The sequence below is a fragment of the Bubalus bubalis genome, chromosome 3 (assembly GCF_019923935.1).
Source record: "Bubalus bubalis isolate 160015118507 breed Murrah chromosome 3, NDDB_SH_1, whole genome shotgun sequence".
Classification (NCBI taxonomy): Eukaryota; Metazoa; Chordata; class Mammalia; order Artiodactyla; family Bovidae; genus Bubalus; species Bubalus bubalis.
In genome coordinates, this window is record NC_059159.1 from 33,527,997 (window position 1) to 33,588,611 (window position 60,615).

The 60,615-nt window shown below is 40.8% G+C and overlaps 2 protein-coding genes across 3 annotated transcripts in view; both read left to right on the forward strand.

Annotated features, from left to right (window-relative positions):
• Positions 1-28,892: 28,892 nt before the first annotated feature.
• LOC102405065 (myosin-2) lies at positions 28,893-54,580 on the forward strand. Of its 2 annotated transcripts, none has more exons than XM_025280550.3 (40): positions 28,893-28,997; positions 29,220-29,262; positions 30,711-30,934; positions 31,023-31,166; positions 32,690-32,846; positions 33,606-33,633; positions 33,717-33,825; positions 33,913-34,005; positions 34,406-34,469; positions 34,587-34,685; positions 35,139-35,242; positions 36,223-36,361; positions 36,720-36,838; positions 36,927-37,076; positions 38,677-38,847; positions 38,972-39,281; positions 39,741-39,814; positions 40,646-40,733; positions 40,822-40,939; positions 41,564-41,687; positions 41,776-41,912; positions 43,371-43,626; positions 45,470-45,712; positions 45,824-46,000; positions 46,080-46,225; positions 46,309-46,399; positions 46,486-46,875; positions 47,960-48,086; positions 48,761-48,879; positions 49,013-49,209; positions 49,919-50,102; positions 50,184-50,349; positions 50,449-50,573; positions 50,741-51,049; positions 51,136-51,339; positions 51,875-52,000; positions 52,090-52,260; positions 52,344-52,448; positions 52,568-52,663; positions 54,296-54,580. In XM_025280550.3, the coding sequence occupies exons 3-40, from the start codon at positions 30,731-30,733 to the stop codon at positions 54,446-54,448; spliced, it is 5,817 nt and encodes a 1,938-aa protein (XP_025136335.1). In that variant the 5' UTR covers positions 28,893-28,997; positions 29,220-29,262; positions 30,711-30,730; the 3' UTR covers positions 54,449-54,580. The 2 variants fall into 2 exon arrangements, with proteins under 2 accessions (XP_025136335.1, XP_006055109.1); XM_006055047.4 differs by having other exon boundaries at positions 28,971-29,075.
• A 2,641-nt stretch (positions 54,581-57,221) lies between these two features.
• LOC102405376 (myosin-1) overlaps positions 57,222-60,615 on the forward strand; it is a 24,276-nt gene continuing 20,882 nt past the window's right edge. Inside the window, exons 1-5 of the mRNA XM_025280549.3 lie at positions 57,222-57,346; positions 57,600-57,630; positions 59,322-59,565; positions 59,665-59,808; positions 59,916-60,072. Coding sequence (XP_025136334.1) covers positions 59,362-59,565; positions 59,665-59,808; positions 59,916-60,072 — 505 coding nt within the window. The 5' untranslated portion in view covers positions 57,222-57,346; positions 57,600-57,630; positions 59,322-59,361. The remainder of the gene's footprint in view (positions 57,347-57,599; positions 57,631-59,321; positions 59,566-59,664; positions 59,809-59,915; positions 60,073-60,615) is intronic.

Below are 60,615 nucleotides of genomic sequence, written 5' to 3' on the forward strand. Positions count from 1 at the left end.
ATAAAACCAATACCCTCCCACCCCTCCACACACACACAATAATGGGAATTATGTCAAAGGGACACAGGAGCCAACCAAAAGAGCTCCCAATGGCTAAATGTGGAATAATGTGAGCAAAAAAAAGAAAAAAGAATTGGATTATAACTCAAAGTATAAAATATCTATGAATCTATACTGATATAAACAAATGATTGATCAAATTAATAAAGAGGGAGAAGAGGCAAATTTCCCAAGCAGAAAAATTCCGAGTAATTTATGTAGATACTCCGCCCTCAACATGAGGAATATAACTCCCATTCCTTGGGTATGGGCTGCTCACTGTGACTTCCTTCCAAAGAACACAGTACAGGCAGGGGAAAGAAGAGTTCAGAGTGGAGAACCTGGCCAATACTACCAATATGTAGTCAAAGTCACTGTTATCAGAAAATGTATTCTACCTCTGGGATAATAATCCCCAACCCAAAGCCCACCTAGTCATGAGAAAACATCAGACACTAGAGGACCATCCTATAAAAAACCAGAGCGGTGCTCCTCAAAACTGTCAAGGTCATCAAAGGCAAGTGACGTCTGAGAAACCGTCACAGCCAAGAAGAGCCTAAAGGCTCATGAACAGCTCAGTGAAATGCGGTGTGCTGCACAGGATCCTGGGGCAGGAAAGGGATATGAGGTGGGAAACTAAAATCTGTTGGATGTTTTAAAGGCATTAAAAAGTGGGGGTGGGGAAGTGGGGAGAACTGTTGCCATAGAATAAACTGACAAAGGGGCCTTAGGCTCCACTTATACGAGGAGTCCAAATTTCCAACACATTTCTTCACATTCCTCAGTTAATCCATTAGAAAGGTGCAGGGACGCAGGCAAGACCTAGCTCACGGTAAGCAGTGACGCGGTTCATCTCCTTCAATCCTGTCTCCACGAATAAGAAGGTATGGAGGGCAATATCCTGGTCCTTAAGGTCGTAGAGCTGCCAATCCAAAGCTATAGTGTTCTAAGTTTCTAAGTCAGACTATACAAGAGTCATACCAATTTCAGTGTCCATGACAGGCTGCCAAGACTTGGCTTATCCAGTGCAACGAGCGTGCTGAGGGAGTGTATTTGTAAATCCAGGACCCGGCATCTCAGCAAGTTTTATGATGATGCTAGGTTTCTACATTTTCAGCAGTTCTTTTGAAACAAGTCCTTAAATATTCTCACAAACACGCAAAGGAAAATGAGTGGCAGCTCTATTTCCTATAACATGTATCTTTAACCAACAGGTGTGGCTGTATTTATTTGGCTTTATGATTTCTTCTACAAAGGACTTGGGAATGTGGCCCTATAAATTTCAAATTCCTGTAAGAGTATATCCCCAGGTGTTTTGTTGAAATGCACAGAGTAGAAAAATAAAAATACACGTGAGGTAAAGAAATGAAATAGCAAAAGGGAAGGAAATCATGCTCTCCAACCTTTCAAAGTATAGTAACAAATAGGTTCATGGTAGGACTTAAAAGTTTCTTACATTATTATTCAAGAAAAGAACACTTTAATTTTCTTTTCACTAAGTATATATCTTTAGTAAAAAACAAAATTCAACCAAGTAAATTTAAAGATCCCATTGGCTTTATTCAAGAGTCCTGATAAGGGAGCATCCTACCTAACAGAAGAGTGCTCTAGGAGTTGTACAAAATGGAAAGCTTTTATAGGCAGAAGGAAGGACAGACAGATTAAAGGAGTGGATTATCTCAGGCAAGGTCATGTGCCCTTAGGGGAGGGCAGGGGGTCTTCTCCAGCAGACTAGCTCACTAGTGTTGACTAGAAAATTCCAGTCTGCCTGGTTTAAAATTCTACTCCTGGCTGAAACTGCAGTGAGGTTAGGTATTCAGTCTTGGTGGGACTTTGCATGAGTGACTCCAGCTGGGGCCTGATGGTTCTTTTTAACACTTTAAACTCTTTGACAGGAAACTTCATCATGTTCATTGCAAACACACATTCTTTTGAAATATTTTGTCTCATTTAAGGAGTGAGCTTTGCTGAGTTTGTGTTAAAACTAACATGGAATCAAGGAAAATGTTTTTAAATGGAACAGCTGGCAATCTCTTTTCTATTCAGTTTTCAAGCATAGTTAAAGCCACCTGTGGCCGTAAGCATCTCGTCTGTGGAGTGCTCTGAATGGTGAGCTGTGTTTGTGTGGCTCTTTAGTGGTTCTTTCACAGTCTACAGCCCCAGGGGGTGTCACTGGAATTTGGGATGAAGCCTAATCACTACTAAACAAAACAAACTACTCTTCAAGGATAGAGTAGTGTAAAATATTTATACCTCCTACAATTACAACTGGAAAAGACCAAGGATCCAGTTATGAAATGCCCTGGGAACTACAGAGTGCTCTTTGGGCATTTATAATAGGTATTTTTAAACTCATTTAAAAAACCCATTCATCATTCTTTTAGTCACTTAAAATAATTACAAGTACCTATTTATGTTCTGGGTACTGTTGTAAGTGTTGGAGGGGGAAAAGACAAAAATATATGCCTTAACAGAGGTAAGAACACATGTAAATTTATCTCATACTTTTTCTAATACTGATTAGACGGATTAGTAGTATTTCACTGAATGCGTATTCATGACATAGTCATTCAGTCTCCCAGTGATGGGTATACAGGCCTTTTCCATCTTGTTTTTTTCTTTCCTGTTACAAACACTGCTACAACGAGTCTTCAGTGTATATACTGGTGCACCAGTATGACTAAGGGTAAAATTTAAATTTCTAGAAGCAGAACTGCTTGGCCAAAGGATTTGTGCATTTCAAGTGTTAATAGATACTCCCAAGTTGCCCTCTTAGAGACACTGCCTCAGTGTATACCACCAGCAACACAAGTTGAGAACCCCTCACCATAGGCATATTTAAAAGGAAGAAGAATGGGCTACAGAGGACTAGAATTGTATCAAGATCAGAAAGATCATCTAATCCAGCCCCCTCAGCATATGAAAACTTTTTTTCTGGGTGAGCAGCCACCCTGTTTATTTCAAGGTTGCTATGTGAGAAATGTGTCCCAGCTCAAATTTACAAGTTCCAGATGAAGGTGGTATGTCTTTCAACACAAGTCGTCTTTCATCGAGTTGATCATGAGCCACTCAAGGGCAACACTCTACTTAGCACTGTAGGCTCTGGACATGCCTGGGCAGCATAAAGCCTCAGAAGACGCAGGGCAGGCAGTATTCTTTCCTTACTAGCAGACACAGTTCATTTCTTAAATGGAGGCATCTCTCCTGCATATGAACCTATTTCATTCTTTCAGGACAGTAACAGTGAGAACATTTCAGCTGGGAGATTTTAATTTTTTGCCTAAACTCTTTTATTTTGATGGACTGATTAATAAAGAAGAAATCTCTGCATAAGACATGTACATTTCTATTAAGATTGTTGCCTGATATAATTATTACTAGTTGCTAGCAAAATATATAATACCAATATTCTTATGTACTACTTTTGGAACTTTTGACAAGTGAAAAGATTTTTTTAAGCTGATCAAAAAAAAAAAAAAAATGGACTCACTTTGCTTTGGATGAGGTAGAGTCCCTGAATTTTTCTTAGTGGAGTAAATGTGTATTCACAAGTCAGGAAACCAAGCTCTTGCCTTTCCCGAAGCTCAGTAAACTGACAGATGCTCTGTATCCAATTACCTTTCTAGATATTCTAGCATTCCATGGGAGCTATTTCAAGGCCATAGTTCTACAGGCAGATAGGATGCTGGTGGGTTTGCTGGAAACCAATTTCACTGCCCTCCCCCCATCTACCTGTCCTGCCATCCTCCGTTTCTCTGCTCCCCTTCCATCCCTCCTTCCACAGTATCATGATGCCCTCTTCTCGTATTCCAGGGGCCACCTCTCATCTTATTTCACTCTTTCTAATTTCATTCTGTCTGCTTCCTTCTCCTCCTCTCTCCACTTGCTGAGCCCTGCTCTCCCATCACCAGTGTCCTCCAAAACTTATACTGGTCCTCAATCCCCACAGCCTCCTCCCTGCAGCTTCGCAGCCCACTGTCTTAACTCCTCCCTCCATATTTTACTTGATCTCCAATCACCAGACACCCTCACACTTTTCCATTAACAGGAACACATTTGTAACTTTCTTGACCTCAACATGTCAGTTGCCTACAGGTCTGAGCTTCTGAGTCACTATTGTTTCACAGAGTGCTGATACAACCCCACTCTGTGGGCAGAAACCTTTCCCCTTGAAAGGCTGCATTTTCAATAGTCCATTTTGACAGAAAGTAGCAGAGTGTCAAGGGCCACGTATTACATTTAAATTAGTTTAAGTGGACATTTAAATGAAGCCCAAACGTAATAAACTTAAAGTATTGAATTGGGAAGGAGAAAGGAAAAGCTAGTGGTAACTACCTTTGATAGAAAAAAAAATCATACATATTTTTTAAAAATCAAAGGGCAAGATCTTCCCAATTTCCAAGTTCCTTTCTGATATTCAAGTTCCTTTCTTATCAAAAGTTAAATGCCTAGAAAGTTATAACTACTGGCATAGGTATTTCTTGAGAAGTGGTAATGGTACACACGGTGACCATACTGCAGTGAGACAGTCACTTAAGTAACTTAAGATAACATATCATATATTCACAAATGGTGCAGCTGCTATGGAAAATGGTACGGAGGTTCCTCAAAAAATTAAAAATAGAACTACCATATGATCCAGCAATCCCATTTCTGGGTATCTGTTCAAAAGAATTGAAGTCAGGACCTCAAAGAGGTATTTATACTCACCTGTTCATTGTAATATTATTCACAATAGCCAAGATGTACAAACAACCTAGATGTACATCAGTGGATAAATGGATAAAGACAATGTGTTTTGTACTATACACACAATAGGATATCAGCCTTGAAAAAGAAGGCAATCCTGCCATTTGTCACAACATGGATGAACCTTGATGACAGCAAGCTAAGTGAAATAAGTCACAAAAGGATAAATATTACATGATTCCTCTTATATGCAAAACCTACAATAGTCAGACTCATAGAAGCAGAAAGCAAAATAGTGGTTTCCAGGGGCTGTGAGGAGGGGGAAATGCTGAGTTGCTTGTCAACAGGTGTGACGTTTCAGTCATGCAAGATGAAAAAGTTCTAGAGATCTGCAGTGCAACATCGTGTCTGGAGCTAACAGTGCTGTATTTATTGTACACTTAAAAAATTATTAAGAGGCTTCCCTGGTGGCTCAGATGGTAAAGAACCTGCCTGCAATGTGGGAGACCCAGATTTGATCCCTGGGTCAGGAAGATCCCCTGGAGAAGGGAATGGCTACTCACTCCACTACTGTTGCCTGGAGAATCCAAAGGACAGAGGAGCCTAGCAGGCTACAGTCCATAGGATTGCGAAGAGTTGGATACAACTGAACAACTAACACTTTGACGTTTCTCACCCTCATGTTAAATGTTCTAACTACCAAAAAAGAGTTGACATTCACCTGACTTCTCTGGCTACTGTTGATAATCAAGCAAACAACTGTCAATGCTACTTTTCTAATAGCTAGATGTGCCAGGCTGAGGGTGTGCACTAATGAATAAGTGTACTTATAAAAGACCTAGCGCAGCCCCAGGAGCCAGGGCATGGTTAGAGGAAAGGGAACTGGAAGGCACCAGCCAATGGCAGCTGCCTCCTAGCCCTCAGACCCTGCAGAGCCAGGTGGGGTTAGGGAGCCCAGGACACAGGGAAAGTGTCCTGTCTATCTCTGCTTGGCTATCTGGTCCCCTGGTTTAACCAACAGCTTCAGCAGAAACAACTCCCAGGACTTTTCAGACTTTGATCTCTTCCCTTCCCATCCTGCCCTTTCCCATTCCAACCCTCATCTGCTTTTTCTATCTTACTCCAGGGGAAAAAAAGAAATGGGGGCTCTACACCAGTGTTTTATAAAAGACAGGCCCCATATCCACTCATATGCCTCACCCTCCATTGACATAAGCATAGGTATGCTAATTAGAACAAATGAGGATAGACATCAGATCTGTATAGCTACAAAATAAAAAAGGAAAGAATTAGAACAATGAAAATGAATGTATTGACACTCTATAAAAATATAAAACTAGATACTGTGACTAGAAACTATTGACATTATTATAGTGTAAAACAAGGTGGGAAAAAAAGGGCTTCTCCAAACAATAATCACCTTTACAAAATAAAACACCTTACAAAGCTACTAGGTACACTTCACTCACAGAGCACATTTATAAAGCAGGATCCTAGGTCAAATTAGGTCTAGTTCTCACTTTTTTGGCTAATATTTTGCTTCTCTGCTCATACATTGTTGCTTAATAAAAACTCACATCTTCTACTTCTCTCCAATCCACCAGTTCATTTGACAGATTCTGCTGATGTATCAAAAGAAGAAAATCATTCTATGAGCAATTCAGATTTTTGCTTAAAGATGTGGTTTTTAGGCCCAAAGTGTTTCTGAAATCAGTTTGCCAGCAGTGAAATGCTCAGAGAACTAAGTTAACAGTTTAAACCCGCTGTCATGTTATTTCAAAGGCAGACTATCATTTTTTTTTGTTCGTTTTTTGTTTTCCTAGCTTCAGGTCTAAGCTAAGTTTAAACACTATCAGATTAACACAGAGAAGGGGCGGTGAGGTGCAGGTGATGTTCTCTTTCTACCTGGATGCTGATTACCTGGTGGATTCGGTTTATAAAAATTCATCAAGCAATAATCTTATGATACATTTACCTTTTTGTGTTTACATTATACTTCAAGAAAGAGTTTTAAAAACTAAACATGCTATCTTCACATAAAGATACAGGAGCTATAGACAGTTATGATATGATTTACCAAGGGGATATGATTTACCAAGAGCTTTTCTGGTCAAACTACTGCAATGGTTGTTGCCTGAAACCAATAAAGAGTAATAAGTTCAGGGACTCAGTCTTATGCCCTGGAAGTGCATTTTTATTTGTTGGGGTATGCCTAACAAACAACAAAAATATCCCTTTCTTCCCCCTAGCTTTACTGAGATACAACTGGCATATAACATGGTGTAAGTTCAAGGTATACAGTGTATTGATCTGATACACTTATGTATTTTAAATGATTACCTTCATGACCTAAACTCACCTCTACATCATAATTACCATTTCTTTTCTGTGGTGAGAACATACAGGATCTACTCACTTAGCAATTTTCAAGTGTATGATACAAAATTATTAACTATAATCACTACGCTAAACATTAGATCCCCAGAACTTATTCATCTTACAACTGGAAGTTTGGACCCTTTGTTTGAACAGTATCCATTTATTCAACAGAGTGTTTTGCTCTCTTGTGGCTTGGGAGTAGACCTTGTAGAAAAAAACTTTTCTGTTACCACAGGAATCCCCCGGAGACTCTACTCAGCCATAACCAGCTGTGCTTGTCCATCTACCAGGCAGTTCAAGTTCAGGGGCGTCAGTCGATTGCCACAACCTGTTTACAAAGTCACACACCCACTGTCTCTCTCTCCTCCCCTCCTCTCCTCCCCCAGGACATCACCACTGGACCCCTAGACCCCATTTAACCAATGCTTCTTCTCTTCTGTTTTCAAACAAGCGCATATACTCCTATTGAAGATGGGGAAAATGCTTACCTTGACTCTACTGACCTTTCAATGGTCTCTCCTCTTATACTTGGTGATTGCTTGCCTCTGAATCAGCCAACCTCTTTTGCCCCTTCCCAATATTCTCCGCTTTCTGTTTGTATATCTAGACAGTTCCAGAGAAGGTGACTCCCCGCACCCTGCTACCTCCAGGGATGGAGGGGGCACGTGGCCTGAACCAAAACTGAAGCCGTGATCAATTTGTTGTTATCCTTCATGTACCACTGGGAATTTTGAAAAACTGAGTCCCCTCCCATATTTTTAGTTTGACATCCAAAATCCTTCATTATCAGTTTTAAATGGCTGGAAAAGAAATAATCTTGTGTAACCTTTGACATTTTAAAATAAAACTATTAGTTAACTCTTTTATGTGGCTACAACAGAATCTAAATACCATGGCATCTGGTTTCCAAAATCTAAAATATGTGAACAAGATCTTCCATATCAGGCCAAATTTCCACTGTTATTTTTTATTACTTAAAATTGTATTTCTATTCTATTTCTTCCCCAGAATTTGATCACAATGTAATGAATGTTCTTTTTTGCTATTAAGTGAGCCATCATTCCTTTATGCAATAAAATATGTCTATTATTTGAGATTAATTTTTTGAAGTTTTTCTGCATTGCTATTATTACAATTTTGGTAAGTAAAAATTTAATTAAAAAATCTAAATATATGATGTTTTGATAAGTAATGACCAAACATAAATAGTAAAGTTGTACTGAAAAGGTATTTTTTAGTGAGATGGATGTAGCTGTTTTTATATTTTAATTAGTTCATAAATCCATGGATAGCTGTTACTAATTTTGAGAAAAGGTTTCCAGAGTTAATTCTTTTGCTATTGTTTTTCTTTTTATAGATGTAAGTGCTGAAACTCCACTCATATAAATAAACAGAAGAAAAGGGATTCTATCAAAGAAATTAATATTTTACTATTAGCTTCACAGGTCATATAGCTAAAATCATAAAGTGGTATGCAAAAAACTTTTTTAATGATCAATTAGTAGGTAAGTTAGAGTTTTTTCTTAATTTTGTTGGAAACAAAGATTTGGAAATCACATGTCCTGCTAATAGACTTGATTCCCATTTAGGGTCATTTACTCTCTCAGTTTTGGGGAGTCATAACAAAAAGGCTTTACCTAGATAGCAAATGACTATGAATTATACTAGTAATTGTCAGTTTTATCAAAAAGAAGGTAAAGATGATGATACCAGATTTAATGTGAGATGGACACCCTGACAAAGTCTACACATAACTGGGAGAGCAGGAAGGAAGAGGAGGTGGTGGACGCAAGTGTTCTGTCTGCCCTGAAAATCTTTAAGAATTAAGAATTCCTACAATTCAATAAGAAAAATACCAAATCACTCAGTTTTTAAAAATAGATAAAAGATTTCAATGAGAATTCCCCAAGAGAAGATATCCAAGTGGTCAAAAAGCACATGATAATACATTCAACTTCATTAGCCGTCTGGGACATGCAAATTAAAACCACAATGAGATACTTCTTTATACCTCCTACTTAGTTAAAATTTTATTAAAAGACTATCAATTTCTAATGTTTGGGGGATATGGAGAAACTGGAGCTCTTATACTTTGTAGCTGAGAGTATAAACCAGTAAAACCACTCTGAAAAGCTGTTTGGTGCCTTACTATGAAGTTAAGCCTGCACCACCCTGCTGCTGCTGCTAAGTTGCTTCAGTCATGTCCAACTCTGTGCGACCACCCCATGGACTGCAGCTTACGAGGCTTCTCCATCCATGGGATTCTCCAGGCAAGAACACTGGAGTGGGTTGCCATTTCCTTCTCCAATGCATGAAAGTGGAAAGTGAAAGGGAAGTCGCTCAGTCGTGTCTGACTCTTAGCGACCCCATGGACTGCAGCCTACCAGGCTCCTCCTTCCATGGGATTTTCCGGGCAACAGTACTGGAGTGGGGTGCCATTGCCTTCTCCACCCTATGATCTAGTAATTCCACTCTAGGTATTTATCCCAAAGAAATAAAAACTCAAGTCTGTACAGAGACTTGTTCACATATGCTCACAGATGCTTTTACTACAATAGTAAAAAAGAAAAAATGTAGACAGCCCAAATGTCCATCAACAGGAGAATAGATTATACTTTATAAACAATGATTATACTTTTATGTAGATCAATATATCTCAAAAACATTACACTGAATTAAGGAGCCAGACACAAAAGAGAACAAACTGAAGGATTACATTTATATGAAGTCCCCAAACAGACAAACCTGATTTGTGGTGGAAAAATCAGAAGTGGTGACCTTTGTGGTAGGCTCTGACTGAGAAGGCACACAAAGAAACTTCCTGAGATGGTGGAAAAGTGTTATATGTTAATCTCGGTGGTAGTACAGGTGAAAGTCCATTGATCTGATTATGCCTCAATTTCTACAAAGTTTAAACGCTGTAATATAGAAAACCTGAAATTTACTTGTCTAACATAATTAAAACACCATATTTTATCAATACTAAGGCCCATTTCCACACATTTTAACATTTCTGAAGTCAGGATATGCCTTATACTCAAAGGCACATCATGGTTTATTGGTAGCATATTTTTGTTGCCAGAAGTATATAAACTAATGATACATCTTAGATTCATTGAAAATTGGTATCTTCTTTCTAAATTTTTTTATTTTGCAAAGTTCTTACTAAAGTTATCAAAATCAAACTTTTCTCAGACTCCCTACTTAGCCTACTCAGTAATCTAGAAAAGCCTCAATTTTATGACCTATGGAATGACATTCTTTAACACCCATGTCCCTGAAGTTTGAAGACAAACTACAATGACTGCCCGGAGAAGGCAATGGCACCCCACTCCAGTACTCTTGCCTGGAAAATCCCCTGGACAGAGGAGCCTGGTAGGCTGCAGTCCATGGGGTCGCGAAGAGTCAGACATGACTGAGCGACTTCCCTTTCAATTTTCACTTTCATACATTGGAGAAGGAAATGGCAACCCACTCCAGTGTTCTTGCCTGGAGAATCCCAAGGCCGGGGGAGCCTGGTGAGCTGCCGTCTCTGGGGTCACACAGAGTCGAACACGACTGAAGCGACTGAACATGGCTGAAGCAGCACAATGACTGCCCGGCTCCAGCCCCATGTGGCTCTAGCACCCACACCTGGGGCTCCTCCACTAATACGCTCATTCGTGCTCCAGCCTGAAGGCCTCATCAGGCCAAAAGCAGCAACACGTGATCACCGCCTCGGCTCAGCGGCTCAGCTACTCCTGCTGCCAATTCCACTCTGACCTCATCTAGTTCTAATGATTAGTTTCACAGAATGGAGAGAGGTGCCAAGTAAAACTTTTCTCTTCCTAAAACTAGTGTGAAAGATACTATATGTTGGCTTATTAACAACTATGTCCCACCTTATTAATCTATATAATCCTCTATTACAGAGGTTGGAAAGACAAACACTCAGTTTTCCAACTTCCCTTGTTAGTAATGGCAGCCACCGACATAGTTCTGGCTGAAGAAAGGCGAGACCTCACTCTGAGGTCTGCGGGTGTAAGGGAGGGAGGAGGGGGCTAGGAAAGATGATTTCTTGCTACTCTGCCTCGTGGTATCTTGCCTTGAACTTTGATGTGATGGCTGAAGATAGAGTAGCTTTCTTGCAACTGTTAAACAGCAAGATAAAGAATCACATGCCAAGGAGGGCAGACTGGGAAAATAGAAACAGCTTCAAGATTATAAAGTTTTTAAGAAACGGTAATGATATCGACCCAGGGATCAAACCCAGGTTTCCTGCATTGCAGGCAGATTCTTTACCATCTGGGAAGACTCTACCATCAGGGAAGCCCCGTGGTATTGTGGCTATTTTTCTTGAAGTCCTTATACTTTAGTGATCCATACTGAAGATCACAATAAACTGTGGAAAATTCTGAAAGAGATGGGAATACCAGACCACCTGACGTGCCTCTTGAGAAACCTATATGCAGGTCAGGAAGCAACAGTTAGAACTGGATATGGAACAACAGATTGGTTCCAAATAGAAAAAGGAGTACATCAAGGCTGTACATTGTCACCCTGCTTATTTAACTTATATGCAGAGTACATCATGAGAAATGCTGGGCTGGAAGAAGCACAAGCTGGAATCAAGATTGCCGGGAGAAATATCAATACCCTCAGATATGCAGATGACACCACCCTTATGGCAGAAAGTGAAGAGGGACTAAAGAGCCTCTTGATGAAAGTAAAAGAGGAGAGTGAAAAAGTTTGCTTAAAGCTCAACATTCAGAAAACGAAGATCATGGCATCTGGTCCCATCACTTCATGGCAAATAGATGGGGAAACAGTGGAAAGAGTGTCAGACTTTATTTTGGGGGGCTCCAAAATCACTGCAGGTGGTGATTGCAGCCATGAAATTAAAAGACTCTTACTCCTTGGAAGGAAAGTTATGACCAACCTAGACAGCATATTCAAAAGCAGAGACATTACTTTGCCAACAAAGGTTCGTCTAGTCAAGGCTATGGCTTTTCCAGTGGTCATGTACAGATGTGAGAGTTGGACTGTGAAGAAAGCTGAGCACTGAAGAATTGATGCTTTTGAACTGTGGTGTTGGAGAAGACTCTTGAGAGTCCCTTGGACTGCAAGAAGGTCCAACCAGTCCATCCTAAAGGAGATCAGTCCTGGGTGTTCATTGGAAGGACTGATGCTAAAGCTGAAACTCCAATACTTTGGCCACCTCATGCGAAGAGTTGACTCATTGGAAAAGACCCTGATGCTGGGAGGGATTGGAGGCAGGAGGAGAAGGGGACGACAGAGGATGAGATGGCTGGATGGCATCACTGACTCGATGGACATGAGTTTGAGTAAACTCCGGGAGTTGGTGATGGACAGGGAGGCCTGGCGTGCTGCGATTCATGGGGTCGCAAAGAGTCGGACACGACTGAGTGACTGAACTGAACTGAACTATGATATCTACAACTTGCTTCAAAATAGCTCAGTGGGGGCTATTGAGTGTAAGTATAGATTGAAACAAGATCAATTATAGATAGATAACTGTTGAAGTTAGACATAAAAGCATCTTCTCTCTACTTCTGTGTATGTTTCAAATTCTCCATAATAAAAAGACTGAAAGATTTGGCAGACACTACTTCCGTAATTAAGTTTAGGACTACCAGTCGACAGTCACAGGGCTAACATCACAGGGGATTAATCTTGTCGAGGTCATGTAGCCCCGATATGATGCAATGAGAGGGGCAATCCACCTCTGGGGCATTCTTCCCCTAAACCCACAATCCCAGGCTAAGTATCAGAAACACCAGCCAAACCATGTTGAGGAACCATCTACAAACTGGCTAGTAATCTTCAAAAAGTGTCAAAGTTGTGAAAAACAAGTGAAGGCTTAGAGACACATAAGGATCCTAAAGTAAGTAAGTCAAATCATTCAGTCATGCCCAACTCTTTGCGACCCCATGGACAGTAGCCTGCACCAAGCTCCTCCATCCATGGGATTTTCAAGGCAAGAGTACTGGAGTGGGTTGCCATTTCCTTCTCCAGGGAATCTTCCCAACCCAGGGATCAAACCCAGGTCTGTAGCATTGTAGACAGATGCTTTACCATCTGAGCCACCAGATCCTTCCAAGGATCCTAAGGAGACATGAAATCCAAATGTAATGTGATACCTGGATTGGGTTGTGGAATAGGACAAACACATTAGTAGAAAAACTGATGAAATTCCAAAAAATTGTGGTTTAGTTAATAACAATGTACCAACTTTTTACTTTTGACAAATGTTCTTTATAGGAGACAATAATGTTAGGAGAAACTCAGGGAAGGGTATATGAGAACTCTTTGTAATTTCTTTGTGATTTCCTGTGAATATAAAATTATTTCAATGTAGAAAGTTTTTTTCCCCCCCCAAGTCTAAAAGAGTTTGGATTCCTAATGGTATTATTGAAGCTCTGAACCAACACCAGCAACAGCCTACCTTCAGATTTCTTGTTATGTGAGAAAAACAAAACACATCTTAAAAAGTAAATGTCACTCAGCTAGTCTGTTACTTGAGCTGAATAAAATATGGACTGATAAAATGTGTTTAGTGTTTATCTGATGCAATTAGCTCTTAAACCCCAGAGCTGAGAACAATGGCATTAAGTACCTCACAGCAAATGGGGTCAGTTCCTGACCCTCAGCGCTTGTCGGCATCTGTCATTTCAGCAGAATTCACAGGACCGACACCCCACCCCATTCCCACTCCTAGCTGACAGAAGGGAAAGACAGGAAGTGGGAGGGAAGGGATTGTTGGAGACCTGCCTAAAGAAAACAATGAGCAAGATCCTTTAGTAAAGCGGTTGTGACACAAGATCAAAGCATAAAAACAACAGCTTTCTTTTCAACTATATCCATAAACTATAAAGGAATCGATCAACATAATGGAAAACAAATCTCACTCAAGTGGCAACAAAAACTCCAAAATATCTTGGAATAAACTACTAAAAATGAGCACAATATATGTGGATAAAACTATAAAGTTTTACAGACATAAAAGACTTGAATCATTTAAAAAACACGATCATGTTCTTGGATGTAAAAATATTACATTGTAAAGATGCCAGTGCTTCCTAAATGAATCTATAAATTAAGCATGTTGCCAATCAAAGTTTCAACGTAAAACCTAAATCATAATCATATATACTACACAAAAATTAACTGAAAGCAGATCATATATCTTAATGTAAAACATAAAACTGTAAAGCACTTATAAGATAACAAGAGAAACTTTTTGTGATCAAAGGGATCTTGGTCATGACACCAAAAGCACAGTCAAAAAAAAAACAAACATAAACTGAACTTTACCAAAATGTAAAACTTTTGCTCTGAGAAAGACACTGTTAAGAGAGAAAAAAAAAAGACAAGCTACTGATGGGGAAAAATATCTGCAAATCTTATATCAACAAATAAGATGAGCTACATAATTTATGAGGCCCAGTACCAATTGAAAATGTGGGACCCCTTGATGAAAACTTATTAAGAATTTCAGCTGCAACAGCAGAACATTAAATGGGGCTCCTCTGAGCATAGGTCTGTGTGACCACACGGGTCACACTCCCATGAAGCCACCCTTACCAACAAAGGATTTGCACCCAGAATATATAAAGAACCCTCAAAACTCAATAATAAGGAAACAAATAGCCCGTTTTTAAAATGAGCAAAAGATGTGAACAGACACTTGCACCAAAGAGAATGTGAGAATGGCAAATAAGGACATGAAAAGATGTTCAGCATCATTAACCATTAGGCAAATGCAAACTAAAACCATGATGAGATCCCACCGCACACTGATCAGAATGACAGAATACAAAGAACTCACGACAGCAAGGGCTGATGAGGATACTGCAGGGCCTGTACTCTCACACACGACTGGGGGGAATGCAAACAGGACTGCTGCTCTGGAAGAGTTTGGCAGTCTTTACAATTAAACAGAAACTCAGCATGCAACCCAGAAATCCCACATCCTGGTATTTAGCCAAGAAAAATGAAGATTTATGTTCACATGAAAATCTGTACAGGAGTGTTTAAGATGACTCTCTCTTCAGAGTGGCCCCAAACTGCAAACAACTTGAGTGTCCTTCAGCAGAGAAGAATGAATAAACTGGAATCATTCATGCCATGGGATATTACTTTACAATGCAAGAAACAAACTCAACAACTTGGGTGAATCTCAAAGGCACCATGCTGACTGAGAGATCGGTCTCAGAGGGCTACATATTATTCGATTCCATGCATATAAGATCCTCAAAAAGACAAAATTATAGCGGCAGAGAACAGACAGTAGATGACAGGAGCTACAGCTGGAGGAAGGTCTGACAGTAACAGGGTTGATGAAAGTGTTGCATATCCTGGCTGGGGTGGTACCTACACCAATCTGCACACATCGGTACTCACAGAACTGAGCATTTCCCCCAAAGTTAATTCCACTATATGTTAATTTTTTTTATATGTTAATTTTTTAAAAAAAATTTCCAATGTAATTTTTAAGTGGAACTTGACAAACTAACACTAAAGCTCAGACATAAGGAAAAGAAAATGAACAAAAATAATGAAAATATTTTGAGAACAGTGTTTGAAGACCTGCCCCACCAAATTTGAAAACATCCTCTAAGATTATCCTAACTGTATGGCATGGAAAGTATGGTTGGTTTAGACAAAGAAATCTATAGAAAGGCAAATCACTGGAAGAGTCAGAAGCAGGTATACATGCAAATTTAGTTCAGGATACAGTTTACGTCTCAGACCAATAGGAACAAGTGAAGTCGCTCAGTCGTGTCCAACTCTTTGCGACCCCACGGACCGTAGCCTACCAGGCTCCTCTGTCCATGGGATTTTCCAGGTGATAGTACTGGAGTGGATTGCCATTTCCTTCTCCAGGGGATCTTCCCAACCCAGGGATCGAACCCAGGTCTCCCGCATTGTAGCTAGACGCTTTACCATCTGAGCCACCAGGGAAGTCCTAATAGGAACAAGAGGGCCTATTAAATAAATGGTTGGCTTTCAAAGTATGGTTATATCACATTAATGTATTAAAATAAAACTTAGCTATATTAAAGATTCGTTAATTGTATAAGATTGTAAGTTTTCTTCAGAAATCTGTGTAAGAATATCCACCGGAGCATCCTTTGTAACAGCAAAGGGAGAGCGTGAGAAAGACAACAAATAAAGAAATGTCCATCAGAAGTTACATGACGCACATTCATGCTACGGAATAGGTATATTTACATATGCTCCAACATGAAAAGATTTGGAAAATGTAGTGCAAAATGCACAGAAAGATGTCTTTATATTGAAGCTGAATATACTGATTTGGAGGGCTTGCTCTAGCTGCTAACCTGGGAGAGGGGAGGAGGAGGTCCACCTTTACCCCGCATACTTCACTTAAACAGTTTTTCACTACATAGAGCAATGTATTATATTGTTAAAACAGACAAACAAACAAAAAAACCCCTTAACTTCAACTAACTTTAGCACGTAGTGGTAGGAGGAAAGAGGCCTGAGAGAAGAGCCTTGGAAGCCTGGAGACAGGCTTGTCAAGTCTGCGAGAGGCTGTCATAAGAGAAGGACGTTTGTGCTAAGTGACAGCCAGATCCTCCCTGGCCAGCAGGGCTTTTTGTTCCCTTTACCATCCAAGGCCCAGTTCCCCAGTAAGAAGTAGTTTTCAAGGAATAAGAAGACTCTTTTAGCCCAGATCCAGGGTTAGTAAATGTTTACTGATTTGCATTTTCCAATGTGTTGAAGAAGACTCTGGAGAGTCCCTTGGACAGCAAGGAGATCAAACCAGTCCCTCTTAAAGGAAATCAATCCAGAATATTCATTGGAAGGACTGAGGCTGAAGCTGAAGCTCCAATACTTTGGCCACCCGATAGGAAGAACAGACTCATTAGAAAAGACCCCTATGCAGGGAAAGACTGAAGGCAGGAGGAGAAGGGGATGACAGAGGATGAGATAGTTGGATGGCATCGCTGACTCAATGGACATGAGCTTGAGCAAGCTCTGGGAGTTGGAGATGGACACGGAAGCCTGGCGTGCAGCAGTCCATTGGGTTGCCAAGAGTCAGACTCGACTGAGTGACTGAACAAACAGCAACAAGAACGATTTTTACAAGAAAAAGAAAAGCAAGAGACAGAAAATCACGGTAGCGCTCAACTGTGAAAAGAATACTCTGCCTTGTAATGCAGAAAGACAGTAAACCCACAATGAAGTGAAAAGATAAGTAAAGAAATCAACTGGCGAAGGCCCTGGGAAGCACTAAAGAGGATGAGGAGGAATTCGAGCTGTATTCCTGCTTCTCTCCTGGGTTGTGAGCTCTTGGAGAGTAGGAATATTTCTCAGATTTCCCTGAAGGTCTTAAACAACGATTCGCACATAGTAGAATCAATACATCAGTGACATGCTATTTAAAGAGCAAAATATATGCTCTGACAGCCTTTTGTTCAAATGTAAATTATGGTTTTCTGGAAATTATACCCCTTTAGCTCTAGTTTATTCTACCTATATCTGAAGGTGGAATGCAGAAGGATTGTCCTTCATTCTATAGGGTACGAGAGCTCACATCATACTCACTAGTCAGGAAGATCAGAAAACCCCAAAGAGTTTGAACCTGAGCAGGAACCTATAGAGCCTTCATGGGGAAAACCCCCACCCTGCATACCCTGCCTCTTGTTTGTATCAATAGAAAAGTTTTAGCCTCCCAGGCCTTCTGAGTTCCAAAAAGCAAATTTAATCAGAGAAGTGAGAAAATGAAAACACAAAGGAAAGCAGTCAAGTAAAAGAGAATAATAATAATTTAGCTATAAAACAAAGTTAAGGATTCCTGGTGCTTCAAGGGCTACAGATAATATCCCTAGCCATATCCTCGGGTTGTTTTTACAGAAACCAAACTCCTACCAGATGAAAATTGGGGGCCACTGGCACAGAAACCTCAGAAAGGTTGAAGCCAGAAGGTTGATTGAGATTCCTAAAACATCACCCTCTTACTTCATCATCAACAATCAGAGAACTGTGCACAAGCTGATCACGAATCTGTGACCCTTTCCCTCACAGTCTCTTCAACAACCCTTTCCTGAAAGCCACTGGGGAGTTCAGGTCTTTGAGCATGAGCTCCCATTCTCCTTGCTTAGTGCTCTACAAATAAATGCTGTATTTTGCCTTCTCCACAAGCTGGGGTCAGTAGATTCACTTTGTTGCATGCCAGGCGTTGGACCCAGTTCTGTTTGTTAGTAAGTTCAGCATGGCAAGTTCTCCTGATAGAAAAAAATAATGCAAAATTTAACTTGGTTAAAACTTTTAGGTTTCAAGTCTTGCTTCTCAAAATTCTCCCATAACCTAAATCAGTAGCTGGAACTATTAGGTGAGCCACAAGTACATCATTTATTGAATAACTGATGCCCTGCAATAAATGGCAGCTTTGAAGGAAATATTCATCTTCCAAAAGGCTTGTTTCACCTAATTCCTATAAAAGTCATAAGACACTGAGACATACAGTTGTTTATTACTTAATTAGAGGGTTTCAGAAACATCACATTTTGGTTCTTTTTTCTTTTTTTTTTTGACAAATAATTCTGAGTCCTGACCATATGTCAGGCAATTGAGAAAAAATGGTGAGCAAAACTGAACCATACCCTCCAGTTCATGGAGTTTACTGAATAATGGTACTTCTTCATACAGTTCCCTGAATTCCAACCCATACTTTCTGAATAAGAATCCCTAGGACAGTCACAAACTTCAGTGCCTCTCAAAACCAGACTTCTTTCCTCTCCACTTCCAGAGTTTCTGATTCAGTTATTTCAGGGTGGGGTTCAACAATTTGCATTCTAACAAATTTAGATTCAGGTGATGCCAGTCCTGCTGGTCCAGGGACCACACTTTGACAACCACTGGCCTAGGGCACAGGACCCAAGCATCTGCAGTGACTCTGATGGGCACCCAGGGTTGAGAACCACTGGAGTGCCATCTGCCCATCACCATGCCGTTTGCCAGCTACTAGAATTTCAAAAGAAGCACAAGTCCAGTCTCTGCTTCCAAGAAACCCACAGTGAGATAGGAGAGATAAAACACGGCCGAATTTTATGAACAAATGAAGTGCCTTTCTGGGTGTTATTGTTATATTTACACAAAAGATTCAGAAAGGTGTTTCCTTTGTGGAGGTTAGAGAGGGTTAAACAGGCTGCTGGGTCTTGAAAACTAAGTAATCTATGGATAGCCAGGCAGGAATTGGCAAATTTTTAATGAAAAATTAGAGACTTCTCTGTAGCTCAAACGGTAAAGAATCTTCTTGCGAGGCAGGAGACCAGTGTTCGATCCCTGGGTTGGGAAGTTCCTCTGGAGAAAGGAATGGCAATCCACTCCAGTATTTTTGCCTGGAGAATTCCAAGGACAGAGAAGCCTTGAGGGTTACAGTCCATGGGGTCACAAAGAGTCAGATATGACTGAGCGACTAACACAGGCCACAGTAAAATTAACTGACTCCATTTGGTGACAAACCCCAGGACTGGGAGCAGCACCTGTGACTTTGTCACCAAAAGAAACTACAGGCATTTTCATATCATATTTCAGTTAACTATAGATATTTCAGGAGAAGGCAATGGCACCCCACTCCAGTACTCCTGCCTGGAAAATCCCATGGATTTTCAGTCCATGGGGTCGCTAAGAGTCAGGCCCAACTGAGCGACTTCACTTTCACTTTTCACTTTCCTGCATTGGAGAAGGAAACGGCAACCCACTCCAGTGTTCTTGCCTGGAGAATCCCAGGGACGGGGGAGCCTCGTGGGCTGCCGTCTATGGGATCGCACGGAGTTGGACACAACTGAAGTGACTTAGCAATAGCAGTATAGATATTTCAAATATTGTTTATAGACATTACTTCTGTAAAATTATAACAGTCACAGGTCTGCCTCTAGATCTTATAGGAAATGCAAGTATGGCTTTTTTATCAATATACCTTTTAAAATATTTCGATAACTGTATTTCAGTATAACTTTAGTGTAAGTATCTCTTGAAATCTTACATGTTTCATTGCATGCATTTTAAAATTACTCTGGGGAGGGGTCTATGGCACAAAACCCGGTGAAGACAGCATTAGAAAGGCTGGGTAGCCATGAGAGCAGAGGAAGCACAGAAGACAGAGGGCAGGGTGTGGAGTTGGGGATAAAAGTAAACTAAGTCTGGACTGGTGGGGGTTGGGTGGGGGCTTAAAAGCCAAGGACAGAGTCCATAAGTTTGGTGGACTCTTTGTCCTTAAGACGTAATTGTTGGTCTCAGTTCTGACTGAATAGTTGCGTTGAGGCTTCTCAAATTTTGGTATAGATAAGAATTCTATGGAGAACTTATGAAAACACATATACAGCACATACAGCAGTCCATCCACACAGACCCCTCTGATTACCTCTGATATAATTAATGACATACACACAGAAAAATCAAGTTCAGGAACAGCTATAGGTTTAGTGGTAAAGAATCCTCCTGCCAATGCAGCAGACACATGAGATGTGGGTTCGATCCCCAGGTCAGGAAGATCCCCTAGAGGAGGAAATGGCAACCCACTCCTGTGCTCCTGCCTGAGAAATCCCAAGGACAGAGGAGCCTGGTGGGCTACAGTCCACGGGGTCTCAAAGACTCAGATATGACTTAGTGACTGAACACCACACACATTGTGTTATAATACTTTCTGCATTTAGCAATATGGTGCAAGTACAAAGTGGGAAAGAAAAAAATGTCCCATGCTAAGGAGATATATGAAAACTTTAGAACAATGAAATCAGATTTATGCTCAGACCCTTTATCATGTCTGTGTGCAGTCACTCTTCAGGAGAAGGAGGTGGAGGACAGTATGTTCCAAGTTTATGTCATGCTGGACTAAGAGTCCTAAGGACACGTTTTGAGTAAAGCTGGTATCTCTGGAAAAGCTTCCCAGGATACAAGAGACCATTTAAGGCAATCTACAGATGAAGAATTTTTGTTCATAAGCCTTTCCCCATGGGACCTGAGGAGCTGAACAAACATCATAAGGTTCAGTTGAAGACAGTTTCTCGGACTTTGATTTCCTTATTTCACCTAAAGTACTGATTTCCCCGAATGCTAACTTAGAATCCTTTGCTCTATAGGACCTCAGGGGAGAGGCCTATCTAAACACCCAGCTGCCCTGTGATGAGTCTGAGGTTGGGGCACTAAGCACACGCGGCATCCACGTGTGCACACACAGGCCTCCATCTTCCATCCATCGTCTCTTCACAGAACTTTTACTTTGAGGACTGTTCAAGATTGGCCAGCTGGCATACATGACAATATGACATGACTTGGGGGTTTCAGTGGTTATTCTTATTGCTCAAGAGGGAAAGAATACAGAACATGAGGCTTGAGTCTCCATGGGACAATCAAAACACCGCCAATGCCTGTGTTCACTGACAGTGTATAAAAGGGACAAAGAATGAGCAAATTCACTCAAAGGTCTGTCAGGTTTCTTGGACAGGCCATTAGAGCAACTGGGTCTCTACCACGTTCGGTCTCTGGATGCCTGGCCCCTGGCTGCATTTCTCCTGAAGTGTTCTCCCCGAGTCCTGCCAAGAGCCAGCTTCTACACAGGTCCAGTGCTTTGGATGACATTATCATCCTTTCCTTCAAATAAAGAAACCTGCCTCCTCAAGACCTAAAAATACTCCTCAGACTTGGAGCTCAGCCCTGTTTTCATCAACACCTGTCCACTGGACCAGTTGCTCAACTGGGGCAAGCCAAAAGCAAAGAAAAAGCAGCAGTTTTGAGGAAGCCAGTTCTCCGTGAAATATCAAGTTCACAGAATGAGCAAAAGTCTTTCTTCTTTTGACCATGAGAATTCCATTCTCATCCCAAACTCACACTCTTTTCTAAATTCACTTTTTGGGGGGATTTTTTTTTCCTGAGGAGAATGATCTTGGTAGGACAGAACAAAAATTATTTTGATTGAGCTTTTTTCATTGCAACTGGTACAAAGGCAAAGAAAGACTTAATTGAATATTTTTTCCATTCCTAAAAATTGACTTAAAAAATCCCATCACAATCAAATAAAATTTTCTCAGAGAAACATTGGGTAGACTTTATTTTAAACCTTGTGTGAGAAGATTTTAGTGCTCAATGGTATCGCATTCTGAATTCATGGACTGTTGTTTTGCTTAATACCCCATAAAGGCTAAATATCTATTTTATTCATGTCAAACTCTTCTGTATAGCCTTCGAGGCTCCTTGTGGTCACAGGCTGTGAGTGGGTTTGGGAGGGCAACATAGGCGCAGAGCAGAAGTCACATTTGTTTCAAGCTTCAAGAGACATCAGTGCGAGCAAGGGCCATAGTCAAGGGAGAGGGTGAAGGTTAGATGTCCTGACAGTGTGAGCAAGGGCAGTCCAGGGAGGAAGAGCTCAAGGCAGATCAAGAGCAGAATAGAGCCCCAGTAGTGAAAGGCTATCACGGTGAGTGAGGATATGGGGGATGGGGAAATAAACACAGTGCAGAACTGGATGAAAACCAAGGAAGCTGGGCTGGGGGTTGGTCAGTGGTCTGGGGATAAAGGCAGAAAGCTCCTGCAGCAGGTGCTACGGTCAGCCTCATTTGCAGTTTGGAGAAAAGACATTTTGTTCTTAATGGGTTAGTCACAGAAACAGCCTCTGACACACCTGATCTCAGTTTGCCTCCCTAGACGTCTCCCTTACACAGCTGTTTGACTCACATCAGACAAGACAGCTCCCTCACCCTCAGACAGACTCCAAGCTCCCCCTCTTTCCTGCTTTGATCTTTCTGTTTCCATTCTTGCCTCCATTCTTTCTTTCTTCCTGGATCTCTACCTGTCAAGTCCTACCCACTCCTTCCTGGACCGGCTCAGATGTCACTTCTGTGAAGGCTTCCCTCCTCCTTCCACCAGATCCCATCTCTGCACATGAGACGTGTGTGTTCAGTTACAGGCAGTCACTAAGTTGGAGGTGACTGAGAGCACAGAGTAGCCAAGGTGGGGGGGTGAGAATTATTCCACTGCATCTCCTCTCGGGTGCACACTTCAAACTGTCTGCATTCCAGAATAACTAGTGGTAAATTCATATGGGCATAATCATCTTACCTCCCCAGAAGGTTTGTATGATGACTGGTGAAGGCTAGCATTTGACTAACGTACATCTCAACAGTCTATGTAAAGGAGTTAGAGCAATTCTGAAATGAACAGCAATTGGAGTTACATATATTAGGCATTATAAGCAGAGGAGAGTAGAGCAGAGACTCTTCAGTTGAGCTCTGCTCTGCACAGGCGGCCATTTGACACACCCTGTGAATCATGGTTAATTCAAATATAAAATGGGTAAAGTGTATTTTCTCCACCCACACTCCAGAGCTTCAGAATACAAAAGTAAGATAATGCCCACAAGATATTTACAGGCTATAAAATGCTAGTACATAGTTGGCATTATCAAAATGATGTTATTTTTAATCATTCAACTAACATGAATTAATGTCTACTATTTGATAAGCAGGAAAATAATATAGACCAAAACATACTTATTATACCTCTTAACTGCATAATCAAATTAACCTAATGCAAGTTGGTAAGTGAATGTTGAGATGTACAGAAGTGAATGCATTTTTTTCCACATCTAACATTGAGAAATAAATTATCTTGGCTTTCATTCTTTTGTTATTCTTTTTCCCAATTCCAGAATATCATTATACCTATATTACTTTTGTAATTAGGAAAACAAACATTGGTTTGGTCTTAAGGGAGTTAGTTATTCCTCTCCCAAATTTCTCCAAGGATGCTCACCAAGCTTCCTTATCCACACACAGATTCCATGCTCTGTGCTGGTGGGACTGCTGGGTGTTGGGCACCAGACATGGCCCATCTTCCTCTCTCCTAAGCTCTTAACAGGTTGCTTCATGTACAACAAGCCTTTGGATTCCTGCATTTTAGCACAGCGTCATTCCAGCAACTTCCTGAACAATTCTACCCACCAGTGCTCACAGATACAAACTTTCCCTCTCCCACATCTATTTTCAAGTAGGACTAACAAAGGCTTTATTTCAAAGCCCAATCTGCAGCTACTAAAAAGAACCACATAATACATCTTGCCTGAAGGATCCCATGGACGGAGGAGCCTGGTGGGCTGCAGTCCATGGGGTTGCAACAAGTAGGGCATGACTGAGCGACTTCACTTTCACTTTTCACTTTCATACATTGGAGAAGGAAATGGCAACCCACTCCAGTGTTCTTGCCTGGAGAATCCCAGGGACGGAGGAGCCTGGTGGGCTGCCGTCTATGGGATCGCACAGAGTCGGACACGACTAAAGTGACTTAGCAGCAGCAGCAATACATGACAAAACCAAATTATAAATGGCTTTTGAATGACTCTCACCATCTCTCTGAATAACTTTCAATTATGAGCACTCCCACTGGGAGTGCTAGCCATTTTCTTTTTTCTTTATAAAGCAAATTCTCAGGGAATTCTGTGACTACATGTTTGGAAGTACAGATTTTTACGATGGGACTTTATATGTGTGGGTTGCTAGTGCAAAGGGATCGATCTGAACCAGAAAAGTCTGCACATTCCTAGAAAACGACATCGACACCCATAGTTTTGAACATGTGGTCCAATGAGTCTCGTCTATGGAAAAGAGAAGTGACTGCTGAGAACTTTCTAGGATCGTGACTCTTCTGTCTCTCAACTCTTTAATTCTGTGGCCATACTTCTTTCAATTACACTCATTCTCTTGCTGTGTTTTTTAGAGGGGTCCTCTTTTAACCAATCATCAATTTTTTCTTTTAAACACATACCCAGCACAAAATCAAAAAGTATGAAAGGCATAGCGTGAAACCTCAGTCTCCCTTCGACCTTGCTATCAAATGTTAATTTCCATTCTCCTGGGAAAGTACCGGTGAACCAGTTTCTTCAACATCCTCTCTTTTCATTTCTACCACCAATTCTCTAGACTGGATTTCCATTTCTACACAACTGTCTTCATGTAACAGTTTGTCTCTTACACCAGTTTATCTCTTTCCAGGCCAAACTACCCTTCCTCTATCAGGTAGGATAACTGAAGGAAATGTCTGGGTAAGTCCTGGGCTGGATTTCGATATACATGAGACATATGAATGATAACAAAAGAGAGTCAGACATTCCACAGTGGCAGCGGGGAGCTTACCTAAGAGCCTGACTTAGAGGAACGTTCTGAAAATGTTTAGTGAAATAATCAATGAAACGAGCATGTCTTGTCTCAGACGTGAATCAGAAAAGAAGACTACCTCACTGCAACAGAGAATTTACAATAAGAAGTAACAACAGATGGGGGACAGAGTACTCACAATTGTTAATATCCTTTGAATTAATAATGTTGCCAGACACTGTTCTAAAGTTTTAGGTATTGTATTATTTATTCTTTAAACATCTTTATGAGGTATCACTTCATTATCCATTCTATAGATCAGGAAATGGAGTCTACTGGGGAGGCTTAGTAACTGTCCAGAGACACCCAGCTTGTGTGTATTCATGGCAAATCCAGATTCCAGTTTGCTATTGGGAACAAGAATGATCAAAGAAATCTGGAATGTCAGGAGTTTGTAAGCTGGAATTGGGGGGCACTATCTATACATTTGCACCATTCTAGGTGTTGATGAAAATCAAACAGATGGCTAAAATATGGCAGCTCCTTCCCTGAAAATAACTTGTATGCTGTCTTTTTAAACCTGCCATCGCATTGTTCAGAAGGTGACCCAAGCCGCTTCATAAAGCTTTTTTTTTTTTTGGTTTCCCAGCTAGCTTGTGACTTCTGAAGACAATCAGTGCCTGACATTCGCTTTGGCTCACCTTTAAGTGCACAGGCCAGTATTCACTCTTGAATCCCCCTATTCCTGAGTTGTCACTAGATCCAAATGTGACACATATCTCAAGGGGTAAGCAATGGAAACTCAAAAGCACCTGACTTGTTAGAGCAGTGGCCAAAATATTGTTGAAATCAAGAAAAATTCCAGAAGAGAATGTATGTTTTGACTTGTTTGTAGACTGGAAAAGCAGATTATCCTGGTAGACATATTCCTTAAGCCCTAGTTCTCAGAGAACATCTACCAGGGACAAATCATGAGCCACACAGTTCCACAGGGGACAATTAGAAGTATTTCTCATCCACTGGAAATGAGGCTTTGCACTTTCTTTTTTACACTAAAATATATATTTTAGACACTTCTGTCAGTAAATACAATATTCGCCAAAGGAGTTTACAAACTGAGGAAGCATAATATAGAACCATGACAGGACTTAAAAGTGAAGGATGCTTTGTAAAGACATAAGACAGGGAGTATTTAATAAAGTATAGAGAAAATGCCCATGGGCAGCAAGAACAGAACAAGACATGTCAAAATATTGGTTTGGGCAGTAAAAATTGGTTGCTTAGTGTGGGGAAATAGAACCACAGTTCCCCTGAAAGCAGAGCTGGCAACCAGTGAGTCTCAGCCTCAAAAAGGCTACTGATGTGCCATGAAATATTGATTCCAGCAGTCACAGGGTGGCTGATGGGCAGAGGCCAGAGTCTTGGGAGGTGGCCTCTGGCTGTGAGACATTAGCCAGGGGTTCCTCAGAGGGCAGTCTGGGCTGACTTAAAGTTGCATGGACCCCGCAATCCCACTGCTGGGCATACACACCGAGGAAACCAGAATTGAAAGAGACACGTGTACCCCAATGTTCATCGCAGCACTGTTTATAATAGCCAGGACATGGAAGCAACCTAGATGTCCATCAGCAGACGAATGGGTAAGAAAGCTGTGGTACATATACACAATGGAGTATTATGCAGCCATTAAAAAGAATACATTTGAATCAGTTCTAATGAGGTGGATGAAATTGGAGCCTATTATATAGTGAAGTAAGCCAGAAAGAAAAACACCAATACAGTATACTAATGCATATATATGGAATTTAGAAAGATGGTAATGATAACCCTGTATGTGAGACAGCAAAAGAGACACAGATGTATAGAACAGTCTTTTGGACTCTGTGGGAGAGGGAGAGGGTGGGATGATTTGGAAGAATGGCATTGAAACTTGTATAATATCATATGTGAAATGAATCGCCAGTCCAGGTTTGATGCATGATACAGGATGCTTGGGGCTGGTGCACTGGGATGACCCAGAGGGATGGTATGGGGAGGGAGGTTGGAGGAGGGTTCAGGATGGGGAACACATGTACACCCGTGGCAGATTCATGTTGATGTATGACAAAACCAATACAATATTGTAAAGTAATTAGCCTCCAATTAAATACATTTATATATTTTTTTTAAAAAGTTGCATGGATATTGTACCCTACAACCCTTAAAGCAGGCAAGCACAGTGATAGCATTCACCATGTGCTGAGTGGAACCAGGAAGGGCATGTACTTAAGAGCCAGCTGAGAGTGTGATGCTGCCAGTTGTAGGCAGGAGACCCCTGGAGTTTCTGGGAGGGCTGCTGTTCCAGGATGCCTGGAACAGGGCATACCGCCAGAGAGCTGCCAGCCAGCGCAGGGGTGCTGGAAGGCCAAGGGATTTTTCTGGTGGAGACAGTTCCAACTGGTAGCTCCAAATTCTGGACTTTGACTCTCTCAGGTACTTCTCTGTATTTGTGGCCGAGGTGCCCTTTCAGTGATGACCATCCTGCTACAGGATGAGTCCTCTAACACGTGAAGATTATGGCTTCATCACCTTTTGAAATACTTGACATGAAAAAGAGTTTAAGTGGATTCAGAATTTATTCTCATTATCCTTCAAATTTCAGCATTAAACTTGTCAATCAAGGAAAAAGAGCTACACATTTTTACAATTTCAACAGTTGTTAAAAAATATACACATATATGTGTGTACACACACACACACACACATAGTTTTATGTTAGCACAGCCTTTATGGGCAAAGTTACAATGGTAATTATCAGGAATGCACTTACTCCACATCCTCATTTACTATTTTTGATAAGGGAACATGTCATGGCTTCAAGTACAAGTCAGATATAAACAAGTTTGATTCATGGCATCAAGCTGAAATTTCTCCTTAAAAGATTTTTCAAAATTATTTGGAAGTTTTAGACACATTCAGTATTTAATATATTCCTTAATGCTGTGTATATTTATTCTATTCATATAACATAAAGAAGTATAAAGACATGTTCTCACCATGGCCTGTATATATTAACACATAACCAAATCACACCCCTATTTTTCCAGCACAATACCCAAACGTTATTTTTTCCCCAGTGTGTTGTCATGAAAAACACTGGGGTGTGCGCCCGAAAAGCCCTTTGAAATATTCAGCTTTTCTCTTTTTCTGCAGGCAAGTCAAGTGAGTAGGTGGACAGGAAACGAGTAAGGGTACACCCCAAACTACAAGAAGACTGGAAAAGAGGACTTTCTTTTTAAATCGTTGAGGGCATGGAGCTTAATTTTACAGGGCTGGAAGGAAAGGATCAACAGGTGAAAATTAACCCTCGCAAAATTAAAATAAATATTTGTATTTTATTTCTACCATTTAATCTGTCAAATATGAAAAGTGATGCAACAAGCCCGAAAGGCATGCCCAGCAAGGCCAGGAGGAATTTAAGAGAGAAGCCAGGTATTCTGGATGCCTGGCCACTGCCTTTATCCACCAGCATGAACCTTCCTTTCAGATCATCTTCTCAAATTATCCATAAGAGATTTATCCACATACTCAATAAGAAAAATATTTCTAATTATATCCAACCATTCTTAACATGAATGACAATTATGCGGGGACACAAGATTGCCAAGACTTTTTTGCCAAACAATTCCTTTTGACTTTAGAAAGAAGAGGCAGCTGCATTGTTTCCATAGCTATCCATATAAAAGAGCCCTTGGAATGAGGCTGACTCGTCCTGCTTTAAAAAGCTCCAAGGTAAGTGGGAACAAGGACCAGACTCTCAAGAGGGACGCTAGCCGCACCAGCCTGTGCCGGCTGCAGCTGCTGCCTAGGGTACTGCTCCTTCTGCACATTTTACATCCATGGCTTTGGTTGCCCTCTGTTAACAACAGCCAGTGTTGTAGCAAATGGAGTTTTTGGTTTGCTTTGTTTTCTTTTTGGTTAATTAATCAAGTGCTTTTCCTTTTTCTTTTATAGAACCGTCTCATTTCCGGGCTGCGTCTTCTCACTTGCTAACAAGGTAAGATTTGGATTAACCAGTCCCTGGAGAAGGCAAGAGCCTCTGGGATGGATGTGTGTCACTTAGCAACCTTTGAGAAAGTGCTTGTCTCAGTAAATACCTAACAACTGTATTTCAGGAAAGATGCAGGAGGGGGAGAAGGGGACGGAGGGCTTGCCTTTTAGAACAATGCACATAGTCTTAGGACTCTGGCACTGGTAGGATGACATTTTAGCAAGGAAAAGTTTGTGAAAAGAATATCATTTCCGTAGGGGAAAAAAACATCTGCACTGATTCCCTGGTTAAAAATCTCAAATTTGTAAAAATGTGTCCTGCTTTTAGAATTCATTTAGCAAACATCGATATCTAACAAGTAAGAAAAGAAGAACCTAGGAAAGCGGGCTGCTTTTACTTCTGTGAAGAGTTTTAAAAAGTCACCTTACCCAACGCTAGGTGTTATATGAAACCAGAACACTGAAATTTTTGTTACATAAATAATGAAGGTATTAGTCTGCCCACTACTACACACTGCATTTCTAAAGGGAGAGGCTGGTGGGTAGATGATTAAAGTGAGTTTCAAGTAACTCGATCACTTAATGACTGAAGTAGCATCCTCTGCCAAGCCTTTCATTCTACTGATGTCGCCGGTGATCTGCAGACAACACTGAATGGAACAGCCTGAGCCTGTGTCCTTCGGAAGGAGATGTGGAACAGGAAAGTGAGCCTTCAGTGCAGAAGAATGAGGATAATGTTTGCTTTTATCCTCAATTAGTTTAACTGGGTTAAGCCGATTAACTGGATTTAATATGCAAAGAAATTATGCTAGAGAATTCTACTAAGCACCTAACTCAAAAAAAAAAAAAAAAAAAGATAAAATTATAACGTGACCTCCTGCCAAATCCACTGAACATGAACACTTACAGCTGAACACCTAAAGGAGGAAATAAAGTTCTCATATTATACGGCAAAAAATGGAATTCTCTTACATTATAATAAATGACATTTTCTATCTTAGTCATAGCCTGAACTTTTTCAAATTGCTTTCTTACTCAAATTTTAACTTTTTTCTCAAACTGTCTTCACGCTGTCTCATGGGCTGTGGATACAAAAGGCAATATTGTGATCCCTAAAGATGGAGATGCTGAGGCACAGAGGATCAAGGGCAACCCATGGTCACAAGCTCCTTAGTAGCTTGTGAGGCTACCCCTCAGCTCTCTTATTAGAACAGCAGTCTTGAAGGATGAAAGAAGGTAGCCCCGAGTCCACTGCTGGGTGCACAGTGACCCCAGATGCCTTTGAGTCCTGGTGATTTCTTGTGATTATGTTTGCTTCAATAACTACAGCGTGGAGTACAGCGCATCTTCCTGGTGAAATTTCCAACTGGGTCCATGAAATATCATCAAGGTAGAGATTTATGTGTATAGATGACAATTCAGAATCTCTAGTAAGAAATGCTTCATCGCCTTTAGGACCTCTGAGTTCAGCAGCCATGAGTTCAGACCAGGAAATGGCCGTCTTTGGGGAGGCTGCTCCTTACCTCCGAAAGTCCGAAAAGGAGCGCATTGAAGCCCAGAATAAGCCTTTTGATGCCAAGACATCTGTCTTTGTGGCCGAGCCCAAGGAATCTTTTGTCAAAGGGACTATCCAGAGCAGAGAAGGTGGGAAAGTGACAGTGAAGACTGAAGGAGGAGCGGTGAGTAGTCCAGGAGCTGACCACATGCTACTGATTATTTTGTTTGGCCACTTGGTTGACATAAGCAGTTATCCTTCCTGTTTACTAGACTCTGACAGTGAAAGAGGATCAAATCTTCCCCATGAATCCTCCCAAATTCGACAAGATCGAGGACATGGCCATGATGACCCACCTTCACGAGCCCGCTGTGCTGTACAACCTCAAAGAGCGTTATGCAGCCTGGATGATCTACGTGAGTGCTCCCCAAACCCCAAAGTGGTTTTGATCACTGGACCCTGTCAGCTCACTGTACTACAAATTGGTCACAGATAGTGATTCACTGTACTTTCACTAGTGATGTAACTAACTAAGAGGTTCACGATCGCTACTGTAAGGCCCAACCCAACAGCTGGCACATAATCTTTTGTCTTCCCAGGCAAAGCCAGGCAAAGCCACTGTCCACATGGACTGGGTTTGCCACAGATCCCCTGAACAAACACGGTAGCAGCTACTGTTTACATCTCAACCACATGCCTGCGTCTCCCCTCATCCCCATTCCTGCTGCAGAATCATCCAGAGGAAAAATATAAACTTATGTTTCAAAGACCAATTTTCAATCCTCCAAAATAACAGCAATTTGTATCTCTGTGTTCTGGTCCCTTCTGCGTGGAGCACTTCCTTGATGGAATCTTGCCAACTTCCCCAGGCAGAGTTCAACCTTGTGTCCTGGTGTTTCTGCCCTGCAATAATGCTGACGATGTTTTTTCAGCATGAATCATTTACATGTCCATCTCCTACACAGACTGGGAGTTCCTCAAGGAACAGTATCATATGTTCAAAGAAAAATAACATTTATATTTCATTCTTAGGGCCTTGCAGAGACTTTTCACATAACACAAACTCAGTAATACTAATTGAATTTACTACGTTAGGTTGACATTTCTGTACAGTTTTGTGGTTGCTGCTTTGGCCCCACCACACAGCTTACAGGACCTTAGTTCCCCAACCAGGGATTGAACTCATGCCCCCTGCATTGGGAGTTCAAAGACCTAACCATGGGACCATCAGGGAATTCTCATCATTTCTGAATGGTGTAGTCACTGCTGCTCTTCAGCTGGACAACACCTACCCAAGTGCACCTGTGATTAGTGTCAGAATCCATTCTGTTTGGTTGGCAGTTATCCTAGACCAGATGTCAAAAATATTGGAAATCCAGCTGTTGTAATTGTAATGTATTCCCATCATTCTGTGTTCTGTTTCTTCACAATTCAGGAGTAGTTTACAAATATTTCCCCAGTATTGCTGCGTACCTTCATGTTTGCCTTTTTAAATGTCTGGATCATACTACCTTAAGAAGATTTTCCATAGTTCACCTACCTATTTCATGCTGTTGAGTACTTAGGTACCATACATTCATTTTCCTAGATCATAAATTCATTTTCATGAATTTGAACTATCTTAAATATACTCCTATTTTCTAAACTACGGTAAAAATGTATTAAACATTTTTTAAAAACCCACAATTTTGGAGCTTCTACTATGTGAAAAATCACTGTGACAAATCCCAAGAGGAATAAGGATCTAAACTGTATTCCTCACCCTCAAGATTTTGCTATCTTGTTGAACCTTTCAACTAGTTTCCATGCTGATGCCTTGAAGATGTATAGACCACTTACTTAGACTGTTCTTTTTCTGTTAAAATTCATTAAATAACTGAGCTGTGCAAATAACAGGAAAGGTGTCTGGTTAGTTATTCTTTCTTATTCGCTTGCATAGACCTACTCAGGCCTCTTCTGCGTCACCGTCAACCCCTACAAGTGGCTGCCGGTGTACAACCCTGAGGTGGTCACGGCCTACCGAGGCAAAAAGCGCCAGGAGGCCCCGCCCCACATCTTCTCCATCTCTGACAATGCCTATCAATTCATGCTGACTGGTGAGTTGGATGTTTTCCATGTGCATCTTTTTAGGAGATGAGACTCTAGGAGAGAGAGACTAACCACAGGAGAAAGAGACTCTACTCATCTCAACACACTCTTTGAGGTGGTCCCCGAAATGCCATTGCCCTTTTCCCAGAACCAACCAAAACATACTCCAGATTATAAGGTGTATCTGGAATTAGAGCGGTCAAACTATGAATCTTCTTCCTGGAATGCTGTCTCAGCTAGACCATTCTAAGGCACAACGGCACCTTGGGGAAAGGACTGAGAGATTTCCTCTTCAGAGAGAGCAGAATATCAACATGAGCCTTTAGTTTTCCCTGAAAATACGACTAAGGCTATGATTACTTCCAAAGCTACCACCTTTACTATACTGACTCCTTCTCCCACACTAAAAATATCTCTAATGCCTTTTTTTTTTCATTACTTCTTGTACTTAAAATAAACATGCTACTAACTTGTCATCTAAATCCACCTGAAAACCCAAATCCACTTGGCGTGCATTTAGTGTGGAGTATAAAAAGAGAAAGTCTGCTGCTTCCTTGCAGTGTTCTGTTTGAGCAGTGGTCTGTAAGCTGATGCGATGAGGGGAGCCTCAGGGAGCAGGAGAGAGGGGAGCTGGAAAAGATGCTGGGCCTGGGGACCACCAAGCCCTCAGGATGCTGAAAAATACTAGCTTCATACCATTTTATTAATTTATCATTTACAAATATATTAGAAAACAATATTGACTGCTTATAATTTCTCTTTTATAGACCGAGAGAATCAGTCAATCCTGATCACGTAAGTAGACTTGATGCTTTGTTTTCACGACTGCTATAGCTGCTGGCTTTGGGACCTCTACTGACTTGGTTTTTATTTGACAGCGGAGAATCCGGGGCAGGAAAGACTGTGAACACGAAACGTGTCATCCAGTACTTTGCAACAATTGCAGTCACTGGGGAGAAGAAGAAGGAGGAACCTGGCAAATTGCAGGTGGGTCTGATGGGCATGTCAGAATCATGACGGAAAGGGTGCTCAAGAAGCCCCACATGTGAGCACTGCTCTTGTGTTTCTCTGCAGGGGACTCTGGAGGATCAGATCATCAGTGCCAATCCTCTGCTGGAGGCCTTTGGCAACGCCAAGACCGTGAGGAATGACAACTCCTCTCGCTTTGTAAGTCTCTTGGACATAACCATGGACACTACTCACTGGTCAAGATTTATGGGATGTTTGTGAATACATTCTCTGAGTCTTTTTCATTCCCATTATACCAGGGTTCTTTCCTTTTCCTCTAACCACGTAGTAACATGGATCCAAGCCTTGTCTAAAAAGAAATGTGACCCTATATCTGAGTTCTTATCTTTCATTACCTACAATTATTCACAGATTTTTAAATTAAAATTATTTTATCTACAAAATAGGAGATACAGCTTTTTGTAAACCTGATACCAATAGTGTCTGAATTGATTTACTATTAAAACTTTAGCACTTAGTGCGATTGTTAGTGTTTTGAGTTTCTCAAAGATTTGATATGATTCAAGAACGAAGTAGTAATATTAACTTTTCCTTCAAGGGTAAATTCATTAGAATCCACTTTGGCACTACAGGAAAACTGGCCTCTGCTGATATTGAAACATGTAAGTGCCTGGATAGTCTTTACCATCATTTCTATTTCTTATGACCTACAACACTGAACAGAAATAAAATTTGCATTTCATATGAATTTTTCTTGTTTGTTATTAATTTCTTTTCAGATCTGTTAGAGAAGTCTAGAGTTACTTTCCAGCTGAAGGCTGAAAGGAGCTATCATATTTTTTACCAGATCACATCAAACAGGAAACCAGAACTAATTGGTAAGAAATGTCATCCTTTCTTTACAAAATTTACCTCACCTACACCTATTGATGCCTGGTCAACTTGGTATTCCATGATGGAATTTTGTTAACTGTATACATTATCATTATTTTGAAAATTGCTTTATAAGTTTGATAGAAATTTATGTGTGCTCTTCATAAAAATTCAAAGTGAAAACTGAAAACACCTCCAAATCTTATCACTATGAAATAACCACTATGAACACTTGGATGAATATAATTGTAGTCATTTTCTGTACATATATCTTTAAATATATACATACATACAATATCTAGAATCAGAGTTACATGCTCTTCCATCATCTGCCTTTTTTACTGATCAATAATATATCATGGCTTTTTCCATTCTAGTGCCTTAGAATTTGTCTCATAATCTCTCATTTTAATGAAGAGGATATTTCTGCTTACTTTTGCTTTCTTCCATTTACTTAGAGATGCTTCTGATTACCACCAACCCATATGACTACCCATTCATCAGTCAAGGGGAGATCAGTGTGGCCAGTATTGATGATCAGGAAGAACTGATAGCCACAGATGTAAGTAAAACACAAGAAAATTAGAATAATTATTTTGGACGGAATGATGGTCCCTCTAGATAAACATTCAGTTTCCAGTAGAAATCACAAAACTTCAAAGATGGGCATGACCTGGAGTCCACTGAAAAGACTGGCGTGTGCTCCTACAACATCTCACTTTCCCTTAATAGTCTTAATGATCTATCCTTTCTGAATTTCCCTAAACCATTTTTTAAAATCTGTGTGTGTGTGCTCAGTTGCTCAGTCATTCCAACACTTTTGCGACCCCACAGACTGTAGCCTGCCAGGTTCCTCTCTCCATGGGATTATCCTGGCAAGAATACTGGAGCAGGTTGCCATTTTCTCCTCCAGGGGATCTTCCCAACCCAGTGATAAAACCTATGGGTCCTGCATTGGCAGGTGGGTTCTCTATTGCTGAGCCACCTGGGAAGCCTCGTAACAGTAATAAGTGCTCTTTTATTGGAGCACCCAATAAAAGAGCACCCCCCCACCCCTCCAGTGCCCTGCTATGGTTGCTTATTTTTCCTTTTCTTGTCTATCAGTCATTTTGAAACTGGCAATTTGATTCAAGTTAAACAATTTTCCTTTGAATCCAGAAAATAAGTTAAATGCAGGGTCATTATTCTCCCATTCTATATTTCCACTTACTCGAAGAATTTAGAAACAATCATTTGGATGACTTTATGTTATCTTACAAGAATCTGTTCCACCTCTCAAAACAACAAGTTAAATAATCCTATCCATGTTCTCTATTTTAAATCTACTTTTGGCATCTTTAGAAGGTATGCACCTGGGATTCGCAGCTCTGTGCTGGCCTCTGACTGACCAGCTCCCTAGGTCTCGAATCTAAGGAGTTTCTTGCTCTGCATCAGTACTGGTAGTTTCCTCGGTTTGACCAAAAACCCAGGAATCCAAATGTGAAGTATTGATAGTACACATGTGGATCTAACTTGACAGTTATTCTACGGTTGTATTGGCAGAGTGCTATTGATATTTTGGGCTTTACTAATGAAGAGAAGGTCTCCATCTACAAGCTCACGGGGGCTGTGATGCATTATGGGAACCTGAAATTCAAGCAAAAGCAGCGGGAGGAGCAAGCAGAGCCAGATGGCACCGAAGGTACCAACCCAGTCACCCGCCTGACTTCACGTCTGCTTGAAAATCACGTTCTTAACTTGCTACTCTTGAGCTCTCCCAGAAGACAAATTCATTTCCAAGAATTGCATTCAAAAGTATACCTAGATAAGATATATGTGGCATGGGTATTAGACACATGTTGCTACAATCTCTAAATTCTTTGGGGAACACTACCCATAATCAAGATCTTGAACTTATTGGGGGGTGAGTGGAGAAGGTAAGAATACTCAAAAGATATTCTTAAAACACTGCACAAAATGCCTGTAGCTTATTTTTTTTTTTTGTTAAGGAAGTGGACTGCTGTGGGCAATAACATCATTCTATCCTTTCTTCCTTTCAGTGGCTGACAAGGCTGCCTACCTCCAGAGTCTGAACTCTGCTGACCTACTCAAAGCCCTTTGCTACCCCAGGGTCAAGGTTGGCAATGAGTATGTCACCAAAGGCCAGACTGTAGAGCAGGTAGGTACATAATTCAAATTCACCACCAGGGATGCAGGCATTTTGCAGTCCTCTATTAACCTCAAGAAATACTCCTTTCTTTTTCAAGGTAACCAATGCAGTGGGTGCTCTGGCCAAAGCCGTCTATGATAAGATGTTCCTGTGGATGGTCGCCCGCATCAACCAGCAGCTGGACACCAAGCAGCCCAGGCAGTACTTCATCGGGGTCTTGGACATCGCTGGCTTTGAGATCTTTGATGTGAGTTGGTAATCAGTTCATAAGGGGTTTTTACAATAAAGCAATGGATACTTAGTAAGAAGAAATTTGTGAATATTACAACCTTTTATTACCACTGTCACGAAGTTATGCTAAAATTTAAAAGAGAGTGAATGGGTAGCTACTAATTATTTATTGTAGTGGCAATTCCACTACTATGAGAAATAATCCGCTTAATGAGGATGCTTTAACTCACTACATGATCTAAAGGGAGTCAGGAATTAGGTTGGTGTAATGAGAAGTCTAAAAATCCCACAATGCAAAGTGAAGTTAATATAAAACATCAAAATAAATCTGTGCAATGTATAATATGCTCTCAATATATGGTAGAGAAACCACTCAGAAACATATAGGCAGATGATAAGAGCTGAGAAAGTGTCAGTAATTTAGAAATAGCATTAATAAATTCAAAGCAAGGAACTCTTAATTCTCAATGTGATATGGGGTAAAAATTCGAGTTTGATTATAAAATACATTTTTTCTTCCTTATAATTTTAAAGAAGCTTATTTTCTTCTAATTATAGACACAACACTTAGGCATGGCAGAAATCATTGAAAATCAAAGAAAAGAATTCCACACTGATTCCACTATATGTGAAAGTCATTCAGTCGTGTCTGACTCTTTGCAACCTCATGGACTACAGTCCATGGAATTCTCCAGTCCAGAATAGTGGAGTGGGCAGCCTTTCCCTTCTCCAGGGGTTTTTCCCAACCCAGAGATCGAACCCAGGACTCCCACATTGTAGGCAGATTCTTTACCAGCTGAGCTACCAGGGATTCCACTATATATATCCACTTAATGTCAACATTTTGGCTTTTCTTTTCCAAAAAAATATGAGTGTGTGTTAATATATTGTACATGATATTAGATACTTGATTTTTTTAAATCTCACATTAAAAAATAAAGGTGGTGATTATTGCTCCCTCGCAATGTTGACTATGACCGCTTCCACACAACAGAGAGAACATTCCAGTCAGCTTCTAATAGGTTGCAAACTAGCTGCTAAGTGAGTCAATAGATGGAGAAGGCAATGGCACCCCACTCCAGTACTCTTGCCTGGAAAATCCCATGGATGGAGGAGCCTGGTAGGCTACAGTCCATGGGGTCGCTAGGAGTCAGATACGACTGAGCGACTTCACTTTATTTTTTCACTTTCATGCATTGGAGAAGGAAATGGCAACCCACTCCAGTGTTCTTGCCTGGAGAATACCAGGGACGGTGGAGCTTGGTGGGCTGCCGTCTATGGGGTCGCACAGAGTCGGACACGACTGAAGCGACTTAGCAGCAGCAGCAGCAGAGTCAATAGAAAATGCAAAAGATAGAGGAAATAAGTACAGAATGATTAAGCAGGAACTCAGAAAAACACCTGAGTCAATTTAAGCAAGTACAAGGAAAAAGAATTACTAATGATTTAAGATTTTGGATAAAATGACCGCAGAGAAACAGTAGATTTCATAGGTCCCCAAGGATTTTGGTATCTATAATCTAAAGGCTATTCGATATACATTTTTAAATTAAAAAGTCCTATATTTTAAAACGCCCAATATGCTGAGAGAAAAGTAAACCCATCTGTTTATTTAGTTCAACAGCCTGGAACAGCTGTGCATCAACTTCACCAATGAGAAACTGCAACAGTTTTTCAACCACCACATGTTCGTGCTGGAGCAGGAGGAGTACAAGAGAGAAGGCATCGAGTGGACGTTCATCGACTTTGGGATGGACCTGGCCGCCTGCATCGAGCTCATTGAGAAGGTCTGTTTCAAGTTTCAGAAACTATGTTTTGTGATGACTATATTATTCATGCATCTTTTTTAGTCTATAGACAGAGAAAAATGCTTACATAGAGTTGTAACATTGTGTTGCGGGCTGCTTCCAGCCTATGGGCATCTTCTCCATCCTGGAAGAGGAGTGCATGTTCCCCAAGGCCACGGACACCTCCTTCAAGAACAAGCTGTATGACCAGCACCTGGGCAAGTCTGCCAATTTCCAGAAGCCCAAGGTGGTCAAGGGCAAGCCTGAGGCCCATTTTGCCCTGATTCACTATGCGGGTGTCGTGGACTACAACATTACTGGCTGGCTGGAGAAGAACAAGGACCCCCTGAACGATACTGTGGTTGGGCTGTACCAGAAGTCTGCGTTGAAAACTCTAGCTTTACTTTTCTCTGGGACTCCAACTGGTGAATCAGGTAATGTTCAAAAAAATCCCAATGTTTTCTCCTGATATTACAAAACGTGGTGTTAGACTGAAGCTAGTGATACCGCAGCCCAGGATGAAGTGTTGTGGCCAAATCCACTGTGCCTCCAAGTTCTGAGGAAGCAGGCTGCATCATGACATTCACTCCAGCACTGATGAAGGCCCTGCTGCCAAGAGCCAGAAAGGAACTTTCAACATCTTAAGCAATGAAAAGGCTTGGCTTCTATCATTCTCTCCTGCTTCTTCCTCCATATCTGCTGCTTACTGAGTATCACTGAAAAATGGATATGAACTTAATTGACATATAAGATTCATTAAGGCTCAAACAGACAGGCCAACTGCATTGAAAAAAATGCTCCATCTGAACACAGAAAACAACAAATGGGCAACATATAGCCCTGTCAATTTAAAATTATATCTGAATGACATCTTTTTCGATTTTTTTCTCCAGAGGCAAGTGGTGGAACTAAGAAAGGTGGTAAGAAGAAGGGCTCTTCTTTCCAGACGGTGTCTGCACTTTTCAGGGTAAGGAGGAAATTGTTTTTGACACTCTCTTGTTACTTTGTGAATTTGTTTTTAAAAGCACAAGTCATTTAGGACAGGATTGACCTTAGCTAATGATTTCTGTTAATCGAGTTTTGGAGAGAAGAGCTTTAAATTACTTGGAAATTATTAGGTCATCTTTTGTGCTAAGCCAAATAGTAAAAAATATTTTATATGTTATAAAACGTAGTGCTCTGCTATTCATAATCTAATTGAGTTGTGGAAATAAGCAATGGTACATACCCAAAAAACTAAGTCCTCAGTAGCTCTAATGAAAATCTGACAGCTAGTCTTTAAGGAACCTAATGTGGTATCCTTGCTCTTAATCTAGTCAATTCTCAATTGTAACTAGTAGGTTCCCCTTACAGATAATCTTTACGCCCCCAAAGCTGACAGAGTTGAAAAGGGGAAGCTATATTTATGAGAAGTAGACCAAATGCAGTGCAGGCATGTTTTCTTACTGGAGAACCATAGAGTTTAGCAAAAGAAGGGTGACCGTCTAGGATGGGAAGCTAATGGCTTTGTGAAGGCTTGTGGGTGGCCAGGGGCCAGGGCTGAGAGGACGATAGTGCTTGGACACTGAAAAGATTCAGCTGTCAAGACTGCTTTATATGTGTAACTCCTGCAAACTCGAGTGGAACAAGAGGTACTAAGAAGGAAACTGCCTCTCAGGAGAAGCTTACCAAGGTGCTATCTTAAGTGAAAATGGTCCACAAGGGTCATTCAACTCAGATGGACACTGATTTTATCGACATTGCCAAGCTTTCATAAGCATGTCTAAAACTCAGATAACAGGGTTTCCTGATTTTACAGGAAAATCTGAACAAACTGATGACCAACCTCAGGAGTACCCATCCTCACTTTGTGCGCTGCATCATCCCCAATGAAACGAAGACCCCTGGTAAGACGTTCCAGAGACGAAGAACAAATCATGACTGCCATACCTCCCTTTAATAAAACTCTGCAATGACATGAACATGTATTTGTAGGGGCCATGGAGCACGAGCTGGTCCTGCACCAGCTGAGGTGTAACGGCGTGCTGGAGGGCATCCGCATCTGCAGGAAGGGCTTCCCCAGCAGAATCCTGTATGCGGACTTCAAACAGAGGTCAGCCTCTCCTAATTATGGGGTATCCTGGAGTTCAGTATACATATACTTAGTGCAAGCAAAGCAATTTAGTAAAAAACATGCCTCTATTTGTTATTTTTAATTTGCCACAAAAAGTGTAAAAAGTTATAAGCCTCAAAGCACCTTTAAAATAAAGATACACCATATGGTGGGTACTCTGTGGACTTTTCACTGGATTTACCATGCTCCTAGCTTAGCTCACGGATGTCCACTGTAACTTCAATAATTAGGGAACATCATTTCTGAGTGCTTAATATATTTGGGTTATTTCATTTAATCCTTCCAAAACCATAGTAGAGATTAAGCACTACCAATAGCAAATGCATTTATTGGTCATCTACACATTAATGTGAACCAGATTATAGAATCCTTTCCTGAGAACAGGGTCTGATGAGGCAGAATGGAAAGTTGCAACTGCACAGAAAGGTAAAATGGAATAAAAAGACAGCAGGTAACTAGATTGGCCATCTATGTATACAATGTCCTTCTTGTGAAGAAAATAATTGTTTTAAAGCTCTGACTTTTAAAAATCAATCATTTATGTTAGCTACTTCTAGTCTCATCAATAAACCAAGTTTTAGAAAACTATATTTACTTTATCAGATACAAGGTATTAAATGCAAGTGCGATCCCTGAAGGACAATACATCGACAGCAAGAAGGCTTCTGAGAAGCTCCTTGCATCCATTGACATCGACCACACCCAGTATAAATTTGGTCACACCAAGGTAATGGTCTCTAAGGCCCACCTGGCACTGTGTCTGTCCCTTTGGAGTCTGTGTAAAGTTTCTGATCTGCAACTCTGGCCATACACAGGTCTTTTTCAAAGCTGGTCTTCTGGGGCTTCTAGAGGAGATGCGAGATGAAAAGCTAGCCCAGCTGATGACCCGAACCCAGGCCAGGTGCAGAGGATTCTTGGCAAGAGTGGAGTACCAGAAGATGGTGGAGAGGAGGTATACAAGCATATTGCTTATTTAGTCATACTTTCCTTCTTCAGAAACACATTTGAGGTGGCTTACAATTAAGACTCAAATATCATAAGTCTACCAGAGTAAGAGGGATGAATAAGAGTCTGATACTGAACTGGAGATACACATATACCAAAGTACTTAAGGTAGCAATCACCATAAATAAATAAACTGAATGAATAAACTGAATGCTCGGGTAAAAAAGAAAAAGTAAGAAAATTAAAAAGAGAGAAAAGCATAATAAAAAAGAGAGAGAGATGTGTCAGTCTCATCTAACGAGAAAACATACCATTGAGCAAGCAGAGGCAAAATGTTGCCCCAGCATTTGGTTCTAATATGAATTTACTGGGTCGATAATTAAATAATATATTGAACTGCAGAGCACATGTTTATTTTCAACAGCAGTTTTACATAAAGTGCAGAAACAACTTCTCTGTCTGATCACTTATATTATTGAATTATTATGATTTAAAGTATTAAGGGCAAAATAGGTGAAAGAACTTTTTCAGTAAGTTAATACAGTTTCACCAAGGTATCTCACTTTTTAGTGATCTACTCTGATGCAGTGACAGCGCTCTAGGGCTACAGGTCAGGTGTCTCAAACTGTAGGACACATATGAATAGGATCCACAGAGAGAAATGTATTTTACACTGATCCCTGTATATGCATGCATACCTGTGTGTGTAAATACATAATTTACGTGAAACAGATTTTCTATCACCTGTAGTTCTGTTAATATTTTCTACTATATTCTATTTCATTAAAAATAAGTTTGGTATAACCCCCCTACACACACACACACACACACACACATACATATATATACACTTGGGCAATTGACTATATATGAAGGCAATTTTTAAGAATAATTATATTAAAACAAATGTGATGATATTAAAGAATAGAATGCAAAAATCATACAACATTAAAATATAAAACCAGAGATTTTTCAAAGAAACTGAGTTTTTAATGAGTCTCTTTATCCTGCGCCTCACACCTGGCAGGGGTCTGGTTCCCCCTTCGCTGCTCTCAGCGGTGTTCACATAGGAAAGTTTGCAAAGCACTGAAGCAGAGCAGTACTTCTCAAAGGGTGGTCCTTGGACCTGTATCATCAGCATCTCTTACAAACTTGTTAAAAATGCACATTTTTGGCCCCATCTCATATCTGCTGAATCTGAATCTCTAGGGAAATAGCCCAGGAATCAGTGTTTTAACAAGGTCTTAGCTGATTCTTATGCACACCAAAGTTTGAGAAGCACCAATGAAGAGAAATAAATGACTGATGAGTCCTTGACCACCATCCCCAAATACAATTTATTTCGTTTGTGTTTTTGAAAGTGGCGAGGAACATGGTGGAAGGCAGAACCTCCAACTCTCATTACCAAGATTTCATCTCATTCCATCATCCACACAGCATCTAATTTGCATTGGTTAAATTTCAGGGAGTCCATCTTCTGCATCCAGTACAACATCCGAGCCTTCATGAATGTCAAGCACTGGCCCTGGATGAAACTGTTCTTCAGGATCAAGCCCCTGCTGAAGAGTGCAGAGACGGAGAAGGAGATGGCCACCATGAAGGAAGAGTTCCAGAAAACCAAGGATGAACTGGCCAAGTCAGAGGCCAAAAGGAAGGAACTGGAAGAAAAGATGGTGTCATTATTGAAAGAAAAAAATGACCTGCAGCTCCAAGTTCAGGCTGTAAGTAGTGGTATCAGCCTATGTACTGCTGCTAATCATGCAAACGTACAACTCTAGTCACTAGCAGCAGTGAGCTGAGTAGTCAGCATGAGAGACATGCGCTGGCAGGAGAAGGTTAAAGTGCCCTGATGGTGTTAATAAAGTCCATATTCCTTCATCACCCAGTAAATGCCCCCAAACCAGAACCAAGGCAATGAGTTAGAACTGGCCACTGTCTTCTATTCTGTACAGTTTCATCAAACTACAGTGTTAATGACTTCTTTTTCCTTTGAAAACAGTCTTTGAAAGGGATTTTACCATGAAACTAGCCCAAATACGGAGAAGGCAATGGCACCCCACTCCAGTACTCTTGCCTGGAAAATCCCATGGGCGGAAGAGCCTGGTAGGCTGCAGGCCATGGGATCGCTAAGAGTTGGACATGACTAAGCGACTTCACTTTCACTTTTCACTTTCATGCACTGGAGAAGGCAATGGCAACCCACTCCAGTGTTCTTGCCTGGAGAATCCCAGGGACGGGGGAGCCTGGTGGGCTGCTGTCTATGGGGTCGTACAGAGTCGGACACGACTGAAGCGACTCAGCAGCAGCAGCAGCAGCCCAAATACAAAGGGGGAGAACAGCATGGAGAAAGCGATTTGTTTTCTCTGAAACTTCCTTGAACTTCTACATGTTTATGGATCTTAAATCACAGTGTGTACAGCTGATAAAGGACAGTACTCTACATCAGTTTTTACTGAATTATTGTTTGTTATTGATCTCTAAAATGAGACTTGCTCTTTCCAATCCGTCTCCATAGTCAGTGCACATCATATAATGTGCGGGTTCCTGCATCAGCACCTAACTTGCTCTACCTGCCCCCAATTCTCTCCCTCCATCCAGCCTGCTCATTGCTATGCCTGAACCAATCATTTTACAACTGCTTTCATCAACTCTGAAATGTAATTTATGAGACTGTCTTTCATTTGACGTGAACTGAATTGGTTTGGTATAATTTACTCATCACAAAATCATATATTTTTTCCTGCTGATTAAGATTGGTCTCTTCTGTCAAGTTGGGGTGGTGTAATAACTCCTTCCTTTAGATTACAGAAGGGAAAAGAGCTGTTTTTCTGTCCCCATTCCCTTCAAAGCTATCCTGAATTCTCTTCTCTTGCCCCTAGAGAATCACTTAGATACTGTCCTATATTACCATGCTCACTACCTGTCTATGTGCAGCACATTTTCTTCTTTTATGTATCCAAAGACTGATATGGAGGCTCACTGATACATGTATCTATCAATTTCTCTCTCCTTTCCATCCACCCCCAACCCTCTTAAGTAGAAACATAGGTTGCTAGGAATTTGATTACTTAATGCCTCAATTAGAATTTAAAGTATCATAACCAGGATCATCCTCCAAGACTACAAAGGGAAATAATTTGCTAGTAGTGGCTACATCTGGAAACTTCTGAATGCTTTCCCTTCTCCTGATCCTTCCCCCAATAAGTTCATTTCTACAAAATCAAGTCCTACCCATCTCTCAAAGCCCAACTCAAATGCCACTTCATTCATTAAATCATATCTGAAACAACTTCTCTGATCTTTTATGTCACTAATTGCTTTCTGAATTAATCGTAGCTTGTTGGGGTTAAGCTTTCTAACCTACTGTAGACTATACTCTTCTAAATGAACAGGACAATACCTGATACATTTTGTTTTTCCCAAAATGTGGAGCATCTGGCAATCACACATGGCAAGTGGTTCATAAGAGTTTAATCCAAAGAATTAATGGGGGAGATTTATACCATTATCATTGTATAATATTTCATTCTTACTTCCCAATTTTGATTTTGCTTTCAACTCAAGGAAGCTGAAGGCTTGGCTGATGCAGAGGAAAGATGTGACCAGCTGATCAAAACCAAAATCCAGCTGGAGGCTAAGATCAAGGAGGTGACTGAGAGAGCAGAGGATGAGGAAGAGATCAATGCTGAGCTGACGGCCAAGAAGAGGAAACTGGAGGATGAATGTTCGGAACTGAAGAAAGACATAGATGACCTTGAGCTGACACTGGCCAAGGTTGAGAAGGAGAAACACGCCACAGAAAATAAGGTATGAAACATACAAAGAAAGTTTACGTTTTTATCATTACTAGGCAATACAAGCGAAAAATGGAAGCCACCAAAATGTAACATGTAATGCAAAGTGTTTTTACTTCCAAAGGTGAAAAACCTCACAGAAGAGATGGCAGGTCTGGATGAAACCATCGCCAAGCTGACCAAGGAGAAAAAGGCCCTCCAGGAGGCCCACCAGCAGACCCTGGATGACCTGCAGGCAGAAGAGGACAAAGTCAACACTCTGACCAAAGCTAAGACCAAGCTAGAGCAGCAAGTGGATGACGTAAGTCTAGGATTGTCAAGGAAATTTTCTTTGAAAGGAAGCTAAGCAATTCTTTTGACTCAGCATTATCTGTATTTAGCTTGAGGGGTCCTTGGAGCAAGAAAAGAAACTTCGCATGGACCTAGAGAGAGCCAAGAGGAAACTTGAAGGTGATCTCAAGTTGGCCCAAGAGTCCATAATGGACATTGAAAATGAAAAACAACAACTTGATGAAAAGCTCAAAAAGTAAGTATGAAAGAATTGTTTATGGACTTGCTTCCAATGTTGACTATGGACTCAACTGTTATCCTTTACTACTTTTCAAAAAGGAAAGAGTTTGAAATCAGCAATTTGCAAAGCAAGATTGAAGATGAACAAGCACTTGGCATTCAACTGCAGAAGAAGATCAAAGAGTTGCAGGTAAGTTCATATTTCTATCAGTCTGGCTCAAAGAGCCATAGTTATGAGCATAAAGGAGCTCACAATGAGCTTCTCCCCACTGCCAGGCCCGCATCGAGGAGCTGGAGGAGGAGATCGAGGCCGAGCGGGCCTCCCGCGCCAAAGCAGAGAAGCAGCGCTCAGACCTCTCCCGGGAACTGGAGGAGATCAGTGAGCGGCTGGAAGAAGCCGGCGGGGCCACTTCCGCCCAGATTGAGATGAACAAGAAGCGGGAGGCCGAGTTCCAGAAGATGCGCAGGGACCTGGAGGAGGCCACCCTGCAGCACGAGGCCACGGCGGCTGCTCTTCGCAAGAAGCACGCGGACAGTGTGGCTGAGCTGGGGGAGCAGATTGACAACCTGCAGAGGGTCAAGCAGAAGCTGGAGAAGGAGAAGAGCGAGATGAAGATGGAGATTGACGACCTTGCTAGCAATGTGGAAACAATCTCTAAAGCCAAGGTACTGCAGAGTCTGAGAAACTGTTATTAACAGCAATGACCCATTATGTGCACAGTCTGCATAGGGCCTTTACACACAGGTGATTTGTTCTTGGCAGGAATCCAGGCGGTAAACAAGAAAGATACCAGTATTATATTATTTCCACTCAATCATAGGAAGAAACTAAAATTCAAAGAAGCTGAGCATATTAACCCCACCACACTATTAACATATGACAACATGTGCAGCGAACCAGGCTGTCCGTGTTCTCTAGCACTCCAACTGGGGAACACAGGTCTCCAAAATTCTCAACTATCCAACATGCAATTTCACTGTACATAAGTAGGCAGTGAAGTATTTATAAATGCTTTTTGAAAATATGTCACTACATTTTTCACAAAATCTTTAGTACATGATCTTTAATTTTTTTTTTATCACAGGCAGACCTCAGAGATATTGCAGGTTTGGTTCCAGACCACCACAATGAAGCAAATATCAAAATAAAGCAAGCCACTCAAATTCCCTGGTTTCCCAATGCATATAAAAATGATGTTTACACTATAATGTAGTCTATTAAGTGTGCAACAGCATTATGCCTAAAAAAATGCATCCCTTCATTTAAAAATGCTTTTTCTTGCTTAAAAAAAAATGCTAACCATCAGTGAGTCACAGTGCCAACACCAAAGATCACAGATCACTGAAACAAATATAATAATGAAGAAAAGCGTGAATATTGTGAGAATTACTAAAATGTGACACAGAGGCATGAAGTGGGCCAATACTATTGGAAAAATAGTGCTGATAGACTTACTGGATACAGGGTTGCCCAAACCCTAAATTTGTTTTTCAAAAAAAGTGATATCTGTGAAGAGTGATAATACAACGAATGCCTGGAATAATGAATGAGGCTTCACAATGAGCTTTTTAAAACTCCCAATGTGTGTCTTCACCTTAGGACAGCAATATTACAAAAGATAAAGAAATAATTCCTATATATTACATACAAGATAATTTACTTTATATGTCAAAATAAATCTTTTTCTATTTTAGAAGAAATGGTAGCTGTCAATGTCTGCACTTGCTTCTTCCACTTTTCCTCTCACAGGGAAACCTAGAGAAGATGTGCCGAACTCTGGAGGACCAACTGAGCGAGCTGAAATCCAAGGAGGAGGAGCAGCAGCGGCTGATCAATGACCTGACAGCCCAGAGGGGACGCTTGCAGACTGAATCTGGTAAGTCTCTCCTCCTCCATGAGGCCTAAAAGTGGAAATGATGCGGTCTAAAACAACTGATATGTGAGAGCCTAATAAAAGCAACTGAGAACATGTGATTCACCGGACAGCTCAGACTCTCCCCCACGTACAAGGTTACTTAGGGACGATGCTGAGGTGAAGACTTCCATAGGACTGGGCCAAGCTCTGCTCCACAAAGGCCTTGAGGATTTGGCCACATAGAAGGGATGCCTGGGGCCAAGGGTCTTTCCATCATGGGTCCAGGGCTTCTGTGTTAGATCGTGCTTCGTTTTAGCTAAACCAGAATGAACCAAATTCCTGCATAGGGCAATGGATAACCCAGTCTCTCAAAAGTCATGAAACAGGGCCACTGTGGAATTAAAAAGTTTAACTCCCTTCTTTGACAGTTATTAACAGGTTTTGCACAATAATGTAACCCGAAAGAATCAGTTATGGAGAAGACAAAGAGAAGTTAAGCTGTATTTATTCGTTTAGGTTATTTTCACCATAAAAATCAGAAATTTGACGTCAAGCATGACACTGTCAATAGAGAATTCAACCACCCGAGCACTCAACTGAAAAGGGGGTGTTGAGATTTTCAACTTATTTCTCATACGGTCTTGCAAAACCTTTTCTTCACTTTAACAAGTGGTGCCATATCATTTGCCTATCAGGTGAATTTTCACGTCAGCTAGATGAGAAAGAAGCTCTGGTGTCTCAGTTGTCAAGGGGCAAACAAGCATTTACTCAACAGATTGAGGAATTAAAGAGGCAACTTGAAGAGGAGATAAAGGTAACTAGATAAGACTCATTTCCCCCTAACCTGATCCTAATTGGAGTCCATTATACCAACTTTTACAGAGTTTTGAAACTTAAGAATTAAACACTAAGTATTCAGTAAAATGAACATATAACTCTCTTTGCAGGCCAAGAATGCCCTGGCCCACGCCCTGCAGTCCGCCCGCCACGACTGTGACCTGCTGCGCGAACAGTATGAGGAGGAGCAGGAATCCAAGGCCGAGCTGCAGAGGGCGCTGTCCAAGGCCAACAGCGAGGTGGCCCAGTGGAGGACCAAGTACGAGACGGACGCCATCCAGCGCACGGAGGAGCTGGAGGAGGCCAAGTATGTGCTCAGATATAAGAGAATGTGCAGAGAATGTAGAACATTGAATCACAGAAACAGAACCTTTGAGGATTCAGTGAGTTAACTCACAAACATTCATTAATTAGCTCCTATCTGCAAGGCATTATCAGCCCCTGAGAACAGGATATGAATAAAGCAAATACCATCACTGACCTCTGAGCCTAAAATCTAGTTAAAAAGAATAACAAGCACTCACACAGATAATCAGCCTTATTGCTGGCTGTCAGGCACACCAAGCTCATTGATGCTTCAGGAATTTGTTAGCCCCTCTTGTGTCTGGAACAACCTCCCCCAGCCAGATCTCCCTCTGGCTCTCTCTGACTTCTTTTAGATCTTGACTCAAACATTACCTCCTCAGAAAGGATTTCCCTGAATATCTAAGAATAGCTGCCCACTCCTTACTCCATTTTATCTTCCTTCACTGCACTTTACATCTGCAATAAGTTGCTATGCATTTTCTGACTTGCTTATTGTTTATCTCTCTTGTTTGGAAGCTTCATGAGGCAGGGACCTTTTCTGTCCTATTTGCTGCAGTGTACTCAGCATCTGGTTCATAAAAGGAGCTCATAAATATTTTTTTGAATGAAGGAGATTTTTAATATGAAGTTCCCCACATTTTTCAGCATGGTAACAGTTCATAATTCTCGGTTTGGTTTCCCTCTCTCTACAACCATGTGTAATCTTCAAGGAAGAAACTGGCCCAGCGTCTGCAGGCTGCTGAGGAACACGTGGAAGCTGTGAACGCCAAATGCGCCTCCCTTGAGAAGACCAAGCAGAGGCTCCAGAATGAGGTTGAGGACCTCATGCTCGATGTGGAGAGGACAAATGCTGCCTGCGCGGCCCTGGACAAAAAGCAAAGGAACTTCGACAAGGTAACTTCTGCACAGCCTCTGGCTTCCACCGCTGTCCTCTGTCCTTTCCAGCCAGATAACCTCTTTTGGTGCGTGTTTCAGATCCTGGCAGAATGGAAACAGAAGTATGAGGAAACCCACGCCGAGCTCGAGGCAGCTCAGAAGGAGGCCCGCTCTCTGGGCACCGAGCTGTTCAAGATGAAGAATGCCTATGAAGAGTCCTTGGATCAGCTAGAAACTTTGAAACGAGAGAACAAAAACTTGCAGCGTGAGTCCCTTTCACTTTGAATAGTTTTCATGCCTTGGAGGTACCTTTCTCTTGTGTTTTCTGTCTGATCAAGTCTCTTCCTGTCTTTCACCCAAACAGAGGAGATCTCTGACCTCACGGAGCAGATCGCAGAAGGAGGGAAACGTATGCATGAACTGGAGAAAATAAAGAAGCAAGTGGAACAAGAAAAGTCTGAAATTCAGGCTGCTTTAGAGGAGGCAGAGGTATGAGTCAAAAATGTACATTGTAAACAAATTCAGAAAAGAATTAGGACTAGCCACATACACTGAACAGAAGAATAAATGGCACAAAATTAGCGGAAGGAAAGGTATGCAGAAAAGCTGCTAAATGTGTGCATTCCCTGCTAACATCATCCCTTGCTGTTGTTAAGGCATCTCTTGAACACGAAGAGGGAAAGATCCTGCGTATCCAGCTGGAGCTGAACCAGGTCAAGTCTGAAATTGACAGGAAAATTGCTGAAAAGGATGAGGAAATTGACCAGCTGAAGAGGAACCATGTTAGAGTCGTGGAGTCCATGCAGAGCATGTTGGATGCTGAGATCAGGAGCAGGAATGATGCCATCAGGCTCAAGAAGAAGATGGAAGGAGACCTCAATGAAATGGAGATCCAGCTGAACCATGCCAACCGCATGGCTGCTGAGGCCCTGAAGAACTACAGGAACACTCAAGCCATCCTCAAGGTAAATGGGTTCAGGAGATGGTCCCAGTACAGGTGGGTGACTGCAGCCCTGAGAACAAGGTGTCTCAATGATCGTTCATTCCACAGGATACCCAGATCCACCTGGATGATGCTCTGCGGGGCCAGGAGGACCTGAAGGAGCAGCTGGCCATGGTGGAGCGCAGAGCCAACCTGCTGCAGGCTGAGATTGAGGAGCTGAGGGCCACCCTGGAGCAGACAGAGAGGAGCAGGAAGATCGCAGAGCAGGAGCTCCTGGATGCCAGTGAGCGCGTCCAGCTCCTGCACACGCAGGTAAGATTCAGCACAAAGAATTCACCTTCAGTAAATGCCTAGGTCCCAGAAAAGATAAACTTGAATTTTTTATATAACAGTCAGGTTTTATACTTCTACCAAATTTTCACTGCATTATTGAGAAATCTTTCGCTATTTCATCTTGCAGGTATTATTAGTGATTAACTTCTTAAAATATGCTAAGACTTGCCATATTCTTTTGTGTTAGTATCTTTATTGACCCTGGCTATCAATATTGACATTTTTATTGTGGTAAAAGAAATACTTGAACATGTTATAATTTTATCCTTGTGAGTGGTTTCACTGGTAAATGGCAGTTATAAAATTATAGAGATATTTGGTCTAATTATAAGAAATGTACAAAGATGCTAAATATTCTATAACATTTCTATTTTAATTAACTGTACTACATAACAGAATAATATTCAAGGGCATTTGACTTCCAAATTTTTATCTGAAATTTTTTTCAAACAGTGGCTATCACTAAGTACTTTGGTAACATGATTAAAAGAGCATATAACTTACTTTCAAACAGAACACCAGCCTAATAAACACCAAGAAGAAGCTAGAGACAGACATCACGCAAATCCAGGGAGAGATGGAGGACATTCTCCAGGAAGCTCGAAACGCAGAAGAGAAAGCCAAGAAGGCCATCACTGATGTGAGCAGAGGGCCATCCTGGGTGCTCAAGCTAGAATCTTGATGGGCTGTCTCACCTTTCTCAACTAGTTTTATCTTACTGCTAATTAGGCGGCTATGATGGCTGAGGAGCTGAAGAAGGAGCAGGACACCAGCGCCCACCTGGAGCGGATGAAGAAGAACATGGAGCAGACGGTGAAGGACCTGCAGAACCGTCTGGATGAGGCTGAGCAGCTGGCCCTGAAGGGTGGGAAGAAGCAAATCCAGAAACTGGAGGCCAGGGTGGGTCTCCCAGTATCTATCTATTTCCATTTATTCCCAGTGCCTTAGTGGATCAAAGTTCTTAAGCGCCTACTCCTTTGCAGGTGCGTGAGCTGGAAGGAGAGGTAGAGAGTGAGCAGAAGCGCAATGCGGAAGCTGTCAAGGGTCTGCGCAAACACGAGAGGAGAGTGAAGGAACTCACTTACCAGGTGCAGCAACAGTTTCTATCAGCTAAGCACTCCTTGTATATATAGGAAATGCTCCCATGTAATGATACAACAATAGTGTGCTTTTGAACTAAGACTCTGTGGTTTTTATCATCTTTCAGACGGAAGAAGATCGGAAAAATATTCTCAGACTTCAGGACTTGGTAGACAAACTTCAGGCGAAAGTGAAATCTTACAAGAGACAAGCTGAGGAGGCTGTAAGTATTCTTAAGACAAAGGGAAGAAAAGTCCTCTGTTAAGAAAAACTCATAAATAATTAGATTTACTATCTACTTGTAGTAAATAAGCTGTCTGCATTATAGAAGACTGAGTACTTCTTAAAAATATTTGTACTTTTTTTTTAATTTTTAAAGTTAACCTTCTATCCACAAAGAAACCTCAAAAAAATCTCAAAGCAGAAATAATACAGGCTACATTCTCTAGCCCTAGTGTGATAAAGTTGTAAAGTGATGAGAAAATATAAAGAAAAATTTCCAAGCATTTAAATGTTAAAAAACTGACTTTCCTAAAAAATTTTTGGATTAACTTGAAATAAAAACACAATTACTGAATAGTTTTTAACTGTAAATAAAATTTCATGGAAGATGAGACTTTTATAAACCTTGAACGTAGTCTGAGCTGTCCTTGAAGGACAATTCATTTCTTTATATGCTTTCATTATGAATCAAAAATAAAAATAAATGAAGAAACTGACAGTCCAATAAAGAAGTTAAAAATAATAGTAAAATAATGAAGAGGTACTGTTAAAGGTAATGTAGAAATGAATGAATTAGTATATCCTATTTTCAACAGCTAATCTCAGTAATATCTTGGGAATTAATAAAAATAAATATATAATCAAAGAAAAAGTGAGTGAAAGTAAAAACTCACAACATTATAAATGAGAAAGGGGACAAACCATATGAGGAAGAGGATTATTTTTTTAAATGCAAAATATGTATCTATCAAGGTGGTTGAAATCTTAAATAAGAGAATATAAATTATTAAATTGGCTGAATAAGTTACTTCAGAATTCCTTCTGAAAATGAACTCATTCCAGATAAGTCTTTCAAATTTTGAAGGAACAGATAATCCCTGAGCTATGTAAGCCACTTCAGAGCATGGGAAAAGATGAAAAGCTTTCCAAATCATTTTAAGAAGCTCGCATAACCCTCATACCAAAACCTGTCCAAAAGAGAACAGGGGTGGGGAAAGACACTAAAGGCAGTTTTATTCATGAGTATAGTTGTAGTGAAGATAAATTACTAGGTCACTGAAACTCGTACTTTATTAAGGAAATTGTCCATCAGTGATTAAATATATTTAATTCCTACAAACTAAGGATTACTTAATATTAAGGAGTCTGTCAACAGAATCATTACACACAAAATAGGAGGGAAAAAGTGATTGCTTTGAAATGTGCCAAAATAACATATGATAAAATCCAACATTTATTTCCACTTAAAGAAGCTATTAAGAAATGCATCCTTAGTGATGAAGAATATCTAACTCAAGCGAACAGTCATCATCTTCCAGCAAGCATTAACAAGCATGATTTTATCCTTGCCTTCTTTCCTGCTTTTATATTATTTCTTGCTTTACTTGTGGTACATATTTGTTACCCTGTTTTGGTTGCAAAAGTAGAGCTGCAATTCTTTATGAAACATAAAGCCCCAGATAAATCTTAAAGTTAATTTCAATGATAAGCAAAGTCCAGGAGGTGGTAGGATAATAATGTCTCCTGTTGAGTATTCTAACTTTGTAGATGCCAAGTCCTTTCTTTCCTTAGGCCTACAGAGTCTACGAAGATGCTCAGTATGCATTCCTTACAATTCCATTTTTATTCTCAGGAGGAACAATCCAATACAAATCTATCTAAATTCCGCAAGCTCCAGCATGAGCTGGAGGAAGCCGAGGAAAGGGCTGACATTGCTGAATCCCAGGTCAACAAGCTGCGGGTGAAGAGCCGGGAGGTTCACACAAAAATCATCAGTGAAGAGTGATCATGTCCTGATGCTATGGAATGACTGAAGAGAGGCACAAAATGTGAAGTCTTTGGTCATTTCTCTCTGTAATTATCATCTATCCTACCCTACTGCAAAGGAAATAAAGAGCATAGGGCACTGTATGAGCAATACCCTTAGACTGGTCTTTTCTTTCTCTCCTGAAGCAAAGTCAAAACTGAAATAATCATAGGCTATAAACAATCCCATTTGATCTGCCGCTAAGAAGTAATTATGCACTTGCTTTTATTTTAGGTCTATAGTCATACTTTGGGGCTTCCCTGGTGGCTCAGCAGTAAAGAATCTACCTGCAATGCAGGAGATGTGGGTTCGATCCCTGAGTTGGGAAGATCCCCTGCAGAAGGAAATGGCAAACCACTCCAGTATTCATGCCTGGAGAATCCCATGGATAGAGGAGCCTGGCAAGCTACAGTCCATGGGGTCGCAAAGAGTCAGACACGACTGAAGCAACTTAGGGGGAATAGTCATACTTTAAGACCATAAGGTTGTCACTGATCAGGGAAGCCTGTTCTGATGAACAGAAATATGGAAATTACTTTTATTTCTTCCTAATCTTTCCTTGATACTGGGGTCTAGTAGGAACTCGGAAAGCTCCTACTTCCCCTAACATGAATCTACTTTCCAGGTCTATGTAAGGAATGGCCCTAGTTATATTCTCACACAGGGGTTCCTCCTGAAGCATATCATGAATTCTCCTTGCTAATTCTCCTTGAATTCATAGCTAAATGAATTCCAAGTATGGGTATTATTCCAAGTATGAATTCCAAGTATGGGTATTATTAGCACAGAAAGATTTTCATCATTAATACTAGTACACAATATATTCATAGTATATGTGCTGGATAATAGGCAACCATATGAAACAGTGAGATGAGACTTTTCTCTCTATGAAAGCCATAAAGTCTGGAGTCAAAATATTATTCTATACATTATGTAATATCAATAGGCTGTTTATTAGCCTATGTTTCCAGACTTTATGGCCTCCTATAATTATGTAAAGAGTCAAAATAAATGATTACAAGTATCAATAAAATATGATCCCAAATAAATTATTCAAATGTATATTAAACCCACAGAAAGATAAGAATTTGGTGCAAAAGCTAGATATAGTAGCAACCTGAATTATTTAGAGGAGTTTCCCAAGAGAATCAAGATTTTTTTTAAGCTGGATTTAATTGCGATGCATAGCCAAAAATATAACCTTCTTGGACAGCATAAAGTAAAGACTAAATGATGATTTCCCATCTGAATAAAAAGCACATCAGTCTAAATGGCCCTGCGAGAGAACTGACTTAATCATATGTGCGGAAGTAGTTGCACAAGTAATTTGGATCCACACTGTCACACTGGCTCAGGAAGGATGTGGAATCACTTCTCACTGCCCTGGCCCCTTTCACTGTGTTCCCACACCACCTGTAAATACTTGCGTGCCTCAGAACTTGGCAGTAATGACCAAAACCAACGTCTATTTTCTACTTATTGGAAACTCTATCCAGAGTAGTCCAAAGGCTGTCTTAAAATTCCCACAGAACTCTATTGAGAGCATTATTAAAATGTTCTCTCTTCCTGAAAATACTCAACATTTTCCTGATAAAGTGTGTAAAAAAGCAAAATGATACACCCGTGGTTACAAAGTAGATGAAGGGTAGCCTAGGGAAGCCCCTCTCAGACTCAAGTCTCCAAAGACCCTTCCTGAAGGCACCGGACTGCGAATCAGGTGCCCGGTGTCTACACTGCTGTGTCATTTGTGAACTCTCTTCTGTTCTTGGAATCTCAGTTACATTATTAGTGAAGTAAGGAATAGCGGTTAGATAGTCCATTACAGCAATAAAATCATGTGACTGTTACAAACAGTATCTCCAGATATCTGCTTTCATAAGGCAGCCTCTTTGCACTGAATCAACTGAAATATCAGTACAATAATACAGGAATGGTTGCCAAGCAGGGTATATTAAGCAAATTTTGTCTCAGTCCCAGATAAACAATGCTGACATAAGAGATGCAAGACCACAGAGACGATAAGCCAAATTTTTAAAATTAAAAACCAAAATAGAAAATAATGTACGGGTATTGTTTGTAAGCAAAATGTGAAATATATACCATGGATAAGTGATAGAGAAGTCACAGATGTTACATATTTAGACAGAGAAATGCCCTGTTTTCTAGTGTTTTCTATGGTGAGTTTCATAGAGGAAAACAGATTGCAGAAAGCAACTTGCATTTAAAAAATAAAAGTGAAGGAAAATGATTTTGCTGGCTTGGCAAAAATGATTTGACAATGAATCAGAAGTGACTAACCAAAGGAAAAAAAAGAAGCTGTGTATCTTTGGCTGCTCTTCATGAAGAAAATTGTAAAATTAAATTTCCAAGCATCCTTGAAAAAGTACAATAAATTGGGAGAAAAAAACCATGGCTTCTTGGGAGAAACTATCTTTTTCTGATGTTCTGGTAAAGAGCAGAAACTTTGCTCCCTAGTATAATATCTGCAATTGTGCAGGCAAGTTGAAAAGACTCACACAGGCGATTCAGTGAAATACAAGAGCAGCAGGCAACAAAGTCCAGGGAATCCAGCTCATAGCTAACTCTGAAACAACACCTTACATTATTCCAAAGGCAGTCACTTTCAGGTTGCCAACAACTCAACTTATTTATAGGAGATTGATTTATACACTTAACCCAATGTGAGAGGAAATATTTCTAATTATATCCAAACATCTTTAATATGAAGGGAATTATGCTTGGAGACCTTCATTGCCAAAAACACGTTTTGCCAAATATGATTTAAGAAAGAGGAGGAGGCGACGTGTTTTCCATATTTGACCCTATAAAAGTACCCTGGGGATGAGTATGACTTGTCTTTCCTCATAAAGCTTCAAGGTAAGTGTGTGTGAGGACAGGGCTCTGTCTGAAGGGCCAGCAGGGATGCCTGGCTGCCCGCATGCATGCCACGCATCCTGGCTCCTGCTGCCCCTGGGAGCCCTTCCAGTGATGCACCAACTTACTCCACAGCAATTTTAATTAGATGTTTTAGTGTTCCCAGTCATTTCCTGCTTCTCAATTCAGAATCATTCTTGCTACTATTGGGAATTGTTCACATTTAATCAGAGGACATTTGCTCTTTTTCTTACAGTTCTGACCCACTTCAAGGTTGCATCTCCAAGGTAAGGCACTGGCTTGTTTTTCACATTCCTTGCAAGGAGTAGGAAACCTTCTGCAGTGGTTTGGAGAGTGGTTGAGGGTAAGGGCTACAAAATAAAAGCATTTCAATTTCATGGCTGTTCATGAAAAACTCAGAGGGAGACTTTAGAAACTGGTTCTCATTAATCAGTATCTTTTGCAATAAATACAATGCTTCAGGAGTTTTTAGATACATTGTTTTTTCTATTTCCAGCATTGCAGATTATCTTTTAAATAATTCAATTACAATATGCAACATAGCATTTCACACCATTATTGCTCATTTACAGAGAAAATGTAAATGTCGCATACTACAGCTCTTACCACTGTATATAATATAAAAACCCTTGAGATGCAGCGTTACTGGATTAATAAAATGAAGTGAATCTTTGACTTGGAAAAGTGGTTGAAATCTGCATGCTGTTTCACACTCTGTAAAATGAACATTTAAAAAAATATATGATACGAAAAATGATTGTGAGCATTTTTAGTAGGACAAAGGATTTTTAAAATATACGTTTTGCTGTGGACCATTTTTAAAGTCTTACTGAATTTGTTACAATATTGCTTCAGTTTCATGCTTTGGGTTTTTGGTCCTGAGGCATTTGGCATCTTAGTTCCCCGACCAGGGATCGAACCTGCATCCCCTGCCCTGGAAGGTGAACTCCCAACCACTGCACTGCCAGGAAAGTCTAGACAATGGACTTTAATTGTGCTATCCAAACCACTGTGGTTTGAATAGAAAAATATTTGGAAGACGACTCAAGTGCTTTGAGTTTTCCTCAATAAAATATCTTTTTAAAATTATAAAATAGGTTATATATGATCCTTATTGACAGGATTAATGAATGTTAAAGTGACAAGAGACAGATTTTGAAAAGAAAAAATTTCCTGAAATTTTTATGAGAATACTAGTAATAAAGCAAGAAAACTTAAGTAATAACTAATGTCTTTGAGAAATACTAAAGACAGGTGAAGAAACTGAGTTTCTCAAAATTATGGCACTGGAACAAGAGTAGTGGATATAAAAACAGGATTTTTTAACTGAACAATGCAAAACAAAGCTCCTCACATTTATGCTTTCCTTTATTATTATGTGGTCCTTGTAAATTCCAAATCTATAATGAAAAGGTTTTCACCATGCACTAAATAGTTCATATAACTTTAGCAACATAGTTGTATTGATCTTTTAATATATAAAGCCAACTCTGGTCCTTACCCACACCCAGCATGTGTTCTAAGAGGTGTGGAGGATGCTGTAAAAGGAACATACTCCCAGTCTGCAAGGTCCCTGTAATCTGATTGGAAGACAAGAACTACAGGTGAAAGAGCTCAAGAAATCCTGCTGTCATCTTAGCATTGTGTCTGTATAAGCTGATGATAAGCGGCTTTCTTTTATGCAAAAGAAACAGAGAAAAGAGTTATAATATCGTGTAGAAGATGAGCCAGAACCAACAGTCTCTTGCCAAATAAGTACCTGTCAGCAATGGTACAGAACACAGAGACTGCCATTTCACCTCCAGCCAAGCCAGGGAGGTAGTCATACCCAACAAGATGCTAGCGCTCAACTTGTCAAGGAATAAGGTTGGGTGTTTTTTTTAAAAAAAAAACAAACAAACATGAATCTAATGATCCAGTTTCTGAATTTCTGTAATATGTTTTCTTCCTCTGCCAGGCAGGGTCTTTGATTGGGCTGCCATCAATAAACTGCAGCCATGAGTTCAGACCAGGAAATGGCTGTTTTTGGGGAGGCTGCTCCTTACCTCCGAAAGTCTGAAAAGGAGCGCATCGAGGCCCAGAATAAGCCTTTTGATGCCAAGACCTCAGTCTTCGTGGCGGACCCTAAGGAGTCCTTCGTGAAAGCGGTTGTGCAGAGCAGGGAAGGGGGGAAGGTGACAGCCAAGACTGAAGCTGGGGCGGTGAGTAGAGCATCTGGAGGGGATGCAATGGGGCCCCACTACCCATTAGGAGAGCTGACACTTCTTTACTAACCTGGCTCCTCTTGTTTGACCTGACAGACAGTAACTGTGAAAGAAGACCAAGTCTTCCCCATGAACCCTCCCAAGTTTGACAAGATCGAGGACATGGCCATGATGACCCACCTGCATGAGCCTGCTGTGCTGTACAACCTCAAAGAGCGTTATGCAGCCTGGATGATCTACGTGAGTTTGTTCTCATGGCCCCTATTCATGCAGGCGGTTAACATTTTGAAAACCAGTATTAATGTCCTCATGAAACAATTATATTCCTTTTTTCCTTTGTGGTGCAGACTTACTCAGGCCTCTTCTGTGTCACCGTCAACCCCTACAAGTGGCTGCCCGTGTACAATGCAGAGGTGGTCACGGCCTACCGAGGCAAAAAGCGCCAGGAGGCCCCGCCCCACATCTTCTCCATCTCTGACAACGCCTATCAGTTCATGCTGACTGGTACGAGCCTTGACCGTTTTTCATACAAATTTTTTCATCATCTATAATCACCAAACGGGGAAGCTAAAACATAATAAGATCCTTAGAAATAACCAAATCCAAATCCAAGCCCACTAGTTGCACACCACAAGAGAGGACAGAAGAGGCATACACACACTGTCAAGTGGGGAAAAAAGCTCGGTTCTCCTGATTCCACCTCCACAACTTCACCAGACCACACTGCTGCTCCAACCCAATTAAGCTTAATTTGTTTACAGTCTCCTTGCTGAGAAATATGTGATTCATTTTATATATTCAAGTCACAAAAAAGGTTAAGTTAGAGCTGAATAGCTCTATTGTCTGAACCGAAATGAAAAATATATGTTCAATCATTTTAGTACCCAAGTTTCTTGTTGATTTTGAATTCGATGGTTAAGAAGTGTTGTGATGTCTTTAAAGTTATCAGAACCCATTTCAGAGATGGCAGCCTCTCTCTGAATGAAATGGTATTGGGGGACTGCAGCATTCAAATGGAAGCTGTTACTGGCCCCTCTCCAAAAGACT

Excerpts from the sequence above, each read along its gene's own strand:
- LOC102405065 (XM_025280550.3), top strand. The coding sequence starts at position 30,731 with ATGAGTTCAGACCAGGAAATGGCCGTCTTTGGGGAGGCTGCTCCTTAC. Across the intron at positions 36,362-36,719 it reads AGAGCCAGATGGCACCGAAG|TGGCTGACAAGGCTGCCTAC; the intron begins GTACCAACCCAG and ends TCTTCCTTTCAG. Across the intron at positions 51,050-51,135 it reads ACACTCAAGCCATCCTCAAG|GATACCCAGATCCACCTGGA; the intron begins GTAAATGGGTTC and ends TTCATTCCACAG.